Below are 72,089 nucleotides of genomic sequence, written 5' to 3'. Positions count from 1 at the left end.
GAGAGAGGGGGAGAGGGTCTCCCCCTTGTGCTTCCTCCTCCATGGTCTCCCCCTAGATGGGGAGATGTTCTCCCTCTGGTCCTTGGCCTCCATGGCGATGATGACCCCCTCCGGGATCCTCCTCCATGGCCTCCGATGGTGAAGGCCCCCTCCGGTAGGGTGCCAACGAAGGCCTAGATTGATTTTTGATGGCTACAGAGGCTTGCGGCTGCGGAACTCCTGATCTGGGTTTATTTCTGGGGGTTTTGGTATTTATAGGAATTTTTGGCGTTGGTCTCATCTCAAGGGGGTCCACGAGGCAGCGACAAGGTAGGAGCACCCTCCCGTGGGGTAGGGCGTGCCCCCTACCTTGTCTTCACCTCAGGATTCTCCTGGTCCAACTCTTGTGCTTCGGGGTTCTCTTTTGGTCCATAAAAAATCACCGTATACTTTCAGCCCATTCTGAGAACTTTTATTTCTGCACAAAAAAGACACCACAGTTGTTCTGTTGAAAACAACTTCAGTCTGGGTTAGTTCTAATCAAATCATACCAAAACCATATAAAATTGTTGTATACATGGCATGAATACTTCGTAAATTATAGATACGTCGGAGACGTATCAGCATCCCCAAGCTTAATTCCTGCACGTCCTCGAGTAGGTAAATGATAAAAGAAATAATTTATGAAGTGTGAATTCTAGCATAGTGCATAAATTTGATCAATGATATTTCCAAACACTTTTTCTAGCATTATTCATTATCACAAACAGTAGCTCCTCTCATAAACTTCTCATGATCAAGTAGCAAGCAATGCACATGTTAAAGTATAGACCATAAAGTTTCTTGAGTACTAACAAACTAGGCTTTCAGTCACCAAACAATTGCAATTCATCTTATTTTCAGGAAGGGTCTATGTAAGAGCTTTGATTTAGCAAATTCCACATACTCAACTATCATATTGTATTCCATGATTGCTAAAACTCAAAGCATATTTTAGAACAAATAGTATCCGTCGAACACAGAGAAAGATATGGGCTTAATGTTTCGCCTCCCAACTTATTTATCATATATATAATTGTCAACAATAATAATTCATGATCAAATATATTTGAATGGCCATATGTTCCTAGATCTTTCCCCACCACGTAATGCTTGCCAACTAAGGAATAATCGAGGTTGAAATAAGAAGGAATACAATTGACTCTTGCATAAAAGCAAATACAAGAAAGTAAAAGATAGGCCCTTCGCAGAGGGAAGCAGAGGTTGTCATGCGGTTTTTAATTTTGGATGTGAAAACCATTAATGCAAAGGAACGTCACATTGTATTGCCCTTTGTGATAGCAACCTTTATTACGCATTCCGTCGCTTTTATTTCTTTACCATCACAAGTTTGTACAATGCTTATTTTCCCTTACAATAAAAGATCATACATATTTAGGAGCAATTATTATTGCTTTTTGCACCGACGACAACTTACTTGAAGGATCTTATTCAATCCATAGGTAGATATGGTGGACACTCATGGCATGAAACGGGGTTTAAGGGTTTTTGGATGCACAAGTAGTATCTCTACTTAGTACAAAATTTTGGCTAGCAAAGATCCTAAGCAAGCACCACATGTTGGAGGATCCATAACAATATAACTTCTATACAAATATACCCAAACATAACTCATTACGTTGTCTTCCTTGTCCAACTTCAACTAATTTGCTCAAGTTTGAAAATAATTAATGGGGCTCACAATCATAGAAGATGTCCAAGATAGTATATTTATATGTGAAATCTCTCTTCCTTCAATATTCTTTCATGAATTGTTCAAGTGACCAATGCTGTGTTTGCTAACTTTCAATAAATTTTACCACCTATATTTCTTATATGTTAATTCATTACTCCCCATGGGATAAGCATATGAAGCATATATAATTTAAGATTTATGATATTCAATTCATTCAACCATTTACTCATAGGATATAAGTGAAGCACGAGAGTAAATGACAAACTACTTCAAAAGGATATAGGTGAAGATCAGTGAGTAGTGAAATAGTTAAATAGCCATGGGAGGACTCTCTCTCATTCAAGATTTCAGATCCAATGATTTTATTCAAACAACAAGTGAAATGAAAATACGCTCCAAGCAAAAACATATCATGTGACGAATAAAAATATAGCTCCAAGTAAGGTATACCGATGGTTTTGAAGACGAAAGAGGGGATGCCTTCCGGGGCATCCCCAAGCTTAGGTGCTTGAGTCTTCCTTGACTATTACATTGAGGTGCCTTGGGCATCCCCAATCTTAGGGCCTTTCCACTCCTTATTCTCCTCATACCGATATCTCACCCAAAACTTGAAAACTTCAATCACACAAAACTTAACAGAACTCCGTGAGATGAATTAGTATGATAAAGAGCAAATCATTCACTTTGGTACTGTTAAGACAAGATTAATAATTGTTCTCACACAATTCTTACGCTACCATATCATTTCTACAATTTATATTGAGCAATATAAGCCATAGAAACTAGAAAACAAGCAAACTATGCATTGAAAACAGAATCTTTCAAGAACAGAACAGTCTGTAATGATGTGAACAACAACCATACTTGTGTTACTCCAAAAATTCTGAAAAATTAGGACAACCTAGGAAATTTGTATATCAATCTTGTGTAAAAAATTCAGAATAAAAGCACAGTTCTGTGGTTTTTGAAAATTATTTTACTGGGCACAAAAGTTTCTGTTTTTCAGTAAGATCAAATCAACTATCACCGTAAGCCATCCCGAAGGTCGTACTTGGCCCAAACACTAATTAAAACACCAAAACAAAATTACTACAGAGGTAATAATGTTTATTTATTGAAAATAGAACCAAAAACAAAAAACATAAAAATAAAATTGGGTTGCCTCCCAACAAGCGCTATTGTGTAACGCCGCTAGATAGGCATGATATTTTAGTGATACTCATCCAAGCCCAATTTCGATGATAGTCTTATTCATACTCCAAAAGATATAAGTGAAGTTCATGGAGCATTCTACAATTAATATAGATTTACCAACATCCAAGCTCAAATATATAAGTTAAGCACTTGAAGCATTCTATAAAGCCATACTCAAAAGATTTAAGTGAAGCACAAAGAACATTCTATAAAGCCATGCTCAAAAGGTTTAAGTGAAGCACATGCAGAAATCTATAAATCAGTGAAGGACTATCTCATACTTGCATGGTGGATAAAGGAAAAGATAGGAAAACTAAACTCAAAAGACACATATAATGTGAACAAAACAAAAACCGAGGTATATCGATAATTGTTGAAGAAAAAAGAGGGGATGCCAACCGGGGCATCCCCAAGCTTAGATGCTTGATTGTCGTTGAAATATTTACATGGGGTGCCTTGGGCATCCCCAAGATTGAACTCTTGCCTCTCCTTATTCTTCTCATATCGATAACTCCTCGATCTTCGAACACTTCACCCACACAAAACTTAACAAAAAAACTTGTGAGATCCGTTAGTATAATAAAGCAAAATCACTACTTTTAGGTACTGTTGTAAACTCATTCCAATTTCATATTAGCATTATATCTACTGTATTCAAACTTCACCATGGTTCATACCCCCCGATACAACCCATAGATTCATCAAAATAAGCGAATAACACATAGAAAACAGAATCTGTCAAAAACAGGGCAGTCTGTAGCAATCTGGAAACTTTGTATACTTTTGTAACTCCAAAAATTCTAAAAACTTAGGACAATATAAAAAATTTGCATAGCAGTACTGTGTTAAAATTTCAGAAACTTTTGACGTTCCAGTAAAAATGGAAATTCACGCACTACAGCCAAAGTTTCTGTTTTTGCACCGCACATAGCAAACAAACAATCTAATCATCTTAATACCAAAACTTGACACATTATTTTTATAATACAACGGATATATACAAGGGGATAATTATTTTTGAGAAACTTCCTTGAAAAATTCTACATTGTTACCACGAGCATGAACACAAGTGTTCAAGGTCGACCCTCACTTCTCCAATGTAGAACCTTCCAATCACTTCTCTTTTTGAAAAAGTTTTTAGGCATAAGAGGCAAATAAAGATTTTGTATTTTCATTATTTTAATTTTTTTGTTTGTTTCACCCATAAATAAAGAAAACAAAAATAAAAGGGAAAACAAAATCTACTTAGTGAAGAAAGCAAACAAGCACAAACGAGAATATCAACCCCATGCTATTGCTCCCCGGCAAGTGCGCCAGAGAAGAGCTTGATAATGCCCAAGTGCAAGGAATCATCATAGCAATTTCCAAAGGTGGAAGTGCTATGTATGGAGTGTCAAACCCACAAGGAGCTAAAGGTAAGATCAATATTCTCTCAAGTCCTATTTGCCACTGATACGACTCTACGTACACCGAACGTTTGCTTCCATCTAGAAACAAGAAATAAAACTACATTGTGGGTATGAAGAAGATAGCTTTGTATGATACCAGAGAACTAAAATATAAAAATAGGTGTTGTTAACATAAATTTAGAATATATTACTATATATTATAAATAGTGAGTGTGGAATAATGATGGATCGGTGTGCGGAATTATCCTAGGCAATTGTTAACAAGATCGGTGGTCGTCATTGCAATGTTATATGAGGGAGGGGCATAAGCTAACATACTTTCTCTCCTTGGATCATACGCACTTATGATTGGAACTCTAGCAAGCATCCGCAACTATAAAGATAATTAAGGTAAAACCCAACAATAGCATTCAAGTATCAAGTCGTCTTTATCCCATACGCAACAACCCCGTTACTCGGGTTTATGATTCTGTAACTCAAGCAACCCACTATAAGTGAATCATGAACGTATTCCAACACCCTACAACGGGAATCCTCCATGTGTGCGCGGCACGGAAGGCACCATAGCTCAGCACCAAAATAAAACATACAACTCAAACCAATCTAGATCATCAATCAACCCAAAAGACAAAATAAATCTACTCAAAACATCATAGGATGGCAACACATCATTGGATCATAATATGTCGCACAAAGGACAATGTTCAAGTAGGTGATTACAGCGGGGTGCGGGAGAGTGGACCACGTAAAAGAGATGATGACGGTGATGAAGAAGGTGATGTTGATGAAGACAATCACCGCGATGATGGTTCCCCCGGTGGCACTCCGGCGCCACCGAGAGAGAGGGGGGAGGGTCTCCCCCTTGTGCTTCCTCCTCCATGGCCTCCCCCTAGATGGGGAGAGGTTCTCCCTCTGGTCCTTGGCCTCCATGGTGATGATGGCACCCTCCGGGATCCTCCTCCATTGCCTCCAGTGATGATGCCCCCTCCGGCAGGGTGCCAGAGAGGGCCTAGAATGATTTTTCATGGCTACAGAGGCTTGCAGCGGCGGAACTCCCGATCTAGGTTTATTTCTGGGGTTTTTGGTATTTATAGTTATTTTTGGCATCGGTCTCACGTCAAGGGGGTCCACGAGGCAGCGACAAGGTAGGATCACCCTCCGGGGGGGGGGGGTGTAGGAGGTGCCCCCCTACCTTGTCGTCGCCTCGGGACTCTTCTGGTCCAACACTTGTGCTTCGGGGTTCTCTTTTGGTCCATAAAATATCACCGTAAATTTTCAGCCCATTCCGAGAACTTTTATTTCTACAAAAAATCGACACCACGGTAGTTCTGCTGAAGACAACATCAGTCTAGCTTAGTTCTAATCAAATCATACCAAAACCATATAAAACTGTTGTAAACATGGCTTGAATACTTCATAAATTATAGATACGTCGGAGACGTATCAAGCAGCAGCCTGTGCAATCTGGGAGCTTCTGTTCACCCAACAGATCTCTGTGCGCATCGAGGGCTCTGTAGTTGTTGGATCTTTGTTTAGTTAGATGGCTCAGGAGCATCCTCTTTCTACATCATGGGTTTGCAATTGCGCCATTTTTGCAATTTTCTCCCCCACAAAAACTAGTTTGTTGCAAGATCTAGATCCCCACAGCAATCAGACAAGCGCGCCCACTACTGCAGGAATGCCTAGCAGTGGCGGGCAAGGATCTCAGCGGCTCCATCCACTGACCTCCTGCCACTGTTATAATGACATCAGTGGTGGGCACTCACCCGCTGATACATCTCCATCGTATATACTTTTCCAAACTCTTTTGCCCTAGTTTTGGACTCTAATTTGCATGCTTTGAATGAAACTAACCCGAACTGACGTTGTTTTCAGCACAATTGCCATGGTGTTGTTTTTGTGCAGAAATCAAAATTTCTCGGATTGAGCTGAAAATTTACGGAGAATTTTGATGGAATATATAAAAAACACTAGTGCAAGAAGTTACCAGAGGGGGGCCACCCAGAGGCCACAAGCCCTGGGGCACGCCCACCCTCCTAGGGTGTGCCCTGCAGGCTTGTGGGCCCCTTAGACCTCCTCCGACCCTAACTCCAATATATAAATACCTATTCGGGGAGAAAAATCAGACAAAAGGATTAATCGTGTTTTACGATATGGAGCCGCCGCCGCCTCCTGTTCTTCATCGGGGGGCTGATCTGGAGTCCGTTCGGGGCTCCGGAGAGGGGGATTCGTCGCCATCATCATCACCAACCTTCTTCTTTCACCAATTTCATGATGCTCACCGCCGTGCGTAAGTAATTCCATTGTAGGCTTGCTGGACGATGATGGGTTGGATGAGATTTATCATGTAATTGAGTTAGTTTTGTTAGGGTTTGATCCCTAGTATCCTGTATGTTCTCATATTGACACTACTAGGAAAAGGCCTACTAATGGCGCACCTATTTTGGCTACTAATGGCGCACTACAGGTGCGCCATTAGTACCAGGTGCGCCATTAGTACCACGCCACTAGAATATTTTAGTAATGGCGCACCACAGGTGCGCCATTAGTATCCCGCAGGTGCGCTATTAGTAGCTGGTATACTAATGGCGCACCACATGGAAGTGCGCCATTAGTAACAATTTTTTTAAAAAAATTTCGTTTTTTCTTAATCTCAGGTCACTATTTCACATATGAGATATCCAACACATATATATACAACAAGCATCCATATAACAATCATATCAAACACACAAGTTTCATCATATATACATACATAGCCAACACATAGTTCCATCGTTACATATTACAAAAGTTTCACATTGTTTATCCAACACCGTTATCCATCAATTCACAAAAGTTTCACATTGATACAAAATAAAAACAAAAATGGAAAAGAAGCACTCCATCCATGCAAGCTTTCGTGAATTAAATCAAATCTGCAAAATGATAAACAAGAAGTTAGAAGAAGAAGAAGAAGAAGAAGAAGAGAAGAAGAAGAAGACTAGAAGAATACTAGAAGAAGAAGAACACTAGAAGAATACTAGAAGAAGAATAAGAAGAAGAATAAGAAGAATAAGAAGAAGACTATAAGCTTATTATGTAAACTTGATCATTTTGTGCTAACATAAGTAATTTTGGAGCTAACCTATAGGAAACTAAGCATATAAGCTCTCTAAGTTAGCATATTAGAGCCAACTTAGGTAAAATGAAGCTAACCTATGTCATTTTGGAAAATAAGAAGAGTAAGAAGAATAAGAAGAAGACTATAAGCTTATTATGTAAACTTGATCATTTTGTGCTAACATAAGTAATTTTGGAGCTAACCTATAGGAAACTAAGCATATTAGAGATAACATAGGTAACTAAGTATATATATATATATATATCATTTTGGAGATCTGACATACCTGACATAGTTCAGTTCTCATTGTTGTTCTCCTTCTCCTTCCTTAGCCTGATGCGCCAAGAGCGACGAGGCGGTGGAGGCAGCTGTGGGATGTAGTCTTCTACCACAATTGGCGTGGTCATGTCGCCCAGCTGTGGGATCGCCGGCGCCACCACCGGTGCGTGGTCATTGTCAGGCACCACCACCATCGCGAGGCCACCTTCAGGCAGGACGGGCACGACCATCGCTAGGTCATCCTCAGCCACCACCATCTCTTGCCCATGGTCAGCCACCACCATCTCTTGCCCATGGTCAGCCACCACCAGCGCTAGGTCATCCTCAGCCTGATGCCCATCGTCATCCTGCAGCTCCTCATCCCCACTCTGCTCCTCTTCTCCCCCACTCCAGTCCGGATCATCCTTCTTGCTGTCTTTGCTGCTGCCAGAATCGCTGCTGCTTTCGCTAAAGCCAGAATCGCTGTTGCTTTTGCTACAGCCATAATCGCTGCTGCTTTGGCTGTAGCCAGTGTCGCTGCTGCTGCTCCCATTGCCTGTCCAAATGCAACAATGACCGTTAACAATCGATGTGAGACAAAGCCAAATGTAGAGGAATAAGAAGAGCCAGAGCGCACTGGCATCTTCGTCGTCAGCATAGCGCATGTGACACATAGTCGTGTTGAAAACCTTCACGATGAGCATTGTGGCGTCATCGTCGTACCTGAAGAGAAGAAAGTACCCGGTCCGCAGGTCGTAGGCACTGTAGAACTTCTCCCAGCCACGGCACAGGTACAGGTGGCCCTCCTCGATCACCAACTCCACGTCCCACAGCCTGCGAACCCCGCTGCCGGCCTGTCGGAGCTTCACATTATCTGGCGGATCTTCACCCAGCATGTTCATAAAAGTGTCAGGCAGCCTCTGCAATTTGGGACAAGGAGTGATGTAGCAAACAACAGAGTTATCATAATGAGATGGGTGAAGGGGAGATCTCTCGTTTAATATACCTGCCTCGTGGCTGATACTGAAGTCCCAAGTATGACACTGAAGAACTCGAAACCATCCAACTCGTACTCCGGTGAGGCAGAGCGGCGGTGGCTGCTTCCCCCCATCTTTGATAAGCAGCAGAAGAGACCAATTAGTACCAGGATTATACATCAACTAATTATACATCTGACCCAATTTATAAAACATGCGATGTATTCCACAATACAAAGAACAACTACCAATAGGTTGTTGTTTAGAAGGTTTCCCACATGTGTATCAGAGAACAAACATATGATCTAAGGTGAAACATTAGTGCCATGGTTAGTGGTAATTGGTAAATGCTATTTCTTTCTTTAGTCGATTTCATTTGCCTTGGTCTGAGAAAAAAATGCTACAGTTAGGAAATGCAAACATCAGATTAGAAATTATGTAGAATAGATAATCAACTATTTGTGCAGATAACTATGTAAACTACAATACCTTACATGTAAGCAGTGCAAAAGGAGATGAAGAAGATATCAGTTGCTAAACCCGACAGCAATTGTTACACCGCTTTAATATCTCTCAACACTTTCTAGTAGCAACTAACAACCTGTATCATCACATAAGGTTTGCCCTATTGAAGTTTCTAAGACCAAGTGAAGAAAAACTACAACAGCTGAGATGGAGCCAATCTGGAGATTGACATCTCCATTGAAACTCTAACATAGGCGCACATACATCTTCAATTGCTCCATGTCACTCCTCTCCTAACCCTATACCTCGGCTATATTACAACTAATGTTGATTCAGCTAGCTACGGTGGCCTAATTACACAAGTGCAGAATCAAATCAAGGGGTATGGGATCACACAAATAAGCTCAACCTCCTCATGCACCTGTAAGCAAGATCGAATTAATTTTGTAGATGTTTTTTTTTACCTGAAACTATGAGAATTTCTTCTCACAGTATTTTTTATAGATTTTCAAACCAAAATTGTTGCTGAGGTTATCATCTTTGCAGCAAAATCAAAACCAAAATTTCTAGATCCAAGTTTTTTCTTGAACTGAGACAAACTGCGACAGAGCTGCACTCTGTAATCCTATGAGATTCAGCTAACCAATATAGCTGCATATATAGTTTAAACTGTAACCAAACAAAATGGCCTTACTGAATGAGAGAAAATTTTATGCAAAGTTTTACCAGGTGGGCGGCGCGGGCGCAGGGGCGGCGGCGAGCCTGGCTCCGGGGGCGGCGCGGGCGCAGGGGCCGACGGGCAGGTGGTGGGGGCGGCGGGGCACCAGGGGGGCGCCGTTAAGGCGACGGGGCGCCGGGGGGGCGCCGTTCGGGCGACGGGGCGAGGGGAGGTGGGGCAAGGGGGCGGCGAGGGGAGGGGGGCGACGGGGCGAGGGGCACCGGGGCGGTGGCGGGCGGCGTCGGCGGGTGGTTGGGACGGTGGGGCGATGGGGCGAGGGGAGGTGGGGCAAGGGGGCGGCAAGGGGAGGGGGCGACGGGGCGAGGGGCGCCGGGGCGGTGGCGGGTGGCGTCGGCGGTGGCGGGTGGTTGGGATGGTGGGGCGACGGGGCGAGGGGAGGTGGGGCAAGGGGGCGGCGAGGGGAGGGGGCGACGGGGCGAGGGGAGGTGGGGCTCGGCATTACTAACAAACTTTTTTTATTTTTTTTCAAAACTACTAATGGCGCACGGTGGGTGTGGTGCGCCATTACTATGTCAACTAGTAATGGCGCACTGTACCACGGTGCGCCATTAGTAATATATTTTTTATTTTTTTTCAAAACTACTAATGGCGCAACTAGACACCAGGTGCGCCATTAGTAATATATTACTAATGGCGCACCAACACGTGGTGCGCCATTAGTATATGGTAATGGCACACCACATGTCTGGTGCGCCATTAGTGGCCATATCATCTATAGCCCTTTTCCTAGTAGTGTGATGTTGCTATGACTTTGCTATGCTTAATGCTTGTCACTAGAGCCTGAGTGCCATGATTTCAGATCTGAACCTATTATGTTTTCATGAATATATTTTGTGTTCCTGATCCTATCTTGCAAGTCGTAGACACCTATTACGAGTTATGATCTGCATACCCCAAGGTGACAATAATTGGGATTCTTTCCGGTGATTACCGTAGTTTGAGGAGTTCATGTATTCACTAACTAATAATGCTTTGGTCCGGTTCTCTATTAAAAGGAGGCCTTAATATCCCTTAGTTTCCATTAGGACCCCGCTGCCAAGGGAGGGTAGGATAAAAGATGTCATGCAAGTTCTTTTTCATAAGCACGTATGACTATATATGGAATACATGCCTACATTATATTGATGAATTGGAGCTAGTTCTGTGTCACCCTAGGTTATAACTTTTACATGATGAATATTATCCAACACAATTATCATTGCCGATCCAATGCCTACAAGCTTTTGACTTATTGATCTTTGCTAAGTTAGTTTCGTTGTTACTACTATTACAATCACTACAAAACAGCTACTGTTACTTTTGCGAGTGTTACTGTTACTTCCATACTAGTTTGCTACTAGATACTTTGCTGCAGATATTGAGTCTTATAGGTGTGGTTGAATTGACAACTCAACTGCTAGTACTCGTGAATATTCTTTGGCTCCCCTTGTGTCGAATCAATAAATTTGGGTTTAATACTCTACCCTCGAAAATTGTTTCGATCCCCTATACTTGTGGGTTATCAAGACCTTTTTCTGGCGCCGTTGCCGGGGAGCATAGCTCTATTTGCTGAGTCACTTGGGATTTACATCTGTTGATCACTATGATTAATCTGAAAGATACCAGAACCAAGATTTTTCCCTCTACTATGAGGGGAGGTAAGGAACTGCCATCTAGCTCTGCACTAGATTCATCTACAGTTTTGAGTAAGCTTGCGACACCTACACCTGCTATTTATTCTGATATGTCACAAGTAATTGATGATGCTACTTCTGCTATGCACGATGCTTATGATGATACTAGTACTTTTCTAGATAAGACTGTGCCAGTTGGTGAATTTCTTGATGAATAACTTGCTAGAGCTAAAGATATTGAGAATGCTAAAACAAATGATATTTTTGAAACTGATGAAATTATTGAAATGAACACTTTCAAACACCTGTTAGACCTAGCTCTCCTAGATATGAATTTCCTGTTATACCTGAAGGTTATGTTATGGATGGAGAGGTAGCTAGGGACTTTCTTGCTTGTAAGGATAGAGATGATCTTAAGAAATTACTATGCAAGTGGAAAGAAAAATCTTTGAATGCTAGAATGCAATATGATCCTAAGTTTGCTACTTCACCTATCTTTGTTACTGATAAGGATTATGAATTCTTTGTCAATCCTGATTTAATTACTTTGGTTGAATCTGATCCTTTCCATGGTTATGAATCTGAAACTGTTGTGGCACATCTTACTAAATTGAATGACATAGCCACCCTATTTGCTCATGAGGAAAAAAAATTCACTATTACTATATTCTTAAGTTGTTTCCTTTCTCGTTAAAGGTTGATGCTAAGATATGGTTTAATTCTCTTGCCCCTGGTTGTGTGCGTAGTCCCCAGCATATGATTTATTACTTCTCTGAAAAAATATTTTCCTACTCATAAAAAATAAGATGCCTTACATGAAGTATTTAACTTTGTGCAAGTTGAAGAAGTGAGTCTCCCACAAGCTTGGGGGAGGCTTCTCCAATTACTTAATGCTTTGCCTGATCATCCTCTCAAGAAAAAATAAATACTTGATATCTTTTATAATGGACTAACCGACGCTTCTAGGGACCACCTAGATAGTTGTGTGGTTGTGTTTTCAGGGAACGAACTGTTGAACAAGTTGAAGAACTTTTGAATAATACATTGAGCAATGATAATGATTGGACTCTTCCCGAACCACCTCCTAAACCAACTCCGAAGAAGAGGGGTATTCTATTTCTCAGTCCTGAAGATATGCAAGAGGCAAAGAAATCTATGAAAGAAAAACGTCTTAAATCTGAAGATGTTAAGAATTTACCACATATTGAAGAAATACATGGTCTTAATATCCCGACACAGGTAGTAATGGTAAATTCTCTCTATAGATTTGATGAAGGTGATATTCCCTATAATAAATCTACTAGTCAATGCTTGGATGAATTTAATACATTTATTGTTAAAGAAGAAAACTTCAATGCATATGCTAGTAGAAAATTGAAAAGAAACGCTTTTATGCTTGAATGCTTGGGTGATTATATGTGTAGAACTGTTAATGATCTCAAGATTGTTAGTAAACATGCTTCCATGGTAAAAACTCAAGTAGAACAAATTCTCAAGGCACAAAATGATTTGCTTAATGAGATGAATAATAAGATGAATGATCATGCTGTTAGAGTTATGACTAGAGGTGGTAAAATGACTCAGGAACCTTTGCATCCTGAAGGCCATCCTAAGAGAATTGAACAAGACTCTCAGAGAATTAATACTGATGCATCTAGTACTCCTATTAACAAAAAGAAAAAGAATGATTATAGGACTTTGGATGCTTCTAGTGAACCTGCTATAGACACACCTGAGAATCCAAATGATATTTCTATTTCTGATGCTGAAACACAATCTGGTGATGAATATGAGCCTAGAGATAATGTTAATGATGATCTTCATGTTGATGCTCAACCTAGTAATGATAATGATGTCGAGATAGAACCTGCTGTTGATCTTGATAACCCACAACCTAAGAATAAAAGATATGATAAAAGAGACTTCATTGCTAGGAAACATGGTAAAGAAAGAGACCCATGGGTTCAAAAACCCATGCCCTTTCCCCCTAAACCATCCAAGTAAAAGGATGATGAAGATTTTGAGCGCTTTGTTGAAATGCTTAGACCTATCCCTTTGCGTATGCACTTGACTGATATTTTGAAAATGTCTCCTTATGCTAAGTATATGAAAGATATTGCTACAAATAAAAGAAAGATACTGGAAGCTGAAATTTCCACCATGCTTGCTAATTATACATTTAAGGGTGGAATACCAAAGAAACCAGGAGATCCAGGAATACCAACTATACCATGCTCCATTAAAAGAAACTATGATAAAACTGCTTTATGTGATTTAGGAGCCGGTGTTAATGTTATGCCTTTCTCTTTGTATCGTAGACTTGATTTGAATAAGCTGACACCAACTGAAATATCTTTGCAAATGGCTGATAAATCAACTGCTATACCCATCGGTATTTGTGAGGATGTAACTGTCGTAGTTGCAAATGTTACTATTTTCATGATCTTTGTTATTCTCGATATACCTGAGGACACAAGTATGTCGATCATCCTTGGTAGACCATTTTTGAGTACTGCAGGGGCTGTTATTGATTGCAACAAGGGCAATGTCAATTTTCAAGTTAATGGTAATGAGCATACGGTACACTTTCCAAAGAAACAACCTCAAGTGAATAGCATCAATTCTATTGGAAAATTTTCGAATATTGATATTGGAGGTATTGAATTCCCTATTCCTACTGTCAAAAAGAAATATGATATTCTTATTGTTGGGGACATGCATATCCCCGCTGAGGTAACCTAGTGTTATATGAAGATTCTTTGGTTTCATGTCATTCGGAAGTAGTTTGCTAATAAGACCTGATCAACCTTGTTAATAGATTCCTTTTGACGGGCATGATATGGATGAATTCAGTAAACACAACTTTCTGTACCCACTTTATACTTTCTGTTATTTAGATTAAATAAAGCAAATTACAATTATTTTTCTGTTTTCTGAATTATCCGTGCAATAAAAAATGACCAGAAAATAAAAGTTCTCCAAATGCCCTAAAAATTTAGCATGATTTTATCTGTAATATTTGAGAATTTTTGGCATTGAAAACACCTCAGGGGGTGCACCAGTGGGCCACAAGCCTATAGGGCGCACCTACGGGGCGCGCCTACAGGGCTTGTGAGTCCCATGTGGGCCCCCCTCACTTATTCCATGTAACATCCCAAAATTCTAAATTTTGGAATGTTATATTAAATAAATCTATCTATACCTATACTAATTACAGACTTTCAAGAAATTATCATGTTAATCAGAAATTAGGAGCCGTTAATCCGGTGGGACCGAATTATTACGGTGTAGATTAATCCTTATAATATTGGGCAAAAAACTTCTCATAGGGCCCATAGTCCTTTAACGATTGTTGAAGAAGAAATCATGCTCAGTTTTTTTTCTTATGATGAAGTCCAAAAAGCTACGACCATCTTAATTCTAGGAAAACACTAACGCCCACATGTGTGGCAGTTTTGCAACCTGCCCACACGCATGGATCCTCGTCCAACAAAGTCTGTACGAATTTTGACATGATCTGACATATTTTGGTTGCCATGTAGGACAGGGCTAGTGTGTGGGCGTTTCACGGTTCGACCACACGCGTGTTTCTCGCTCGGTCCCGTGCGTTTTTCTTTACTTATCCTCTCAGTAGCCTCTTCCATTCCCCCATCCCCCACTGTCTGTCTCTCTCTTTTGCGCCCGATTTGATGGAGGAGCAGCAGAAAATCCGGTGGTCGGAGCAATGCGAGGGGGCGGCTCCGGCGACACACGCGCACCACCTTGATCCGTCTTCGGCCTCCGGCGGGATCAACAGCCCCGTTCCCCGCGAAGGTCATGAGATCTGAGCTTCTCAAAGCCGCAGCCATGGCGTGGCCGCTTCCGCGCCGCCGGTGTCTAGTCGCGTCAGTGAGGGGCGGCTTGCAAGTTGCGGCCGAGGAGGGCAAGGCGGTGGTAGGCGTCGTCGGTGAGGGGCAGGGGGACGCCTCGCGGAGCTCCTCGATGAGCGAGGGCACGGGCTGGAGCTGTTGGGGCGCTACTGTTGCTGCTGCTTCAGCAGGCTGTGCTTCATTCCCTGCCTCCCTCCGTTGTTGCCTGATGGCGCACGCGAACGCGGCCGGCGAGCACCAGGCCCTGCCCGCGCTGGCTCCCTCCCCCTACAGGTCGTTGCTCTTCTCCCCCCCTTCAAATTGCCATGTATTGCCCCACGGAGAGGCACATCATATTTTTGTGGAGACTGGTTATCAATTTTTATCTATATTCTTGTGATTGCCATGGCAAACAGATTTGCAGAGTGCTTCTCAATTTTTGTTGTTTAACTAGTTTGATTTTTGCTGCTGCTTTTTTGCACTTGTGCAGCAATAGGGCAAGCTATTATCAATTTCCTAACATCAACAAATTGTAGCTATCATCTCTTTTGTATGGCAAATATATCTTTTCAATCCATAATTGCCATGCTAATTTTCAACGATGATGGCAGTGATAGTTTTGTTTATCCTACCCTCCTATGTTCAATCCATAGTTGCCATGGTAATTTTCAACCCGTACTTTTTCATGTTTTGGCATTGGAAGGGACATGGCAAATTCTTTGAATTTTTGTTGTTTTTATATTTGCGATGGCAATTCTATCTTATTTGACATGGCAAATACAACTACACAGCCATGGCAAATTCCGCACTTTTATTGCCATGGCAAAATACATTTTTCACTTGCCATGGCAAATTTACATTCATTACCCACGACAAAAAGTACCTACATTGCCATGTCAAATTTACCATTTTTACTTGTCAATTTATTAGCTCACCATGGCCCATTGATCACGGCAAATTTTGTTTATTGATCATGGTAAATTTAATTTTTTTTTTCTTTTTTGCCATGTCAAATTTACCTTCATCCCGATGGCAAATTTACTTAACAAACATGTTTTTTTAGTTTCATAACATTGCAATGAACAACTAGACTTGCCAAAGCAATACTGTTTATTAACTAGACGATGGCAAATTTTGTTACCGGATCACGGCAATTTTACTTTATCGATCACGACAAATTTACTTTATCGATCACGGCAAATTTAGTTTATCGATCATGGCAAATTTAGTTTACTTATCACGACATTTTTTTAGTATTTGACCATGGCAAATAGAAATTTAGTCCATCGATCATGGCAAATTTAATTTTCTTTCTTTTTTGCCATGGCAAATTTACCTTCGTCCCGATGGCAAATTTTACATGCTTTTTTTTAGTTTCATAGCATTGAAAGGAACAACTAGCCTTGCCATGGCAATACTGTTTATTAACTAGACGATGGCAAATTTAGTTACCGGAAGACGGCAAATTTACTTTATCCAGCATGGCAAATGTACTTTATCGATTGCGGCAAATTTAGTTTATTTATCACGGCAATTTTTGTATTTGACCATGGCAAATAGAAATTTAGCCCATCGATCATGGCAAACTTACTTTTATCGGTCACGGCAAATTTACTTTACCGATAACGGAAAATTTACTTTATCGATCATAGCGGCAATTTTAGTATTTGACCATGACAAAATTAAATTTCTATTTCAACCAAATTAGGATTAAACTAAATTTTCGTCCATTTTCTTTTCTTTTGCAACATGGCAAAAATTACTTTATTTTTGGACCGTGGCAACTTACTTTCAGTTGCCATGTCGAATTGAATTTTTCATGTAAACATAATTTTAAATCAAGAAATTTTGAATAGGAATTTGCCATGGCAACTTTTGATCAAATTTTTGTGCTTTTTTCACATACACGGCAATTTTATTACACAAAAGATGGCTATTTTTGATATAAATACCATGCCAAATCTGTATATTCATTTGCCATGGCAACTTTTTGATAAGTTTTTATGTTATTTCACATAATTTCTTATATAAAAGCATGGCTATTTTGATATGGCAAATCTGTATATTTATTTTGCCATGGCAAATCTATGTTTTTTTTGGTTCAGTGCATTTTTAGAGTTTTTTGCTTTTCTATATTCTCTTGGAGAGGCAGGAGCACACATCATTTGCAATTCCTTTTTTTTAATATTTCTTCAAGGGGGAATGGCGTTTTTTGGGCTGGTCCGCTGATGACATTAGGCTAGTCCGGTGGAGGCATTGGGCTGGTCCACTGGAAGGTCATCTGAGGTGCTGGTCGTTCGCGTGGGAATGCCCATCGCACGTTCGGGCTGGGTTTTCTCCTGCCGAATGTTTTTGCTTCTATCGATCGTTCGATCGGTACCTTCTGGGAGTGAAGGAACCTGTTCGGTCCGTGGCTCCTCCTACCACACGTGTGGGTAGTTTAGTGTTCGCCCACATACAATTCGTGTGGGCTATCTCCTTATTATACCACACAAGGCGTGTGGGCGGATCTTTAATATGTCACACGTGTGGTCGTTATCGGCGTCCTAATTCTATCTATCCATCTCTTCTTCTCCCTGTTTAAAGGAAAGATAACAACATCGTGAAGACAATCTAGCGGTAGGAAATTACAGCGGTCGTTCTCTCTCTCTCCTCCCGTAGAAAACAAATCCATCTACTCTCCCTAAAACTAAAGCAATCAATTTGTGGCATGGATCCCATGTGTTGAAGGAGTTAATTGCATCAAAAATATTTTCTCTACAGTGGTTGCTCTCTCTCCTCTCGAGTCAAAAAAGAATCCATCTACTCCCCCTCACACTAAAGCAAGAACTTTGGGGGCATGTATCCCGTATGTTGAAGGAGGGAGTAAATTGCACAAAACCACCAATTTGAAGGTTAGGTTTGCGAAAAACACTACAATACATTTTTTTGCAGAAAACACCATGTCAACGGTAATCTTTTTGCAAATAACACTGATCGGCGGATTTGGCTCGTTTAAGCGTGTTTATGACTGGTGGGTCCATTTTTTGCTTACGTGGCATAACGTTTCGTGCCAGATGGGTTTTATTCTAAATTTACAAACTAGTTCCTAGAATTTACATAGACACCCCTGAATTGAAAAACAAAAACGCAATTAGCCCCCCACATGTGAGCCCGATGTGGATCTCGCGACGACTAGGGTGAGCGCAGCTGCACGCGCAAGTCGTCCCCTCGGCTGCTTGCCGGTGTTGCCGATTCTCACCGTCGCCACCAACTGCTGCTCCTCCCCGGCTTCTCTGTGGTGCTGCTGCTCCCCTCACCGCAACCCGTCGAGCTGGTTCTCACCGCTGCCCTGTGAGCTGCTCGCCGCGTCGTGATTTTCTGCAGAGGAAGCCGAGGTCGGGAGCAGCACGGGCGCTTGGAGAGGCTGGAGGCTCCGGGCAGGCTCGGGCATTAGGCAGACGTAGGCGTGGCGGCACGACCTTGGCAGTCTCCCGAGTTTCTCTCTCTCCTTCCCTCGAACCAGCAGAGCAGCATGCAGGAGCGCCGCCGCCGCCCATCGCCATGGCACTGAGCTCCACGAAATTCGTCGCAATTAACCAGCTCTCTCGTCGGATCCAGCAAGAATCGAGCCGCAGCCCCCTCTGCATCTCGGATTCCTGCTCCTCTATCACGAGCGACGGCCGCGAGCACCGGCAGGACCTGGATGAGGTAGGCGACCCCGGCGATGTAGTCGTCCTGGAGTGCGCGCACGGCGTCCTCGGCGCGTGGCGGAAGGGCGCTCCTCAGCAGGGGGCGGGACGGGCGGCATCCTCTGCTTTCCCCTCGGTGCGGCAACGGCAACGGCGTCCTCGGCGCGTGGCGGAAGGCCGCCCCTCGGCCGGGGGCGGGACGGGCGGCGTCCTCTGCTCGGCTGCGGGTGCGAGGCGTGAGAGATGTAGGTGGCGTGCGGCAACGTTGGAGCAGTGGGCGCGGACGTCGCCGGATCCGACATGGGGCGCGGCGGTGGAGGCTGAGCTCCACGGTGGCGTGGTTGGGGGCACTGGGCGGCACGGGAAAGAAAGGTTGGGGGTGTTTTTGATTTAAACTCAGCTAACACCGTTTTCAGCAAACCGTTATGCCACGTCAGCGAAAAGCGGGACCCATCTGTCATAAACATGCTTAAACGAGCCAAATCCGCCGATCAGTGTTATTTGCAAAAAGATTACCGTAGACATGATGTTTTCTGCAAAAAAAATGTATTGTAGTGTTTTTCGCAAACCTAACCTTCAAACTGGTGGTTTTGTGCAATTTGCTCTGAAGGAGGTCATTGCATCAAAATTATTTAACACATCTGGATCAGGTTAGTTCTCTTACACAATTAGTTCTTGATTTGTTTTCTTTCCTGTTTACACATGAATAGACCCTATCTTTTCCCTTGAATTCAGATTCAATTTTTTACATGTGTTTCATGGATTAACTCCCGATCCTCTCCCAAGCTCTTCTCTTCTCAGTTGGCTTTCTGCCACTTATTTCTTTCAATCTTACATGGATGCCCTCTACCGATCAGGTATGAGGGGCCTCACCGGGCCGTCAGCCTACATCGCACTCTGATCTACCAAGCGTCCACCTCAATGACACCCAGCCGGAACAACCACATCCACGTACATGTTGTGGACAAGCTCTCCATGACTCCAACGTTTCATGAAGATATAGCTACTGGGCTGGGCATCAAGGACCTGAACATGCTGTAGGAGAAAAACATGAAGACCCACAAGGAAGAGGCAGGTGATGTGCTCCGATTACTTCTACCAGGAGTTTTGACCGCTGATCAGTTTTTTTCTGTAACTCATGCCATACTATGGTTATTTATTTTGTAGATGTGTCATACAATTAATCAAGGAAGGTGTAAGAGCGTGCTACGAGTCAATTAACCACAACAACACGCCCACCGTGCATGTTCCTTTCAAGCAGCAGCAGCTTGACTATGTCATCTACGGCATGATGAGGACGAGATGGACGCCCATCTGTACGCATTACTCCCCTCAGGACAATAGAATAACCTTTTGCATCATAGCCTTTCCTTTGGCCAGTTCCAATCGTGCCTCCCCAATCTAGCTACCGCCGGTCTCCTCTTTCCTCGGCATCACCATCAGGGTCTTCATCAAAGTGCTTACCCTACGGCCATGCGCTATACACATCACATACCAGGACCCATCCATCCATCAAGGCTGTAAGATTTACTTTAGCATTCTTTCTGCATCCCATGGATTCATCATTGTTGCGCCCAATTATACATGTCTCGGCCCTGATGGAGACAGTTTGGTGCAGCCGCCTACCTGACTTGAGCATATATTGTTGCCCTTGGCGATTAATCCCAGACGAGGATCAAGGTAGGCCTACTATTAGTTGACGGCTGCACATCTTGCCTAGGTACGTGCAAGACTAGATCCAAGGATTAGTTGATAGCCGGTGATTTAGTCAGCAGCAACACACACATGCACATGAATACAACCCGGCTGTGCAATCAGGCAGATGGATTAATTCCGCTGTAAAGAAGGAGGATCGGCATCGAATGCGTAGGGCAACCAAGTGAATGTTCGCTATGTTGATTCTATAAATTCTCACGCAACTTTTCTCCTTTTGGCTATTTTGTTCTTCCTCAAATCAAATAGGTATGTGTCGTGCATTAGTCCTTTCTATAGATGAAAACCTGAAACAAATATGTATCTTTGCTAAATACCGCATTAGATTTACTGTTATGTTCTATTCAATCCGCAGAGATTTGGATAATTAATTGGCAACTATACTGAAGTCAGACTTTAATTCGTCATGTGAACTCTCTTTAGGTTATATAAAGTATTTTATTTCAGCAGTTTAGCACTGACTTCGTCTAAATAAATAAACTAATTCATACAAGATTTGTAGTTTCTTATTTTTTGCATATGTGCATTGCTGACAATAGTGTGAATTGATTTGCTTTTCTCATTCTGCATTGAGAAATTTGTTGTTTCAAACCACTCTAAGAATGTTCACATGGCAAGACAACCCTGAGTATTCTTGCCAACTAGCATCTACGGACTATTGCTCTACTTGGTTTTCTTCATCTGACCTTTTACTGGCTTTGTCATCACTTTTGCAGATGAACTGGACGAGTCTGCGCCAATGACTTAAGTTGCAAGAATACGGCGAATTGGTACTGATTTACTAAAAGAAAAGAAGATATTAAAGGAAGGATTAGACTGTTTACAATGTCCCATTGACATATCATCCCCATATGGACATGCCAAAGCTTAATGACATGATAGCACCGAGCACTGAGTTGAGCAGTAGACGTCCACAGTTTAAGATGTGTGATGTAGTGTACGCCAAAAGTTGTATTAGGTTTTGAATTCCATCTATGACCTATGTACTTCATCGAGTTAACCAATCTCAGACAATTTTGTATATGGTAAGCAAATGTTTAATGATTTCCGAAAATTAAATATTTTAATGTGTAGAATGTTTTTGCGAGGAAATATGTAGATATATGTGTATTATTAATATCTTCATGTGTTCTGAAAATGACTAGCCCGTGCGGATGCACGGGTGGACGACTAGTAGTTCTAATTGTTTGTTTGATTGTGGTGTGGTTGCTTGAGTGAAATTGAGTGAAATTTGAAACTTTTTGAAAGATGAATGAGAGGGAATAAAATGACTTTCCCAAAACTTTCACTTTGCATTTATGATTTCCATGAGTTCAAATTCATTTCATCACAAAACCCTAGAGTGAAGATAATATGACTTCTTCCATTATAAATAAAAAGGGGTTTTGAAAAGATTTGAATTTCATTTGGAAATATTCCAAATTCAGAAACTTTATGCAACTCAATGATTTTCATGAGAGAAGATAAAATGACTTCTTCAAAACATATGAAATATGAGTTGGGAGTTTCAAAGATTCAAATTTAAAAGTCCCTTTGAAATTATTTTCAATTTGCAGTTATTTGGTTTTTAGTCAAATTATTTTTCTCCAAAAATAAAATATATGGAAAATAGGGTAAAATGATACCCTACAGTAGAAAAATGGAGAGAAATAAATTTGAATTTATTTATTTTTAATGATTTTTATTGGGTTTTATTGTAGCAGTAGCACAGTTTGAATTATTTGATTTTTTGTGGGTTTTATTTTGACACTAAAAAATGTTCATATTGTAGAAAATCTTTTTCTAAAAATCCTCATGTATTATATGCCTATATAATATTTTTTTATTTCTTTTTGTTTTATTCTTTTTGTCTGACTGTTAAAAAACTCTCCCCGCGGACCGAACTGGGCCGAAGGCCCAGCCGGCCCAGGACGACGCCGCCTACCTCGTGTGCTCGCGCCGGACACCGCCGTCGTCCCCGACGCGGACTCCGCCAGCCGCCGCGTGCTACCTCTTGAGCACTGCGTTGGTTTTCCCTTGAAGAGGAAAGGGTGATCACTAGTAGAAAACAGGGCTTAGGTCACAGAGCAGTTTTCACATTAGCCCCGGTTCAGTCACAAACCGGGACTAATGTGAGCATTGGTCCCGGTTCGTGAGCCCAGGGGGCCGGCCGGGGCCTCGTGGGCATTGGTCCCGGTTCGTATGGACCCTTTGGTCCCGGTTGGTGGTACAAACCGGGACCAATGGGCCACGCTCCTGGCCCACCACCCTTTAGTCCCGGTTCATACCACAAACCGGGACTAAAGGGCTGGTCCTAGTTGCGGCCAGTGTTTAGTCCCACCTCGCCAACCGAATGGCGCTCACACCAGTTTATAAGCCCGTCTCTCTATGCCTTGTTGAACTTCTCTTAAAGTGAAAATAGATGCCCTTATACAGGAAATTTGACTTAAATTCATAGTAAATTATGAATTTAGGTTGAATTTTCTCTATAAGTGCATCTATGTTCATTTTTTATATTTATAAAATAAATAAACCTTAATAAAATAAATAAAACTAAATAAACCTTAATAAAATAGAATAAAATAAAATAAACTATAGTAACTACAATAAATAAACCTTAATAAATTAAGTAAAAATAGCAGCAGTAAAGTAAATAAAAATAGCAGCAGTAAAATAATTAAAGTAAAATATATAAGTAATTAGAAATAAAATAAATAAGTTTTTTGTTATAAGTAGAAACAAAACCTTTTGAGAGTTCATTTGAAATGCTTTTCAGTTTTAGGGTCTTATAGCTCAAAATAATTAGTAAATGCATGAAAAATAACAAATGAAGTCAGAAAGGATTGACAAATGATGATGTGGCTTTGAATGGTGCATTTTGAACACACAAAAAGTCAGGAGTTCAAATAAGTTTTAAAAAATGAAATCCCTTTGTAACAGACGAGTTTCCGGATGAAATCCTGATACTTTGAAAGAGATTGTCCGTTTTGTACACGAAGTGCATCCAGTTTTTGCCGTAACCCTCTCAACTTTCTTCCACATGCTATGTGGATGAAATGATGATATCATGCCAACTTTCAACCTTTTCAGAGTTCATTTGAAATGCTTTTCAATTTTAGGGTCTTATAGCTCAAAATAATTAGTAAATGCATGAAAAATAACAAATGAAGTCAGAAAGGATTGACAAATGATGATGTGGCTTTGAATGGTGCATTTTGAACACACAAAAAGTCAGTAGTTCAAATAAGTTTTAAAAAATGAAATCCCTTTGTAACAGACGAGTTTCCGGATGAAATTTAAACTATTCAAATTTGGAAACTAATGGAGTAACAGAAAGTTTATAATTATTCTGAGCTAAAAGCAAAAAGAATAAAAAAATAAAGCAAAAATCAAAAGAAAATAAATAATTCAAAAAACAAAAAAATACTGGAAAAAATAAAAAAATGCCGCCTAATGGGCCACACAGCCTGCATACGACTAGAAACCCATCTGCACATGGGCCAGGATGCAGGCCCGCAGGCCCAATAGGCCCAACATGGCAGTGACAAAGGTAGGCATGTAATGCCTGCATATTAGAGAGGAGCTCAGCACCTGAGCTACAACGCAGCTTATAAACAGGTGCTGAGCTCTCTCAGCTAGCGAGGTGGGACCAAACTTCCCACCGTACCGCGCCAGCACATTAGTCCCGGTTGGTGGCTCCAACCGGAACCAATGCTCCCCTTTGGTCCCAGTTGGTGCAACCAACCGGGACCAAAGCCCTCTGCTTCCCGCCCTTGGCGCTGGTGAAAAGAGGCCTTTAGTCCCGGTTGGTGGCACCAACCGGGACCAAAGGGTGGGTATTGGTTCCGGTTGGAGTCACCAACCGGGACCAAAGCCTTTGCTATATAAGTAGCACTTCGGAAATTTTCTGATTTCCATCGCCAGTGTTCCCCTGCCCGACGATGCCGCGAGCTCGATCTACGCCACCAGGCTGCCCCGCCGTCGTCGCCGTCGCCCGTGCCCCCGAGCCCACGCCATCTCCCGTCGCCGTCGTCCTCCGCTCCCCGCCGCCGTCGCCGTCGGCCTCCGCCGCGCGCCCCCGAGCCGTCGCCCCGTACGTCACCGTCGCCGCCCTCCGCCCCCGGCCCGCCGCGGTCGCCGTCGCCCTCCGCCACCCTGTGAGCGCCGCCCCGATCCCCTCCTCCTCCTCCCAGTAATGGCCGCCGCCGCTGCCGCCGCGCCCCCTAGCTATTATATGTGTACGTAGTTTAATTTAGATTTGTAATTTAGTTGTATTAATTTGGATGTGTAATTAGATGTGTAGTTAATTTAGTTGTTGTAATTTAGATGTGTAGTTTAGATTTTTCATATTTAGAAGTCATTTATGTATGTTCATATTTAGAAGAAAAAGAAGGAGAGAAAAAAGGAAAATAAGAAGAGGAAGAAGGAGAAGAAGAAGAAGAATAAGAAGAAGAGGAGAGGAAGTAGAGGAGAAATAAATAAGACGATGAAAAAGAAGAAAAAAAAAGAGTAGAAGAAGAAGAAATAGAGGAGAAGAAGAAGAAATAGAATAATATATTATTCTATTTCTTCTTCTTCTCCTCAATTCCTTCTTCTTCTCCTCTTTTTTTCTTTTTTTTCTTCGATCTCCTCCTCTATTCCTTTCTTCTTCTCTTCTTTTTTTTCGTCTTCTTCCTCTTCTTATTTTTTATCGGGTATGTCGTTGTCGATATATGTACCCCCCTCCCCGATAACTTTTAGTAAGTACTACTTAGAAAGTGTTTAATAGAATTAGTTAGAAAATAATAGAACTAGTTAAACTAGCTAGTTTATTTTTAGTAAGTACTACTTTATTCTATTTATAGTAAGGAAATTAATAGAACTAGTTTGTTTTTTTAGTTAAAGCAATTATTCCCGCATCGACGTCGACGATGCCTATCCCGCATCCTCGTCGTCGACTCGGCGGAGGAGGCCGGCTTGATCTGAGGGGCCATGTCCGGGACTGGGCTCCGCCGGGCTGGTTTTGGGAGGTGCTACCTTCCGGTGGGCGTAGGTTGGTGAGGAACCAGCCCGTCGTTGACCCGATCCTTGTTTGGTGGTGCTCGCGTGGGCCAGTGACGGTGCCGAGGCTTCCGGACACCGCGGAGGTGGTACGTCACCGTGTCAGCGAGGAGGACCAGCACGTCCGTCGCTACATGGTTGCGTTGGAGGGCAGGTTCGACAATACCTGGCAGGTTCTTCAGGGATCTCACTGGAGCTATGATCCTGTGATGGTTCCGTCCCTTTGGGTGTCCACCGCCCGCGCCGATACCCGTCGGGCGCTACTGTTCTAGCTGTACTAGCGATGCTATATGTATGATAGTATTCGAGGTGTATTAGTGATAATATTCGGCGATGTACGGACGCATGGAGATGATGTAGTTTTGCTTATAATTGAATGCGTCCTAATTTGAATACTACTTTATTTTGTGATTTGATTTTGCTTATTGAATGCTCAAAGTGGAAAACTACTCCGATCCTACTTTGAATGCGAAAATTGGAGAGCACTAAGATTAGTTGATAGCTTATAGGGTTTTTGTTTTCGCAGAAATCTAGGAGCCCCCGGCCCCTCCATCATCCCCGCCGTCGTCCCCGTCACCGCCCCCTCCGACATCGAGGTAAGACCAGCCAAATCCTCTTTTAGAAAGATAATTAAACGATATTTCGGGTCGACTGTAAGTCTGTCGAGTCTCCACCATATATGAGAGGACGAAGAATCCGGACTGTTGTCGTGGGGGTACGTAGCTTCTCCTTCGTTCCCGTGTGCTAGACAATTTGGTGTAATGCACTCGAGAACGAAAGGAGGAGCTACCATCACCGACGGTCGCAAATGTCAGAGAGGAATCAGTGAGGGAGAGTTCCACCATATATATATGAGAGGACGAAGAATCCCGACTGTTGTCGTGGGGGTCGCTTCTCCTTTGTTCCCGTGTGCTAGCTAGACATTTTGGTGTAATGCACACGGGGACAAAGGGAGGAGCGACCATCACCAACGGTCGAATGTATACACCACGTGAGCTGAGAGTTTTCAAGAAAAGACTCGACAAACCGATAGTCAACGCGTGATGAATAATAATGATCTAACTTAGGTTTTTTAGTACATATATTTAATTGTAGATGTTTAATATTTGAATTATGAACATAGGAAATGTCGTACTCGGACGACGAAAGTCTCCCGGGGGAGTGCGACTGGTGCCACGACGACCGAGGTCAGTGCGATAGGCCTCACCTGGACGAAGATCGGCGCTTCAGTATTAAGCTGGAGGAGACGTTCGATGTTGAAACGGTACGCAACGACGACAAGTGTTATTTTTTCGTAATTAAGCACGACTTCAACTATTTCAACGTGTACTTTTCATCTTTTGCAATTCGGCTAGCTTATCCCATGCCATGCAAGACGCTACATCTTGGAGAGGATGGGTTTTGAAGACCATGAAAGTATGGAAACAAAGAAAATTCACCTAAGGACCCATCATGATATAGATTTTGAAGTAAAGCTGTATAATTCTGAGAGCGTAACCCATTTTGGTTGTAAAAATTGGGAAGCATTTTGCAAGATGTATGGTTTTGATGAGGGTATGCTTGTCACCATGGATCTTGGTGATCCTGACATCGAGCAAGACAATATGGACATTTGGGTCCTTGTTGATACGCCTCCAATTCTACCGCTATGTGAGTTTCTCAAACATAGTTATTAGCTAATTTATATTGTTCATTTCAAAATAGTTGACAGCTTATTTTCATTGACAGCTTATTTTGATTGTTCAAACAATGTGCGGAACATGGTAGACAGAACCTACTACACCGATGGCTCTGAGTTAACTTATAAGGAGAAAACTCATCTGGTCGGATTTTGTATTGATATTGAGAATTACAATATCTACAATCAAACTCCTCATCATTATGGTCCTCAATACGTGCCACTAGTGCACGTGTTGAACTACGGTAACTACTATGGAGATACCCTGGTAAGATTTCTTACTATTACGACATCTGTGCATATTTTGCATAGTTCTAAAACTAGTACATTATCATTGCTAACTATGAAGTTATTACTATGTTTTTCAACAGATAATCCCAGAGGATTGTGTGCCTCATTTGATGTATCAGAATGGTAGGCTTGATGTTTTGAATATACAACCAGGCCATCCTACGAATCTCAATTGTCCATACCGGATTTCTAAAAGAAGTGGAGACATGCAAATCAAAGAATGGAAAAAATGTATGGACAGTCGCAAGGAGCTTCTTGGAAGCAAAAGGAAGCGAGGCGCAAGAATTGGAGACAGGATGATCTCCATTCTGCATAATGGAGAGTCAGGGTCTATATTGTTTTATGCTATTTTACCTTAAAGAGGGTATTTCGGTCCTACCTAATACTGATGATCATGTGCTAAGAACAATTAAGTAGGGTTGGTTCGATGACTGTGAGGATGATGATCGTATGACTTGTTATTAATAACGAGTAGAAGTTGTATGATGATGATTAGTAGGACTTGTTATTATATATGATGTTGCATGATGCGCGCATGAAGAGTTATTATATATCAGCGGGTGAAATGAATATGGATTGGATTGAAGTGAAGGCAACATGCATGTGGTGCGTGTCGAAAGTAGTACAATCCAAACTTGATCAAGTCTGGATTAGTATTACTTTCGACATGCACCACATGTTGCCTTCACTTCAATCTAAGCCATGTTTAGGCATAGCAGTACGTAGCGTTGGTAAACCAAGCACGGAGATATAAGAGAGGACACTTCTCTCTAATAGCGACCTAATAACAACCTAAATTAACCCCCCAAAACCCCCAAACCCCCCCTTTAAAAAAAAACAAAAACCTCAGTTCCTGCCAGGTGCTGACGCGTGGATGCCTATTGGTCCCGGTTGGTGGCACCAACCGGGACCAAAGGCCCTCCTGCCTGGGCTCCCCGCACTGGCCACATGGACGGCCTTTAGTCCCGGTTCATGTAAGAACCGGGACTAAAGGGCTAGGGCATTAGTAACGACCCTTTAGTCCCGGTTCCTGAACCGGGACTAAAGGCCCTTATGAACCGGGGTAAAAGCCCCTTTTCCTACTAGTGGATGCAGTAAAGTAGCGTAAGTATTTCCCTCCGTTTTTGAGAACAAAGGTATCAATCTAGTAGGAGACCACACTCAAGTCCCACGCACCTACACAAACAAATAAGAACCTTGCAACCAACGCGATAAAGGGGTTGTCAATCCCTTCACGGCCACTTGCAAAAGTGAGATCTGATAGAGATGATAAGATAATATTTTTTGGTATTTTATGATAAAGATTAAAAGTAAAGAAAGCAAAATAAACGGTAATAGAAATAACTGTAGATTAATATGATAGAGAATAGACCCGGGGGCCATAGGTTTCACTAGTGGCTTCTCTCAAGAGCATAAGTATTACGGTGGGTAAACAAATTACAGTCGAGCAATTGATAAAATTGAGCATAGTTATGAGAATATCTAGGTATGATCATGTATAGAGGCATCACGTCCGTGACAAGTAGACCGACTTCTGCCTGCATCTACTACTATTACTCCACACATCGACCGCTATCCAGCATGCATCTAGAGTATTAAGTTCATAAGAACGGAGTAACGCTTTAAGCAAGATGACATGATGTAGAGGGATAAACTCATGCAATATGATATAAACCCCATCTTTTTATCCTCGATGGCAACAATACAATACGTGTCGTTTCCCCTACTGTCACTGAGATCGAGCACCGGAAGATTGAACCCAAAGCTAAGCACTTCTCCCATTGCAAGAAAGATCAATCTAGTAGGCTAAAACAAACTGATAATTCGAAGAGACTTGCAAAGATAACCAATCATACATAAAAGAATTCAGAGGAGATTCAAATATTGTTCATAGATAATCTTGATCATAAACCCACAATTGATCGGCTCTCGACAAACACACCGCAAAAGAAGATTACATCGAATAGATCTCCAAGAGAATCGAGGAGAACTTTGTATTGAGATCTAAAGAGAGAGAAGAAGCCATCTAGCTAATAACTATGGACCCGAAGGTCTAAGGTAAACTACTCACACATCATTGGAGAGGCTATGGTGTTGATGTAGAAGCCCTCCGTGATCAATGCCCCCTCCGGTGGAGCGCCGGAAAAAGCCCCAAGATGGGATCTCACGGGTACAGAAGGTTGCGGCGGTGGAAATAGGGTTTTGGCTCCTCCTCTGATGTTTTCAGGGTACGTAGGTATATATAGGAGGAAGAAGTAGGTCCGTGGAGCCACAAGGGGCCCACGAGGGTGGAGGGCGCGCCCAGGGGGGTAGGCGCGACCCCTGCCTCGTGGCCTCCTCGTTGATTGCTTGACGTCCACTCCAAGTCCTCTGGATCATGTTTGTTTAGAAAATCACGTTCCCGAAGGTTTCATTCCGTTTGGACTCCGTTTGATATTCCTTTCCTTTGAAACACTGAAATAGGCAAAAAAAACATCAATTTGGGCTGGGCCTCCGGTTAATAGGTTAGTCCCAAAAATAATATAAAAGTGTATAATAAAGCCCATTGAACATCCAAAACAGATAATATAATAGCATGTAACAATAAAAAATTATAGATACGTTGGAGACGTATCAAGCATCCCAAAGCTTAATTCCTGCTCGTCCTCGAGTAGGTAAATGATAAAAACAGAATTTTTGATGTGGAATGCTTCTTAGCATAATTTTCAATGTATCTCGTTTTGTTGTGGCATGAATATTTAGATCCGAAAGATTCAAGATAAAAGTTTAATGTTGACATAAAAACAATAATACTTCAAACATGTTAACCAAGCAATTATGTCTTATCAAAATAACATAGCCAAAGAAAGCTCATCCCTACAAAATCATATAGTTAGGCCATGCTTCAATTTCGCCACACAAAACGTTCTCATCATGCATAACCCTGATGACAAGCCGAACAATTGGTTCATACTTTCTAACGCGCTTCGGCCTTTTCAACCCTTACGCAATACATGAGCGCAAGCCATAGATATAGCACTATGGGTGGAATAAAGTAATGGGGGTTATGTGAGAAGACAAAAAGGTAGAAAGTCTCACACTGACGCGGCTAATCAATAGGCGGTGGAGATGCCCATCAATTGATGTCAATGAGAGGAGTAGGGATTGCCATGCAACGGATGCACTAGAGCTATAAATATATGAAAGCTCAACAAAAGAAACTAAGTGGGTGTGCATCCAACTTCTTGCTCACGAAGACCTAGGAACCCCATCATTGGAATATACAAGCCAAGTTCTATAATGAAAAATTCCCACTAGTATATGAAAGTGACAACATAGGAGACTCTCTATCATGAACATCACCGTGCTACTTTGAAGCACAAGTGTGGAAAAAGGATAGTAACATTGTCCCTTCTCTCTTTTTCTCTCATTTTTTTTCCTTTTTTTTATTTAGTCCGGAATCTCATCCCGACTCGTGGGGGAATCATAGTCTCCATCATCCTTTCCTCACATGGGTCAATGCTCTAATAATGATGATCATCACACTTTTATTACTTACAACTGAAGAATTACAACTCAATACTTATAACGAAATATGACTCTATGGGAATGCCTCCGGCGGTGTACCGGGATATGCAATGAATCAAGAGTGACATGTATAAAAAATTATGAAAGGTGGCTTTGCCACAAATACGATGTCAACTACATGATCATGCAAAGCAATATGAAAATGATGGAGCGTGTCATAATAAACGGAACGGTGGTAAGTTGCATGGCAATATATCTCGGAATGGCTATGGAAATGCCATGATAGGTAGGTATGGTGGCTGTTTTGAGGAAGATATAAGGAGGTTTATGTGTGATAGAGCGTATCATATCACGGGATTTGGATGCACCGGCGAAGTTTGCACCAACTCTCAAGGCGAGAAAGGGCAATGCACGGTACCGCAGAGGCTAGAAAATTGTGGAAGGTTGAGAGTGCGTATAATCCATGGAATCACATTAGTCATAAAGAACTCATATACGTATTGCAAAAGTTTATTAGACCTCGAAGCAAAGTACTACTACGCATGCCCCTAGAGGGATAGATTGGTAGGAAAAGACCATCGCTCGTCCCCGACCGCCACTCATAAGGAAAGCAATAAAAGAACACCTTATGTGTCAAAATTGTCACACAACTTTTACAATACGTGCATGCTACGGGACTTGCCAACCTTAACACAAGTATTTCTCAATTTCACAATTACTCAACTAGCACACTCTAATATTACCACCATTATATCTCCAAACACTTATCAAGTATCAAACTTCTCATGATATTCAATGAACTCAATATGGAAGTTTTTATTATGCTCATCTTGGATGCCTATCACATTCGGATTAATTTCACAATTAAAGTACATTACCATGCTGTTTAAGACTCTCAAAATAATAAAGTGAAGCATGGGAGATCAATAATTTATATAAAATAAAAACCACCACCGTGCTCTAAAAGATATAAGTGAAGCACTAGAGCAAAAACTATATAGCTCAAAAGATAAAAGTGAAGCACATAGAGTATTCTAACAAATTACGAATCATGTGTGTCTATCTCAAAAGGTGTGTACAGCAAGGATGATTGTGGTAAACTAAAAAGCAAAGACTCAAATCATACAAGACGCTCCAAGAAAAACACATATCACGTGGTGAATAAAAATATAGCCCCAAGTAAAGTTACCGATAGACGAAGACGAAAGAGCGGATGCCTTCCGGGGCATCCCCAAGCTTAGGCTTTTGGTTGTCCTTGAATTTTACCTTGGGGTGCCATGGGCATCCCCAAGCTTAGGCTCTTGCCAATCCTTGTTCCATAATCCATCAAATCTTTACCCAAAACATGAAAACTTCACAACACAAAACTTAACAGAAAATCTCGTGAGCTCCGTTAGCGAAAGAAAACAAAACACCACTTCAAGGTACTGTAATGAACTCATTCTTTCTTTATATTGGTGTTAAACCTACTGTATTACAACTTCTCTATGGTTTATAAGCTCTTTTACTAGCCATAGATTCATCAAAATAAGCAAACAACACACGAAAAACAGAATCTGTCAAAAACAGAACAGTCTGTAGTAATCTGTATCAAACGGAAACTTCTGAAACTCAGAAAAATCTACCAAAATAGTACGGCCTAGATAATTTGTTTATTGATCTACTGCAATTGGAATCAGTATTTTATCACGTTCTGGTGATTTTAAACAATTGTTCCGGTGGCTCTCATAATAGATTCATAAGGTAATTTAATCTTCTTTCTAGGGAAGTGTTCCATGCCTTTCCTTAACGGAAATTGGAATCTAATATTCCCTACCTTCATATCAATAATTGCACCAATCGTTCTAAGGAAAGGTCTACCAAGAATAATAGGACATGAATGATTGCAATCTATATTAAGAACAATAAAATCTACGGGCACATAGTTCCTATTTGCAAAAATAAGAACATCATTAATTCTTCCCATGGGTTTCTTGATAGTAGAATCCGCAAGATGCAGGTTTAAAGAACAATCCTCAAATTCATGGAAACACTAGCACCCAAATCACACAAAGCATAGCATTCATGATTTTTAATTTTAATTTTATTTGTAGGTTCCCACTCATCATAAAGTTTTATAGGGATAGAAACTTCCAACTCAAGTTTTTCTTCGTAAGATTGCATCAAAGCATCAACGATATGTTTAGTAAAGGCTTTATTTTGGCTATAAGCATGAGGAGAATTTAGCATGGATTGCAACAAGGAAATACAATCTATCAAAGAGCAATTATCATAATTAAATTCCTTGAAATCCAAAATAGTGTGTTCATTGCTATCTAAAGTTTTAACCTCTTCAATCCCACTTTTACCAATTTTTGCATCAAGATCAGAAAACTCCGAATTTTGACGCCTTTTAACTAAAGTTGACTCATCTCCAGTCCCATCATTATCAATATTCATATTGCAAAACAAAGATTTAATAGGAGACACATCAATAACTCTTAGATCTTCATCTTTATTCTCATAAAAACTTTCCGGTTTAGCGGCCATCTTATTAACTAAGGTGGCCTGCTTATCCGAAATTTCAGCTATTAATTTTTCAAGATGAGCAATCCGAGATTTCAAACCATAGAATACCTTAGACACATCATCAAGCTCTTTATTCATGTACTCCATAAAGCCCTTTTGTTCCTTAAGCTCGTTTCTAAGGAAATTGTTATGCTCAAATTGTAAAGTCATAAAACTTCTGACGTTGCTTTCAATCTCTTCCAACCTTTTAAGGTGAGGATCACCAAATATAGGCAGGGCCATAGGGGCAACAAGCAACAAGAGGCAAGCAAAAAGAGGCGAAGGGAAAAGAGGGCAAATAAAACGGCAAGGAAGAAGTGGGGGAGAGGAAAACGAGAGGCAAATGGCAAATAATGTACTGCGAGGGATAAGAGTTTGTGATGGGTACTTGGTATGTCTTGACTTGTGCGTAGACTCCCCGGCAACGGCGCCAGAAATCCTTCTTGCTACCTCTTGAGCACTGCGTTGGTTTTCCCTTGAAGAGGAAAGGGTGATGCAGTAAAGTAGCGTATTTCCCTCCGTTTTTTAGAACCAAGGTATCAATCCAGTAGGAGACCACACTCAAGTCCCACGCACCTACACAAACAAATAAGAACCTTGCAACCAACACGATAAAGGGGTTGTCAATCCCTTCACGGCCACTTGCAAAAGTGAGATCTGATAGAGATGATAAGATAAATTTTTTGGTATTTTTATGATAAAGATTAAAAGTAAAGAAAGCAAAACAAACGGTAATAGAAATAACGGTAGATTAATATGATAGAGAATAGACCCAGGGGCCATAGGTTTCACTAGTGGCTTCTCTCAAGAGCATAAGTATTACGGTGGGTAAACAAATTACTGTCGAGCAATTGAAAGAATTGAGCATAGTTATGAGAATATCTAGGTATAATCATGTATATAGGCATCACGTCCGTGACAAGTAGACCGACTCCTGCCTGGATCTACTACTATTACTCCACACATCGACCGCTATCCAGCATGCATCTAGAGTATTAAGTTCATAAGAACAGAGTAACGCTTTAAGCAAGATGACATGATGTAGAGGGATAAACTCATGCAATATGATATAAACCCAATCTTTTTATCCTCGATGGCAACAATACAATACGTGTCGTTTCCCCAACTGTCACTGGGATCGAGCCCCGCAAGATTGAACCCAAAGCTAAGCACTTCTCCCACTGCAAGAAAGATCAATCTAGTAGGCCAAACCAAACTGATAATTTGAAGAGACTTGCAAAGATAACCAATCATACATAAAAGAATTCAGAGGAGATTCAAATATTGTTCATAGATAATTCATCGGATCTTGAGAAACACACTGCAAAAGAAGATTACATCGAATAGATCTCCAAGAGAATCGAGGAGAACTTTGTATTGAGAACCAAAGAGAGAGAAGAAGCCATCTAGCTAATAACTATGGACCCGAAGGTCTGAGGTAAACTACTCACACATCATCGGAGAGGCTATGGTGTTGATGTAGAAGCCCTCCGTCATCAATGCCCCCTTCGGCGGAGCGCTGGAAAAGGCCCCAAGATGGGATCTCACGGGTATAGAAGGTTGCGGCGGTGGAAATAGGGTTTTGGCTCCTCCTCTGATGTTTTTTGGGTACGTAGGTATATATAAGAGGAAGAAGTAGGTCGGTTGAGCCACGAGGGTGGAGGGCGCCCCCCCTGCCTCGTGGCCTCCTCGTTGATTGCTTGACGTCCACTCCAAGTCCTCTGGATCACGTTTGTTCAGAAAATAACGTCCCGAAGGTTTCATTCCGTTTGGACTCCGTTTGATATTCCTTTCCTTCGAAACACTGAAATAGGCAAAAAAAAACAGCAATTTGGGCTGGGCCTCCGGTTAATAGGTTAGTCCGAAAAATAATATAGAAGTGTATGATAAAGCCCATTGAACATCCAAAACAGATAATATAATAGCATGGAACAATAAAAAATTATAGATACGTTGGAGACGTATCACTGCCCCCGTTGCCTCCTCCCCACGCCTCCCTGCCTATAAAAGGCGAGGCCCGGCCCCCTCTCTCTCCCGAGCCGCCCGCCGCCGCCCCGCACTCACGCCGCCGCCGCACTTCGCAATCGCTGGCGCCATTGCCAGTCGCCGCCGCCGCAGCTGCTCGCCGCGCCGCCTCCCGCCGCCGCTGCTGCGCCGCCGACGCCGCCCCGCACCACCATAGCCACCGCCCCACCCCGCCGTTGTCGCAGATCACGCCGGAGCCGCCGCCACCGCCATTCATCGCCGTCGGTTTTCCCTGCCAAACCGCCGAACCGGTATAAAACCGCCGCCCGATCCGGTTTTTCTTTTGGTTTTCGTTTAAACCCGGTTTTTATGCAATAGTTTCAACCCTCACACATTGCATTAGTTGTACTTGATAACATGTGGGTATTGGGAAGTAGTTGATGAGGTAGAACCTATTGTCCTTTATTCATACCTTGGGAGTTACTACGTTATGCTTACTTTGCTATACTTTGCTATGCTCGTAGACGTGGATTGGTTTGAGAGAATTCATGAAAGATGTGAGAGTTATTGGTAACTAAGGTTTAACTTAAGGTGGCTATTTTAATACACATCTGGGTGGATTGGTTTGAGGACACCTGGGGAACCCAGTGTCGTCCTAGGAGATCCCGGGGTACCCGTGTGATCATCCTATGGTTGGCCACCCAGGCTCAAAGGGATCATAAGATTATTCATGCTAGAAACTTCCGTGTGCGGCCACAAGCCAATATGGGCTCTGACATAGTTGAGTAAGTTGCGGGAAACCTTTCCATGATGGGCTAGCAGATGTAGAGGATTTTAGGTGTACCGGCCTATCTATCGGTTAAGGCGACCTCTTCGGAAAGACTGTGTCTCGGTCATCCATTTCTCAAACACCATGCAGTGCGAGAAATACAATGGAGGAGATCGATTCTTGTGGGGAAAAGTGCGCAAACCTCTCCAGAGTGTACAAACTAATCATGATTAGCCGTGTCCCCGGTTATGGACATCTTGAGTATCTGGTACTTGAATTATTGATTTGATCTCATCACGTTACTTAATTAATTTGTTGGGTTGTCAATTATTTTGGGATTGAGATGGGGATTACCATTCTCAACATTTATCAACAAATTTTGTAGTTAAATAAAATATATTCCTGTGTTGTAGGAAAAAATTGGCTTTATGCAAATGTTAAATTTGGAGCCTCCACCAGCCAAATATGCATGTAGTGATAGCCATTATTCAGCATTGCTCTATAGTGTGAAATTGCCAGTACATTCAATGTACTAACCTACATGGCTGCAACGTCTCATGTTGCAGGATTCTTACGACGAGTAAGTGATACGTTAGGGTTACGATTTCTACACTCAACTTTGCCGTTGGTGTTGATGGGAATCCACAACCTTGTTACTTCCGCTATATGGATTGAGGTAATAGTATTTACGTTACTTTATACATGTGATTCACCTCTGTTATAAATCCTCGAGTACTGTGTGTGTCAGCATACCGATCCAGGGATGACACTTAAGCGCAGAGACTTCGATCCATTCGGGCCGGGTCTCTACATTCCAGCACCCATCGACTTCGTCTTCCTCCAGAAAAAATCCCACCATTGCTCAAACCCGTGTTCTTGCTCATTTTGCTGCCATTTTCGATTTCCTTGCTCGGTACTCCATTTCCGAAACTGTTTCGAGGGATTGTTCTTTGGTATGTGACTCCTCCAATGGTCCAATTAGTTTTTGTTCTGGTGCTTTATATATTGCAAATTTTTGCTGCTGTGGTGACCTTGTTCTTGAGCTTGCATGTCAAATTTATATGGTCCAAAGTAGTTTTGTTGCATGATATAGCCTCTAGACACTTGTGGGAGTAGTTTCTATAAATCTTGTTGAGTCTGGTTCACTTGTATTTTAAGTCACTAAATTTTTTAGAAATTTTTAGAGAAAAGAAAAACCATGAGGAGGTGGTTATGGGGTTCTTCGACCTGGAATTCAGAGGGAAATGAAAATGAGTAGAAGAAGAAGCCCAAGTACAACCTTCCTCGCACTGCGGAGGTTCAGCCGTGTGAATGGCTAAGTGATGCATTCTTGAGGGATGCATGAATTTATGATGATTTCTATTATTTGGCGGAGAATGCCGGCATCACCGCTATCCTCCAAGATATGTGCGACCAATACCTCCTACTCACTAATATCTTCGTGCAAAATTTCCACTTTCATTCTAGGAAGGATCCTCCCATGGTAGAATTTCACTTGTATGATGTGCCTAAACGAATGAAACTTTATGATTTTTTGCGATGTTTGCAAAATACCTTTTTAGGGCAGCGTTAGTGAGCCACATCCTAGGGACGTCGAGGAATTTATTGCTGAAACTACTATGGGGGAAGAGAGAGGGGTGTCAGAAGCAAGAGTGGCTAGTTTACAATTTCCTGTTTTGCGCTACTATTCTTTATTTGCTGGGAGATGTTTGATTAGTTGTAGGGAGAGTCAAGGCCTCAGTGCCCCTGACCGTGCCATTTTGCGCCATGATTTATTAGCTGATAGAACTTTTAGTTTGGGCGCTATTGTTGCTCGACGGTGTCGGGGAAACGACACCTATGGGATCACTGGAATCCCTTCTACGGTTGGCGGGCGCGGGGTTGTGAGAAGAGCAGGTTTAGGAGGTAGCACAAAGATTGTTTACCCAGGTCCGGGCCGCGAGGATTCATAATACCCTAGTCCTACTTTGGTGTGTATTCTAGAGTGTTCTTGAGCTCTCGAACTAGATATGGTGGCTGCATAGTTCCAAAGAGCCGAATCCTTCTCCCGGTCGCCTCGGGCATCCTTTTATAGGCAAAAGGGGTCGCCACAGTGGCACACAAGAGGTGGAAAGGTGTACAATGCGCGAGCTTATCACCCGGCATAACGGGACAAAGCGCATGAAATGCGCTACTTAGGTGTCCATTAGTTTTATCGGGGACAGGAACGACGCACGTCCCGTCCGTCGCCGCTCTGCCTTGCTTCGACACGCGCCCAGGCCAGCGATGCATGCAGCGCCATGTAGGCAGGCAGGCTGCTGAGGTGGCGCGGTGGTGGAGCCTTCACGAAGATCTGCATGCCAACACGCAGGTGCTTGCTGGGTCGGTGTAGAGGCCGCCCGTCGCCATGCAGGTGCCTGTCCAGCTGGTTGAGCTAGCAGCTGCTTAGGGACGGCGGTGGAGTCTTGGCTGGTGCGGGCCTGGCTATGGCCCTGCTGATGCCCTCGGCAAGGGTCTTGCCGGGGGGCCCGGCAAGGGTCTTGCCGTGGCGCTGCGGTCGTCCCCGGCAAGGCGCTTGCCGGGGGTCTTGTGCATTTCCTCGGCTAGAATCCTGCCGAGGGTTGTCGTCTTCTGGTTCTCATATGACCTCATGTATTTATGATCTTGACAAAGATCTGCATGCCACCACAGAGGTGCCTCCCGAGCCCTGGGTTCAATGTAGTTGTTGGCAGCGTTTGGAACCCTTGGGCTCAAGGGTGGCTCGCTCTGCTGGCGTTGGGCAAGTTGCCCCGGCAAGGCTCTTGCCGCGGCCGCGGAGGCCACCCCGGCAAGGGTCATGCCGGGGGATAGTTAACAAAGTTTTTTACAATGCGGATATGAGCATTAATGATGTAAAGTACTTGGGTACATAGAATCATTATACATAATTTGTGAGCAAAAATCAATTTTTTTCGCAGTCAACCTTTTAAAGAGTCAATGGCACAGTCTCTTTGAGACAACCGAGCAGCTGACATAACGTTCTCATAGTTCCTTATTGACATTGATTTCCTGTCTATTAAGGCCCTTGAGGCCGACCTTGGCGAGCTCAGCTTTCGTTAGCTCTCACTCCTTTATGAGATATTTATTCTCTTTCCGAGAAGTTTGTGTTAAACACAACAAAATTTTCTGTCAAACAGATATCGATCCTTAATTCGGCCACCCGTGCCCACATTAAGGCTCGGGGCTACTAGACTTCGCGCTCATTATTTATAAATATTAAAGGGGCACATCGATCCACTGATCTGGTGTTGCCACCCGACCAGTGTCTCGGGGGCTACTGCATTGTTTATTCAATGCAGAGAATTCAAAGTGCTCAGTGTTCGGCATGACCGAACTATGGGCAAGCGCGTCTTTGGACAACAATAAGTACCATCTGGGACTTATCCGGCATCAAGCTAATATATCACGGCGACTTCTCACAACCCTCTCTTAGGTGCCTGTCCGCCGATCATTATTTCTAATATATTACACAGCGTTTCTGTTCCTACGTATGCTGTCGAGCTAGGAGTTGATCCTTAGACCGATTTTGCAAATTGACCTGAGTCTCAGGGGCTACTAGGATCAACGGTTTTATGTTTTCCTTCAGGTGCATCTTGGGGTTTGGACCGACACACACCTTGACGGCTACTCGATATACATATACTGGCTATATATCTCGGCGGAGAATAAATTGCACCAATCAAAACTATTCAAAAAAATCAGCCCGCGGTCGGGGTGGTGCACCACCTCAGAAGCAGTTCGGCATAAAGCTCGGGCACCAGTGGCTGGCTCCATAGAGGGCATTTCCGGCATTAAGCTCGGCTGAATTCGTTCAATCTTTTAAAACACCGAGGTAGTTTACGACACCTCGGACGCTGACCATCGTTGGAGCTCGGAAGTGGTCCGGCATAAAGCTCGTTCCATAGAGAACTTTTCAGCGTTAAACTTGGATAACCTCCTTCAAACTTTTTCAAGCCAAGGTGATCTATGACACCTCGGATATAGTTTGGCGTTGGAGCTCGGATATAGTCCGGTGTTGGTGCTCGACTGCAAAAGATATCTCGAATGCAGTCCGGCGTTGGAGCTCGGATGCAAGAGGACACCGCCGCATGGGAACAACTTCAAACCCGAGGTGTGGCGTAAAAAATAACAAGGCATTGATAAAGGCCAAGGGCTTAAAGGGGCTCCTCGGATACCTGACGTGTAAACTCTTCGGATTCACTTCGGCGATCCTCAAGATAGAAGATGGGATGATTTGTTGAACTAGTTTTCAAGACCGACGAACGAAGACGAAGAACAGTTCGGAAGAACTGAGGAGCGTCCCCAACTTGAAGACCGGTTCAGGGGGCTACTCACGGTGTCCTGGACTAGGAGGTACTCACCACGTCGTCTCCCGATCAGTTGGATTGGGCCGAGGACCCCCATGGCCGTTTACTCATGGGTCAGTTCGGATAGCCGATGCATACACAAGGAAGATTCCACGAGACTTGGTGATCAAGACAAGGACTCCTCTCCACCGGCGTATTCGACTAGGACTCTTGTTATCCTAGGCCTGTGGTACATTATATAAGCCGAGGCCAGGCTAGTCGCTAGATCATTATGACATTACTCATCATACCCTTAGGTCTTAGACCACAACATATGATCTCGAGGTAGATCAACTCTTGTAACCATATATTCATCAAGATCAATCAAGCAGGAAGTAGGGTATTACCTCGATAGAGAGGGCCCGAACCTGGGTAAACATCGTGTCCCCTGTCTCTTGTTACCCATCGATCCCTGACACACAGCTTGGGACCCCCTACCCGAGATCTGCCGGTTTTGACACCGACATCAGGGGTCGAGGGTCACCGAGGGGTCGAGTGGTCGAGGGGCGACGGGTCGAGGTCAAGGGGCAAGGATCTTCCGGTCCGAGTGCTGACCGACTGGTGTCGTAGCTTAAGATGAAGACGTGCCCGAGCTGAATGTCCAGACCATGGGTGAACTGCTTCCATCCGTGCGCGAAGAACGGATGGAAGCAGTTCGCCCACGCTGATGACCTTTAGCTCAGGCACGTCCGCATCATAAGCTATGACAACAGCCGCACCATGCTCACAGTGAAGGTGTTCGACAGGACCGCCGAGGGTTCGAGGGTCGAGGATTGCTGAGGGGTCAGGGGTCGAGGATTACCGAGGGGTCGAGGATCGACGAGGGGTCAACGTTCCCCGAGGGGTTGAGGGGCGAGGGGTCGATGATCGCCGAGGGGTCAAGGATTGCCGAGGGGTCGAGGACCGACGAGGGGTCGAGGGGTGAGGGGTCGAGGGTCGTGGGGTCGACGATCACTGACGATTAAAAGCCAAGTGTTGAAACTTGAAACACCCATACTGACTCATGAAAAAAAATCAAACCGTAGAAAGAGAAACCAAAGATTAAACAATACGTAGTGAGAGGTTATGCAACTATGATGATATTCTGTACCAGCTTTTTTAACGAATTTGAGAGGATGATGGTGAAGAAGTCGTCTCAAATTCGTTAAAAAAGCTGGTACAGAATATCATCCTAGTTTCACAACCTCTCACTATGTACTATTTCGTCTTTCGTTTCTCTTTCTACGCCGTGATTTTTTGTCAGTTTGGTTCTTTGAAGTTTCAAAACATGGCTTTTAATCCTCATCACCGAGGGGTCGAGGGTCGCCGAGGGGTTGAGGGGCGAGGGGTCGATGGTCGAGGATCTTCTGGTCTTAGCCTGACCGACTGGTGTCGTAGCTTAAGGTACACTAGTAATAGTTAATTATATGCATATTATTATTCATGTCGATATTTTTTTAATGTTTTACTAATTTCATTTACTCTATGTCATGGAAGGTGTTGAAAGATAGTGGGCGTGGTTAAGGAGCGCTCCGAGGCTCCTTCATTGGCGCGTGATGGGAGGGTACTTCCATTCCACCCTAGACTCTTCGGAGAGCGTTGGTCGAGAGTATGAAGACAGCGGTGGGCGCTTCTTCATCGTGTCGTTTCCCACCGGGGGAGGAGGTCGGGGAGGGAAGAAGAGAGAAGGTCGTGGAGGACCTGGCCGTGGGAGAGCCAGGCAGGCTCCGACGCCTTCCTCGCCGCCACCCCTAGTTGATTCACCCGAGCACAGGACTGCTAGGGTGGACACGTCTGAGGAGGAGGCTACGCGGACTCTGGTCGACGAGCCTCGGGTCGACGGGCCTTCGGCCCACGAGACTTCGGCCCACGTGACTTGGCTCCATGAGACTCCGTCATAGGAGACATCCGGATGGGGTGCCTGGACGGGTCCGCCCGAGGGGCCGAGTGGCGATGTTGATGGTGGCGGGGATCTGGCTGATAGCGAGGGCGAGGTGGTTGAGGGGGGCACCGTCTACCAGCGTGGTTGTACACGGCTCCTGCCCGTGCCGTCAACCCGCGAGCAGAGGTGGTTAATTTTCCCTGATGGGGAGATGTAAGTGCATTTACTCTTTTTGTACCATTTGCCTCCATGTTTCTTAAAATACCTAATGCGTTGGCCTTGTCATACTGGAGGGGTTGGCACCACGCTGATGATGTGTACAGGACCAACACCGGCCTTGGTGTGATTTGCCGGCAAAACTACCCGGGATTTGTCACGTTGCCCGGTGAGGGTCAGGTTCCTGAGCTAGGATTGAGCTGGGAGCACTACATGGCTGCCCCGGCCCCACCGGAGGAGATGATCGATGGTGTCTTGTGCCACACGAGGGCAGATATGGTGATAAGAATGTTTTGGGTAATTTCTCCTATACACAATTAAAAATCTTCAAATAGCTAGTTGTTGTACTAATCAATGTTGTCTCGTTTGATTGCAGACCTTCTACAGGTGTGAGGAGGGATACGAGGAGTCCGCGGCAAAGGTTATCAATGCCGAGTGCACGCGCCTACTACAAAACTTACGACACGAGGCTCGGGTGCAGGCTGTTCGAGACTACTACGCCTCGTGTGGTATTAAGAAGCCCAAGTCAGCGTGCCGCGAGAAGTTTCTACAGAAGGACTAGTACATGACTGTAATTACCTATTCTTAAAGCCTTGTACTTAGTTTCCTTCATTTGATTCGTAGGCGTAGCGCTCAAGTTTCTATTTACTAACTTAGGTGCCCCTGAGATGGTGTGCAGATCAGATGGACTGTTGGGAGGTGTTGGTCGATGAGTGGTGCTCATAGGAATGGCTTTCCCAACACAACAATGGCAAGGACAAGCATGCCCAAATGGTAGGTGTGCCACACCATCAAGGCAGCGCCAACTTATTTCAATTTGGGCGGAACTGGGTATGTGGTTTCCTTCATAATTCATGCAATTTATTCTTCATGCTAGCTTGAGACCTTTAATTACTAATTTACTCTGTTCCTCTCTTTCATGCAAAACACAATAAGGCAGAGGTGCCAGAGGTGTTCGACCTCTATGCCATGGCCCATACTGGGCCGTAGAAGAAGGTCAAGGCATTCTAGCCATCTGACCTCGATAATCCAAAGAACTTCACCAACATCTCATCCCATAACAAACTCGGGAAGTACAGAGATGAGGGGAAGGTGAGGAAAGGGGAGGACTTTAACCCGAGCCAGTAGTTTGATCCAGAGCTGGTGATGATATCTGGTGGCGGGAGGTCCCATGGCTCGATAGCCATTGGAGATGGACTTATCCGTTGTCCTCGCATTCGCCTAGTGATCAAGGCGTGCCAGTCAAGCTCCGCTCCTGAGATGAGGCCTCGTCAATGGCCAGTCGAGCTTGCCTTAGAGGTTAGTTATACGGACTTAGCTATCTTTCCTCCATTACATTGTGTGTGCGGTCATCGATGATTACAATGCTAACGAGGAGTGGTGTTGCAGGCTGCTCTTCAGAGTGAGAGAGATAGAACCCAGACGCTTCTGGCAGAGAGGGACCGACAGTCGGAGGAGAAGCAGTGGGTGTTGGAGGAGAAGACGGCAAAGATGTTGGAGGAGGAGAGAGCATGAATTGACATGCAGAACCGGGCCATGTACGAGCTCCTCGTGGTAAGTTTCTTCTGCATATTAGCCAAATCATTCATGTAATGTTTGTTACTAACTAGTATGACTGACTCGTCAAAACCAAATGTGCATTCTGTGTTCCAGAAGTCTGGTCAGACCCCTCCACCAATGCCAGAGATTGCTCCGGGGACCACGGTGAGTTTAATTTGAATGGTCATTAGTTACTAGTATTAACATTTCAGTGTCGTCATGCTAACGAGAAATTGGAAATGATCTTGGGTGCAGCGTGCCTCCAGACAAGCATGACACGATCCTTCTCTAGGTGGTGGTACCGGCACAAGTCACGCCGGTGCTTCACCTCCGTGATGACGGTAAGTTTTCTTTAGTGTTTTCCTTAACAAATGCATAATGACCTAGACTTAGCTTTATTCCCTTCAAATTGCTTACCATAATGACCTGGACTTAGCTTATTTTCCTCCAAAATGTCATAATTAGCTTACTTATCTCCAAAATGATCCATTTTACATAGTTAGCTCTAAAACAATCTATACTTAGCTTTGTTTCCTCCAAAATGACCTAAGTTAGCTCTAATATGCTAAGTTATCTCTAATATGCTTAGTTACATAGGTTTGCTCAATAATGACATACACTTAGCTTACTTATGTAAAAAATGGCATAATTAGCTTACTTAGGTTCGAAATAGCATAACAACCTTGGTAACCTCATATATATGTCATATACTTAGCTTATTTTCCTCGAAAATGACATAATAAGCTTAATTAGCTTCAAAATGATCAATTTTACCTATGTTAGCTCCAAAATGACCTAAGTTAGCTCTAAGTTAGCTCTAAAATGCTAAATTAGCTCTAATATGCTTAGTTACCTAGGTTAGCTCAATAAAGACGTATACTTAGCTTACTTATGTAAAAAATGGCATAATTAGCTAGGTTAGCTCCAAAATGGCATAATTAGCTAGGTTAGCTGCAAAATGACCCATTTTACCTAGGTTAGCTCCAATATGATCCATTTTACCTAGGTTAGCTAAAAAATGATCCATTTTAGCTAGGTTAGCTCCAAAATGATCCATTTTACCTAGGTTAGCGAAAAAATGGCATAATTACTTAGGTTAGCACAAAAATAACCTATACTTACCTTATATTCCTCCAAATTGACATAATAAGCTTAGTTAGCTCAAAAATGGCATAATTACCTATGTAAGCTGTAAACTGACACAAATAAGGAATAAGAAGAAAAAAAAGGAAGAGGAGAAAAAGAAAGAATAGAAGAAGAAAGAGAAGTAAAAGAAAGAATAAAAGAAGAAGAATGAGAAGGAAAAGGGTAAAAACCTTCTTCTTCTTCTAGTCTTCTTCTTCCTCTTCTTCTTCTTCTTCTTCTAGTCTTCTTCTTCTTCTTCTTCTTCCAGTCTTCTTCTTCTTCTTCTTCTTCTTCTTCTACTTTTCTTCTTCTTCTTCTTCTACTTTTCTTCTTCTTCTTCTACTCTTCTTCTTCTAGTCTACTTCTTCTTCTTCCTCTTCTTCTTCTTCCTCTTCTTATTATTCCTCTTCATCTTCTAACTTGCTTACTCCCATTTTTACAGTTTTCATTCACTTCATGGAAGCTGGCATTGATAGACTGCTAGTTTTAGTTTCTGTATTGATTTTGTTGATGAACAATGTATGTTGAATGACTCCGTGAAACTATGTATGTATGTTCATGAATTCCGTGAAACTATGTATGTATTGGACATTTTAATACTCTATGTGTTCTGTTGCGTTGATGGACTGCTAGATTTTGGATACATGGGCTATGTTTGAGGTTTAAACTATATATATCATTTATGTCTTTTGAAAATGCAGGGATATAACAAAAAACAGAAAAAACAGTAACAATACAGGCTCTTTGCCGTCTGCCACCGACAGCAAAGGCTTCATTGCCGTCTGCCACAGACGGCAAAAGTGGCCACGTGGCAATGATAATCTCGAAGTGCAAGGAATCATCATAGCAATTTCCAAAGGTGGAAGTGATAAGTATGGAGTGTTGAACCCACAAGGAGCTAAAGGTAAGATCAATATTCTCTCAAGTCCTATCTGCCATTGATACGACTCTACATACACCGAACATTTGCTTCCATCTAGAAATGAGAAATAAAACTATGTTGTGGGTATGAAGAGGATAGCTTTGTATGATACCGGAGAACTAAAATATAAAAATAGGTGCTGTTAACATAAAGTAGAATATATTACTGTATTTATAAATAGCGAGTGTGGAATAATGATGGATCGGTGTGCAAAATTATCCTAGGCAATTGTTAACAAGATCGGTGGCCGTCATTGCAATTTTGTATGAGGGAGAGGCATAAGCTAACATACTTTCTCTCCATGGATCATATGCACTTATGATTGGAACTATAGCAAGCATCCGCAACTACTAAAGATCATTAAGGTAAAACCCAACCATAGCATTAAAGTATCAAGTCCCCTTTATCCCATACACAATAACCCCCTTACTCGGGTTTATGATTCTGTCACTCAAACAACCCACTATAAGCGAATCATGACCGTATTACAACACTGTACAACAGGAATCCTCGAAGTGTGCACGGCACGGAAGGCACCATAGGACAACACCAACATAAAACATACAACTCAAACCAATCTAGATCATCAATCAACCCAAAAGACAAAAGAAATCTACTCAAAACATCATAGGATGGCAACACATCATTGGTTCATAATATGTGGCATAAAGCACCATGTTCAAGTAGGTGATTATAGCAGGGTGCGGGAGAGTGGACCGCGTAAAAGAGATGAGGATGGTGATGAAGAAGGTGATGTTGATGAAGACGATCACCGCGGCGATAGTTCCCCTGGTGGCACTCCGGCGCCACCGAGAGAGAGGGGGAGAGGGTCTCCCCCTTGTGCTTCCTCCTCCATGGTCTCCCCCTAGATGGGGAGATGTTCTCCCTCTGGTCCTTGGCCTCCATGGCGATGATGACCCCCTCCGGGATCCTCCTCCATGGCCTCCGATGGTGAAGGCCCCCTCCGGTAGGGTGCCAACGAAGGCCTAGATTGATTTTTGATGGCTACAGAGGCTTGTGGCTGCGGAACTGCTGATCTAGGTTTATTTCTGGGGGTTTTGGTATTTATAGGAATTTTTGGCGTTGGTCTCATCTCAAGGGGGTCCACGAGGCAGCGACAAGGTAGGAGCACCCTCCCGTGGGGTAGGGCGTGCCCCCTACCTTGTCTTCACCTCAGGATTCTCCTGGTCCAACTCTTGTGCTTCGGGGTTCTCTTTTGGTCTATAAAAAATGACCGTATACTTTCAGCCCATTCTGAGAACTTTTATTTCTGCACAAAAAAGACACCACAGTAGTTTTGTTGAAAACAACTTCAGTCTGGGTTAGTTCTAATCAAATCATACCAAAACCATATAAAATTGTTGTATACATGGCATGAATACTTCGTAAATTATAGATACGTCGGAGACGTATCAGCACCCCCAAGCTTAATTCCTGCACGTCCTCGAGTAGGTAAATGATAAAAGAAATAATTTATGAAGTGTGAATTCTAGCATAGTGCATAAATTTGATCAATGATATTTCCAAACACTTTTTCTAGCATTATTCATTATCACAAACAGTAGCTCCTCTCATAAACTTCTCATGATCAAGTAGCAAGCAATGCACATGTTAAAGTATAGACCATAAAGTTTCTTGAGTACTAACAAACTAGGATTTCAGTCACCAAACAATTGCAATTCATCTTATTTTCAGGAAGGGTCTATGTAAGAGCTTTGATTTAGCAAATTCCACATACTCAACTATCATATTGTATTCCATGATTGCTAAAACTCAAAGCATATTTTAGAACAAATAGTATCCGTCGAACACAGAGAAAGATATGGGCTTAATGTTTCGCCTCCCAACTTATTTATCATATATATAATTGTCAACAATAATAATTCATGATCAAATATATTTGAATGGCCATATGTTCCTAGATCTTTCCCCACCACGTAATGCTTGACAACTAAGGAATAATTGAGGTTGAAATAAGAAGGAATACAATTGACTCTTGCATAAAAGCAAATACAAGAAAGTAAAAGATAGGCCCTTCGCAGAGGGAAGCAGAGGTTGTCATGCGGTTTTTAATTTTGGATGTGAAAACCTTTAATGCAAAGGAACGTCACATTGTATTGCCCTTTGTGATAGCAACATTTATTACGCATTTCGTCGCTTTGAGAAACTTCCTTGAAAAATTATTTTTGAGAAACTTCCTTGAAAAATTCTACATTGTTACCACGAGCATGAACACAAGTGTTCAAGGTCGACCCTCACTTCTCCAATGTAGAACTTTCCAATCACTTCTCTTTTTGAAAAAGTTTTTAGGCATAAGAGGCAAATAAAATTTTTGTATTTTCATTATTTTAATTTTTTTGTTTGTTTCACCCATAAATAAAGAAAACAAAAATAAAAGGGAAAACAAAATCTACTTAGTGAAGAAAGCAAACAAGCACAAACGAGAATATCAACCCCATGCTATTGCTCCCCGGCAAGTGCGCCAGAGAAGAGCTTGATAATGCCCAAGTGCAAGGAATCATCATAGCAATTTCCAAAGGTGGAAGTGCTAAGTATGGAGTGTCAAACCCACAAGGAGCTAAAGGTAAGATCAATATTCTCTCAAGTCCTATTTGCCACTGATACGACTCTACGTACACCGAACGTTTGCTTCCATCTAGAAACAAGAAATAAAACTACATTGTGGGTATGAAGAAGATAGCTTTGTATGATACCAGAGAACTAAAATATAAAAATAGGTGTTGTTAACATAAATTTAGAATATATTACTATATATTATAAATAGTGAGTGTGGAATAATGATGGATCGGTGTGCGGAATTATCCTAGGCAATTGTTAACAAGATCGGTGGTCGTCATTGCAATGTTATATGAGGGAGGGGCATAAGCTAACATACTTTCTCTCCTTGGATCATACGCACTTATGATTGGAACTCTAGCAAGCATCCGCAACTATAAAGATCATTAAGGTAAAACCTAACAATAGCATTCAAGTATCAAGTCCTCTTTATCCCATACGCAACAACCCCGTTACTCGGGTTTATGATTCTGTCACTCAAGCAACCCACTATAAGTGAATCATGAACGTATTCCAACACCCTACAACGGGAATCCTCCATGTGTGCGCGGCACGGAAGGCACCATAGCTCAGCACCAAAATAAAACATACAACTCAAACCAATCTAGATCATCAATCAACCCAAAAGACAAAAGAAATCTACTCAAAACATCATAGGATGGCAACACATCATTGGATCATAATATGTCGCACAAAGGACAATGTTCAAGTAGGTGATTACAGCGGGGTGCGGGAGAGTGGACCACGTAAAAGAGATGATGACGGTGATGAAGAAGGTGATGTTGATGAAGACAATCACCGCGACGATGGTTCCCCCGGTGGCACTCCGGCGCCACCGAGAGAGAGGGGGGGAGGGTCTCCCCCTTGTGCTTCCTCCTCCATGGCCTCCCCCTAGATGGGGAGAGGTTCTCCCTCTGGTCCTTGGCCTCCATGGTGATGATGGCGCCCTCCGGGATCCTCCTCCATTGCCTCCAGTGATGATGCCCCCCTCCGGCAGGGTGCCAGAGAGGGCCTAGATTGATTTTTCATGGCTACAGAGGCTTGCAGCGGCGGAACTCCCGATCTAGGTTTATTTCTGGGGTTTTTGGTATTTATAGTTATTTTTGGCATCGGTCTCACGTCAAGGGGGTCCACGAGGCAGCGACAAGGTAGGATCACCCTCCGGGGGGGGGGGTGTAGGAGGTGCCCCCCTACCTTGTCGTCGCCTCGGGACTCTTCTGGTCCAACTCTTGTGCTTCGGGGTTCTCTTTTGGTCCATAAAATATCACCGTAAATTTTCAGCCCATTCTGAGAACTTTTATTTCTACAAAAAATCGACACCACGGTAGTTCTGCTGAAGACAACATCAGTCTAGCTTAGTTCTAATCAAATCATACCAAAACCATATAAAACTGTTGTAAACATGGCTTGAATACTTCATAAATTATAGATACGTCGGAGACGTATCAAGCAGCAGTCTGTGCAATCTGGGAGCTTCTGTTCACCCAACAGATCTCTGTGCGCATCGAGGGCTCTGTAGTTGTTGGATCTTTGTTTAGTTAGATGGCTCAGGAGCATCCTCTTTCTACATCATGGGTTTGCAATTGCGCCATTTTTGCAATTTTCTCCCCCGCAAAAACTAGTTTGTTGCAAGATCTAGATCCCCACAGCAATCAGACAAGCGCGCCCACTACTGCAGGAATGCCTAGCAGTGGCGGGCAAGGATCTCAGCGGCTCCAGCCACTGACCTCCCGCCACTGTTATAATGACATCAGTGGTGGGCACTCACCCGCTGATACATCTCCATCGTATATACTTTTCCAAACTCTTTTGCCCTAGTTTTGGACTCTAATTTGCATGCTTTGAATGAAACTAACCCGAACTGACGTTGTTTTCAGCACAATTGCCATGGTGTTGTTTTTGTGCAGAAATCAAAATTTCTCGGATTGAGCTGAAAATTTACGGAGAATTTTGATGGAATATATAAAAAACACTAGTGCAAGAAGTTACCAGAGGGGGGCCACCCAGAGGCCACAAGCCCTGGGGCACGCCCGCCCTCCTAGGGTGTGCCCTGCAGGCTTGTGGGCCCCTTAGACCTCCTCCGACCCTAACTCCAACATATAAATACCTATTCGGGGAGAAAAATCAGACAGAAGGATTAATCGTGTTTTACGATATGGAGCCGCCTCCGCCTCCTGTTCTTCATCGGGAGGGCTGATCTGGAGTCCGTTCGGGGCTCCGGAGAGGGGGATTCGTCGCCATCATCATCACCAACCTTCTTCTTTCACCAATTTCATGATGCTCACCGCCGTGCGTAAGTAATTCCATTGTAGGCTTGCTGGACGATGATGGGTTGGATGAGATTTATCATGTAATTGAGTTAGTTTTGTTAGGGTTTGATCCCTAGTATCCTGTATGTTCTCATATTGACACTACTAGGAAAAGGCCTACTAATGGCGCACCTATTTTGGCTACTAATGGCGCACTACAGGTGCGCCATTAGTACCAGGTGCGCCATTAGTACCACGCCACTAGAATATTTTAGTAATGGCGCACCACAGGTGCGCCATTAGTATCCCGCAGGTGCGCCATTAGTAGCTGGTATACTAATGGCGCACCACATGGAAGTGCGCCATTAGTAACAATTTTTTTAAAAAAAATTCATTTTTTCTTAATCTCAGGTCACTATTTCACATATGAGATATCCAACACATATATATACAACAAGCATCCATATAACAATCATATCAAACACACAAGTTTCATCATATATACATACATAGCCAACACATAGTTCCATCGTTACATATTACAAAAGTTTCACATTGTTTATCCAACACCGTTATCCATCAATTCACAAAAGTTTCACATTGATACAAAATAAAAACACAAATGGAAAAGAAGCACTCCATCCATGCAAGCTTTCGTGAATTAAATCAAATCTGCAAAATGATAAACAAGAAGTTAGAAGAAGAAGAAGAAGAAGAAGAAGAAGAGAAGAAGAAGAAGACTAGAAGAATACTAGAAGAAGAAGAACACTAGAAGAATACTAGAAGAAGAATAAGAAGAAGAATAAGAAGAATAAGAAGAAGACTATAAGCTTATTATGTAAACTTGATCATTTTGTGCTAACATAAGTAATTTTGGAGCTAACCTATAGGAAACTAAGCATATAAGCTCTCTAAGTTAGCATATTAGAGCCAACTTAGGTAAAATGAAGCTAACCTATGTCATTTTGGAAAATAAGAAGAGTAAGAAGAATAAGAAGAAGACTATAAGCTTATTATGTAAACTTGATCATTTTGTGCTAACATAAGTAATTTTGGAGCTAACCTATAGGAAACTAAGCATATTAGAGATAACATAGGTAACTAAGTATATATATATATATATATATCATTTTGGAGATCTGACATACCTGACATAGTTCAGTTCTCATTGTTCTTCTCCTTCTCCTTCCTTAGCCTGATGCGCCAAGAGCGGCGAGGCGGTGGAGGCAGCTGTGGGATGTAGTCTTCTACCACAATTGGCGTGGTCATGTCGCCCAGCTGTGGGATCGCCGGCGCCACCACCGGTGCGTGGTCATTGTCAGGCACCACCACCATCGCGAGGCCACCTTCAGGCAGGACGGGCACGACCATCGCTAGGTCATCCTCAGCCACCACCATCTCTTGCCCATGGTCAGCCACCACCATCTCTTGCCCATGGTCAGCCACCACCAGCGCTAGGTCATCCTCAGCCTGATGCCCATCGTCATCCTGCAGCTCCTCATCCCCACTCTGCTCCTCTTCTCCCCCACTCCAGTCCGGATCATCCTTCTTGCTGTCTTTGCTGCTGCCAGAATCGCTGCTGCTTTCGCTAAAGCCAGAATCTCTGTTGCTTTTGCTACAGCCATAATCGCTGCTGCTTTGGCTGTAGCCAGTGTCGCTGCTGCTGCTCCCATTGCCTGTCCAAATGCAACAATGACCGTTAACAATCGATGTGAGACAAAGCCAAATGTAGAGGAATAAGAAGAGCCAGAACGCACTGGCATCTTCGTCGTCAGCATAGCGCATGTGACACATAGTCGTGTTGAAAACCTTCACGATGAGCATTGTGGCGTCATCGTCGTACCTGAAGAGAAGAAAGTACCCGGTCCGCAGGTTGTAGGCACTGTAGAACTTCTCCCAGCCACGGCACAGGTACAGGTGGCCCTCCTCGATCACCAACTCCACGTCCCACAGCCTGCGAACCCCGCTGCCGGCCTGTCGGAGCTTCACATTATCTGGCGGATCTTCACCCAGCATGTTCATAAAAGTGTCAGGCAGCCTCTGCAATTTGGGACAAGGAGTGATGTAGCAAACAACAGAGTTATCATAATGAGATGGGTGAAGGGGAGATCTCTCGTTTAATATACCTGCCTCGTGGCTGATACTGAAGTCCCAAGTATGACACTGAAGAACTCGAAACCATCCAACTCGTACTCCGGTGAGGCAGAGCGGCGGTGGCTGCTTCCCCCCATCTCTGATAAGCAGCAGAAGAGACCAATTAGTACCAGGATTATACATCAACTAATTATACATCTGACCCAATTTATAAAACATGCGATGTATTCCATAATACAAAGAACAACTACCAATAGGTTGTTGTTTAGAAGGTTTCCCACATGTGTATCAAAGAACAAACATATGATCTAAGGTGAAACATTAGTGCCATGGTTAGTGGTAATTGGTAAATGCTATTTCTTTCTTTAGTCGATTTCATTTGCCTTGGTCTGAGAAAAAAATGCTACAGTTAGGAAATGCAAACATCAGATTAGAAATTATGTAGAATAGATAATCAACTATTTGTGCAGATAACTATGTAAACTACAATACCTTACATGTAAGCAGTGCAAAAGGAGATGAAGAAGATATCAGTTGCTAAACCCGACAGCAATTGTTACACCGCTTTAATATCTCTCAACACTTTCTAGTAGCAACTAACAACCTGTATCATCACATAAGGTTTGCCCTATTGAAGTTTCTAAGACCAAGTGAAGAAAAACTACAACAGCTGAGATGGAGCCAATCTGGAGATTGACATCTCCATTGAAACTCTAACATAGGCGCACATACATCTTCAATTGCTCCATGTCACTCCTCTCCTAACCCTATACCTCGGCTATATTACAACTAATGTTGATTCAGCTAGCTACGGTGGCCTAATTACACAAGTGCAGAATCAAATCAAGGGGTATGGGATCACACAAATAAGCTCAACCTCCTCATGCACCTTTAAGCAAGATCGAATTAATTTTGTAGATGTTTTTTTTTACCTGAAACTGTGAGAATTTCTTCTCACAGTATTTTATATAGATTTTCAAACCAAAATTGTTGCTGAGGTTATCATCTTTGCAGCAAAATCAAAACCAAAATTTCTAGATCCAATTTTTTCTTGAACTGAGACAAACTGCGACAGAGCTGCACTCTGTAATCCTATGAGATTCAGCTAACCAATATAGCTGCATATATAGTTTAAACTGTAACCAAACAAAATGGCCTTACGGAATGAGAGAAAATTTTATGCAAAGTTTTACCAGGTGGGCGGCGCGGGCGCAGGGGCGGCGGCGAGCCTGGCTCCGGGGGCGGCGCGGGCGCAGGGGCCGACGGGCAGGTGGTGGGGGCGGCGGGGCACCAGGGGGGCGCCGTTAAGTCGACGGGGCGCCGTTCGGGCGACGGGGCGACGGGGCGAGGGGAGGTGGGGCAAGGGGGCGGCGAGGGGAGGGGGGCGACGGGGCGAGGGGCACCGGGGCGGTGGCGGGCGGCGTCGGCGGGTGGTTGGGACGGTGGGGCGATGGGGCGAGGGGAGGTGGGGCAAGGGGCGGCGAGGGGAGGGGGGCGACGGGGCGAGGGGCGCCGGGGCGGTGGCGGGTGGCGTCGGCGGTGGCGGGTGGTTGGGACGGTGGGGCGACGGGGCGAGGGGAGGTGGGGCAAGGGGGCGGCGAGGGGAGGGGGCGACGGGGCGAGGGGAGGTGGGGCTCGGCATTACTAACAAACTTTTTTTATTTTTTTTCAAAACTACTAATGGCGCACGGTGGGTGTGGTGCGCCATTACTATGTCAACTAGTAATGGCGCACTGTACCACGGTGCGCCATTAGTAATATATTTTTTATTTTTTTTTTCAAAACTACTAATGGCGCAACGAGACACCAGGTGCGCCATTAGTAATATATTACTAATGGCGCACCAACACGTGGTGCGCCATTAGTATATAGTAATGGCACACCACATGTCTGGTGCGCCATTAGTGGCCATATCATCTATAGCCCTTTTCCTAGTAGAGTGATGTTGCTATGACTTTGCTATGCTTAATGCTTGTCACTAGAGCCTGAGTGCCATGATTTCAGATCTGAACCTATTATGTTTTCATGAATATATTTTGTGTTCCTGATCCTATCTTGCAAGTCGTAGACACCTATTACGAGTTATGATCCGCATACCCCAAGGTGACAATAATTGGGATTCTTTCCGGTGATTACCGTAGTTTGAGGAGTTCATGTATTCACTAACTAATAATGCTTTGGTCCGGTTCTCTATTAAAAGGAGGCCTTAATATCCCTTAGTTTCCATTAGGACCCCGCTGCCAAGGGAGGGTAGGATAAAAGATGTCATGCAAGTTCTTTTTCATAAGCACGTATGACTATATATGGAATACATGCCTACATTATATTGATGAATTGGAGCTAGTTCTGTGTCACCCTAGGTTATAACTTTTACATGATGAATATTATCCAACACAATTATCATTGCCGATCCAATGCCTACAAGCTTTTGACTTATTGATCTTTGCTAAGTTAGTTTCGTTGTTACTACTATTACAATCACTACAAAACAGCTACTGTTACTTTTGCGAGTGTTACTGTTACTTCCATACTAGTTTGCTACTAGATACTTTGCTGCAGATATTGAGTCTTATAGGTGTGGTTGAATTGACAACTCAACTGCTAGTACTCGTGAATATTCTTTGGCTCCCCTTGTGTCGAATCAATAAATTTGGGTTTAATACTCTACCCTCGAAAATTGTTTCGATCCCCTATACTTGTGGGTTATCAAGACCTTTTTCTGGCGCCGTTGCCGGGGAGCATAGCTCTATTTGCTGAGTCACTTGGGATTTACATCTGTTGATCACTATGATTAATCTGAAAGATACCAGAACCAAGATTTTTCCCTCTACTATGAGGGGAGGTAAGGAACTGCCATCTAGCTCTGCACTAGATTCATCTACAGTTTTGAGTAAGCTTGCGACACCTACACCTGCTATTTATTCTGATATGTCACAAGTAATTGATGATGCTACTTCTGCTATGCACGATGCTTATGATGATACTAGTACTTTTCTAGATAAGACTGTGCCAGTTGGTGAATTTCTTGATGAATAACTTGCTAGAGCTAAAGATATTGAGAATGCTAAAACAAATGATATTTTTGAAACTGATGAAATTATTGAAATGAACACTTTCAAACACCTGTTAGACCTAGCTCTCCTAGATATGAATTTCCTGTTATACCTGAAGGTTATGTTATGGATGGAGAGGTAGCTAGGGACTTTCTTGCTTGTAAGGATAGAGATGATCTTAAGAAATTACTATGCAAGTGGAAAGAAAAATCTTTGAATGCTAGAATGCAATATGATCCTAAGTTTGCTACTTCACCTATCTTTGTTACTGATAAGGATTATGAATTCTTTGTCAATCCTGATTTAATTACTTTGGTTGAATCTGATCCTTTCCATGGTTATGAATCTGAAACTGTTGTGGCACATCTTACTAAATTGAATGACATAGCCACCCTATTTGCTCATGAGGAAAAAAATTCACTATTACTATATTCTTAAGTTGTTTCCTTTCTCGTTAAAGGTTGATGCTAAGATATGGTTTAATTCTCTTGCCCCTGGTTGTGTGCGTAGTCCCCAGCATATGATTTATTACTTCTCTGAAAAAATATTTTCCTACTCATAAAAAATAAGATGCCTTACATGAAGTATTTAACTTTGTGCAAGTTGAAGAAGTGAGTCTCCCACAAGCTTGGGGGAGGCTTCTCCAATTACTTAATGCTTTTCCTGATCATCCTCTCAAGAAAAAATAAATACTTGATATCTTTTATAATGGACTAACCGACGCTTCTAGGGACCACCTAGATAGTTGTGTGGTTGTGTTTTCAGGGAACGAACTGTTGAACAAGTTGAAGAACTTTTGAATAATACATTGAGCAATGATAATGATTGGACTCTTCCCGAACCACCTCCTAAACCAACTCCGAAGAAGAGGGGTATTCTATTTCTCAGTCCTGAAGATATGCAAGAGGCAAAGAAATCTATGAAAGAAAAACGTCTTAAATCTGAAGATGTTAAGAATTTACCACATATTGAAGAAATGCATGGTCTTAATATCCCGACACAGGTAGTAATGGTAAATTCTCTCTATAGATTTGATGAAGGTGATATTCCCTATAATAAATCTACTAGTCAATGCTTGGATGAATTTAATACATTTATTGTTAAAGAAGAAAACTTCAATGCATATGCTAGTAGAAAATTGAAAAGAAACGCTTTTATGCTTGAATGCTTGGGTGATTATATGTGTAGAACTGTTAATGATCTCAAGATTGTTAGTAAACATGCTTCCATGGTAAAAACTCAAGTAGAACAAATTCTCAAGGCACAAAATGATTTGCTTAATGAGATGAATAATAAGATGAATGATCATGCTGTTAGAGTTATGACTAGAGGTGGTAAAATGACTCAGGAACCTTTGCATCCTGAAGGCCATCCTAAGAGAATTGAACAAGACTCTCAGAGAATTAATACTGATGCATCTAGTCCTCCTAGTAACAAAAAGAAAAAGAATGATTATAGGACTTTGGATGCTTCTAGTGAACCTGCTATAGACACACCTGAGAATCCAAATGATATTTCTATTTCTGATGCTGAAACACATTCTGGTGATGAATATGAGCCTAGAGATAATGTTAATGATGATCTTCATGTTGATGCTCAACCTAGTAATGATAATGATGTCGAGATAGAACCTGATGTTGATCTTGATAACCCACAACCTAAGAATAAAAGATATGATAAAAGAGACTTCATTGCTAGGAAACATGGTAAAGAAAGAGACCCATGGGTTCAAAAACCCATGCCCTTTCCCCCTAAACCATCCACGTAAAAGGATGATGAAGATTTTGAGCGCTTTGTTGAAATGCTTAGACCTGTCTTTTTGCGTATGCACTTGACTCATATTTTGAAAATGTCTCCTTATGCTAAGTATATGAAAGATATTGCTACAAATAAAAGAAAGATACTGGAAGCTGAAATTTCCACCATGCTTGCTAATTATACATTTAAGGGTGGAATACCAAAGAAACCAGGAGATCCAGGAATACCAACTATACCATGCTCCATTAAAAGAAACTATGATAAAACTGCTTTATGTGATTTAGGAGCCGGTGTTAATGTTATGCCTTTCTCTTTGTATCGTAGACTTGATTTGAATAAGCTGACACCAACTGAAATATCTTTGCAAATGGCTGATAAATCAACTGCTATACCCATCGGTATTTGTGAGGATGTAACTGTCGTAGTTGCAAATGTTACTATTTTAATGATCTTTGTTATTCTCGATATACCTGAGGACACAAGTATGTCGATCATCCTTGGTAGACCATTTTTTAGTACTGCAGGGGCTGTTATTGATTGCAACAAGGACAATGTCAATTTTCAAGTTAATGGTAATGAGCATACGGTACACTTTCCAAAGAAACAACCTCAAGTGAATAGCATCAATTCTATTGGAAAATTTTCGAATATTGATATTGGAGGTTTTGAATTCCCTATTCCTACTGTCAAAAAGAAATATGATATTCTTATTGTTGGGGACATGCATATCCCCGCTGAGGTAACCTAGTGTTATATGAAGATTCTTTGGTTTCATGTCATTCGTAAGTAGTTTGCTAATAAGACCTGATCAACCTTGTTAATAGATTCCTTTTGACCGGCATGATATGGATGAATTCAGTAAACACAACTTTCTGTACCCACTTTATACTTTCTGTTATTTAGATTAAATAAAGCAAATTACAATTATTTTTCTGTTTTCTGAATTATCCGTGCAATAAAAAATGACCAGAAAATAAAAGTTCTCCAAATGCCCTAAAAATTTAGCATGATTTTATATGTAATATTTAATAATTTTTGGAATTGAAAACACCTCAGGGGGTGCACCAGTGGGCCACAAGCCTATAGGGCGCACCGACGGGGCGCGCCTACAGGGCGCGCCTACAGGGCTTGTGAGTCCCATGTGGGCCCCCCTCACTTATTCCATGTAACATCCCAAAATTCTAAATTTTGGAATGTTATATTAAATAAATCTATCTCTACCTATACTAATTACAGACTTCCAAGAAATTACCATGTTAATCAGAAATTAGGAGCCGTTAATCCGGTGGGACCGAATTATTACGGTGTAGATTAATCCTTATAATATTGGGCAAAAAACTTCTCATAGGGCCCATAGTCCTTTAACGATTGTTGAAGAAGAAATCATGCTCAGTTTTTTTTCTTATGATGAAGTCCAAAAAGCTACAACCATCTTAATTCTAGGAAAACACTAACGCCCACATGTGTGGCAGTTTTGCAACCTGCCCACACGCATGGATCCTCGTCCAACAAAGTCTGTACGAATTTTGACATGATCTGACATATTTTGGTTGCCATGTAGGACAGGGCTGGTGTGTGGGCGTTTCACGGTTCGACCACACGCGTGTTTCTCGCTCGGTCCCGTGCGTTTTTCTTTACTTATCCTCTCAGTAGCCTCTTCCATTCCCCCATCCCCACTGTCTCTCTCTCTCTTTTGCGCCCGATTTGATGGAGGAGCGGCAGAAAATCCGGTGGTCGGAGCAATGCGAGGGGGCGGCTCCGGCGACACACGCGCACCACCTTGATCCGTCTTCGGCCTCCGGCGGGATCAACAGCCCCGTTCCCCGCGAAGGTCATGAGATCTGAGCTTCTCAAAGCCGCAGCCATGGCGTGGCCGCTTCCGCGCCGCCGGTGTCTAGTCGCGTCAGTGAGGGGCGGCTTGCAAGTTGCGGCCGAGGAGGGCAAGGCGGTGGTAGGCGTCGTCGGTGAGGGGCAGGGGGACGCCTCGCGGAGCTCCTCGATGAGCGAGGGCACGGGCTGGAGCTGTTGGGGCGCTACTGTTGCTGCTGCTTCAGCAGGCTGTGCTTCATTCCCTGCCTCCCTCCGTTGTTGCCTGATGGCGCACGCGAACGCGGCCGGCGAGCACCAGGCCCTGCCCGCGCTGGCTCCCTCCCCCTACAGGTCGTTGCTCTTCTCCCCCCCTTCAAATTGCCATGTATTGCCCCACGGAGAGGCACATCATATTTTTGTGGAGACTGGTTATCAATTTTTATCTATATTCTTGTGATTGCCATGGCAAACAGATTTGCAGAGTGCTTCTCAATTTTTGTTGTTTAACTAGTTTGATTTTTGCTGCTGCTTTTTTGCACTTGTGCAGCAATAGGGCAAGCTATTATCAATTTCCTAACATCAACAAATTGTAGCTATCATCTCTTTTGTATGGCAAATATATCTTTTCAATCCATAATTGCCATGCTAATTTTCAACGATGATGGCAGTGATAGTTTTGTTTATCCTACCCTCCTATGTTCAATCCATAGTTGCCATGGTAATTTTCAACCCGTACTTTTTCATGTTTTGGCATTGGAAGGGACATGGCAAATTCTTTGAATTTTTGTTGTTTTTATATTTGCGATGGCAATTCTATCTTATTTGACATGGCAAATACAACTACACAGCCATGGCAAATTCCGCACTTTTATTGCCATGGCAAAATACATTTTTCACTTGCCATGGCAAATTTACATTCATTACCCACGACAAAAAGTACCTACATTGCCATGTCAAATTTACCATTTTTACTTGTCAATTTATTAGCTCACCATGGCCCATTGATCACGGCAAATTTTGTTTATTGATCATGGTAAATTTAATTTTTTTTTCTTTTTTGCCATGTCAAATTTACCTTCATCCCGATGGCAAATTTACTTAACAAACATGTTTTTTTAGTTTCATAACATTGCAAAGAACAACTAGACTTGCCAAAGCAATACTGTTTATTAACTAGACGATGGCAAATTTTGTTACCGGATCACGGCAATTTTACTTTATCGATCACGACAAATTTACTTTATCGATCACGGCAAATTTAGTTTATCGATCATGGCAAATTTAGTTTACTTATCACGGCATTTTTTTAGTATTTGACCATGGCAAATAGAAATTTAGTCCATCGATCATGGCAAATTTAATTTTCTTTCTTTTTTGCCATGGCAAATTTACCTTCGTCCCGATGGCAAATTTTACATGCTTTTTTTTAGTTTCATAGCATTGAAAGGAACAACTAGCCTTGCCATGGCAATACTGTTTATTAACTAGACGATGGCAAATTTAGTTACCGGAAGACGGCAAATTTACTTTATCCAGCATGGCAAATGTACTTTATCGATTGCGGCAAATTTAGTTTATTTATCACGGCAATTTTTGTATTTGACCATGGCAAATAGAAATTTAGCCCATCGATCATGGCAAACTTACTTTTATCGGTCACGGCAAATTTACTTTATCGATCATAGCGGCAATTTTAGTATTTGACCATGACAAAATTAAATTTCTATTTCACCCAAATTAGGATTAAACTAAATTTTCGTCCATTTTCTTTTCTTTTGCAACATGGCAAAAATTACTTTATTTTTGGACCGTGGCAACTTACTTTCAGTTGCCATGTCGAATTGAATTTTTCATGTAAACATAATTTTAAATCAAGAAATTTTGAATAGGAATTTGCCATGGCAACTTTTGATCAAATTTTTGTGCTTTTTTCACATACACGGCAATTTTATTACACAAAAGATGGCTATTTTTGATATAAATACCATGCCAAATCTGTATATTCATTTGCCATGGCAACTTTTTGATAAGTTTTTATGTTATTTCACATAATTTCTTATGTAAAAGCATGGCTATTTTGATATGGCAAATCTGTATATTTATTTTGCCATGGCAAATCTATGTTTTTTTTCGTTCAGTGCATTTTTAGAGTTTTTTGCTTTTCTATATTCTCTTGGAGAGGCAGGAGCACACATCATTTGCAATTCCTTTTTTTTAATATTTCTTCAAGGGGGAATGGCGTTTTTTGGGCTGGTCCGCTGATGACATTAGGCTAGTCCGGTGGAGGCATTGGGCTGGTCCACTGGAAGGTCATCTGAGGTGCTGGTCGTTCGCGTGGGAATGCCCATCGCACGTTCGGGCTGGGTTTTCTCCTGCCGAATGTTTTTGCTTCTATCGATCGTTCGATCGGTACCTTCTGGGAGTGAAGGAACCTGTTCGGTCCATGGCTCCTCCTACCACACGTGTGGGTAGTTTAGTGTTCGCCCACATACAATTCGTGTGGGCTATCTCCTTATTATACCACACAAGGCGTGTGGGCGGATCTCTAATATGTCACACGTGTGGGCGTTATCGGCGTCCTAATTCTATCTATCCATCTCTTCTTCTCCCTGTTTAAAGGAAAGATAACAACATCGTGAAGACAATCTAGCGGTAGGAAATTACGGCGGTCGTTCTCTCTCTCTCTCCTCCCGTAGAAAACAAATCCATCTACTCTCCCTAAAACTAAAGCAATCAATTTGTGGCATGGATCCCATGTGTTGAAGGAGTTAATTGCATCAAAAATATTTTCTCTACAGTGGTTGCTCTCTCTCCTCTCGAGTCAAAAAAGAATCCATCTACTCCCCCTCACACTAAAGCAAGAACTTTGGGGGCATGTATCCCGTATGTTGAAGGAGGGAGTAAATTGCACAAAACCACCAATTTGAAGGTTAGGTTTGCGAAAAACACTACAATACATTTTTTTGCAGAAAACACCATGTCAACGGTAATCTTTTTGCAAATAACACTGATCGGCGGATTTGGCTCGTTTAAGCGTGTTTATGACTGGTGGGTCCATTTTTTGCTTACGTGGCATAACGTTTCGTGCCAGATGGGTTTTATTCTAAATTTACAAACTAGTTCCTAGAATTTACATAGACACCCCTGAATTGAAAAACAAAAACGCAATTAGCCCCCCACATGTGAGCCCGATGTGGATCTCGCGACGACTAGGGTGAGCGCAGCTGCACGCGCAAGTCGTCCCCTCGGCTGCTTGCCGGTGTTGCCGATTCTCACCGTCGCCACCAACTGCTGCTCCTCCCCGGCTTCTCTGTGGTGCTGCTGCTCCCCTCACCGCAACCCGTCGAGCTGGTTCTCACCGCTGCCCTGTGAGCTGCTCGCCGCGTCGTGATTTGCTGCAGAGGAAGCCGAGGTCGGGAGCAGCACGGGCGCTTGGAGAGGCTGGAGGCTCCGGGCAGGCTCGGGCATTAGGCAGACGTAGGCGTGGCGGCACGACCTTGGCAGTCTCCCGAGTTTCTCTCTCTCCTTCCCTCGAACCAGCAGAGCAGCATGCAGGAGCGCCGCCGCCGCCCATCACCATGGCACTGAGCTCCACGAAATTCGTCGCAATTAACCAGCTCTCTCGTCGGATCCAGCAAGAATCGAGCCGCAGCCCCCTCTGCATCTCGGATTCCTGCTCCTCTATCACGAGCGACGGCCGCGAGCACCGGCGGGACCTGGATGAGGTAGGCGACCCCGGCGATGTAGTCGTCCTGGAGTGCGCGCACGGCGTCCTCGGCGCGTGGCGGAAGGGCGCTCCTCAGCAGGGGGCGGGACGGGCGGCATCCTCTGCTTTCCCCTCGGTGCGGCAACGGCAACGGCGTCCTCGGCGCGTGGCGGAAGGCCGCCCCTCGGCCGGGGGCGGGACGGGCGGCGTCCTCTGCTCGGCTGCGGGTGCGAGGCGTGAGAGATGTAGGTGGCGTGCGGCAACGTTGGAGCAGTGGGCGCGGACGTCGCCGGATCCGACATGGGGCGCGGCGGTGGAGGCTGAGCTCCACGGTGGCGTGGTTGGGGGCGCTGGGCGGCACGGGAAAGAAAGGTTGGGGGTGTTTTTGATTTAAACTCAGCTAACACCGTTTTCAGCAAACCGTTATGCCACGTCAGCGAAAAGCGGGACCCATCTGTCATAAACATGCTTAAACGAGCCAAATCCGCCGATCAGTGTTATTTGCAAAAAGATTACCGTAGACATGATGTTTTCTGCAAAAAAAATGTATTGTAGTGTTTTTCGCAAACCTAACCTTCAAACTGGTGGTTTTGTGCAATTTGCTCTGAAGGAGGTCATTGCATCAAAATTATTTAACACATCTGGATCAGGTTAGTTCTCTTACACAATTAGTTCTTGATTTGTTTTCTTTCCTGTTTACACATGAATAGACCCTATCTTTTCCCTTGAATTCAGATTCAATTTTTTACATGTGTTTCATGGATTAACTCTCGATCCTCTCCCAAGCTCTTCTCTTCTCAGTTGGCTTTCTGCCACTTATTTCTTTCAATCTTACATGGATGCCCTCTACCGATCAGGTATGAGGGGCCTCACCCGGCCGTCAGCCTACATCGCACTCTGATCTACCAAGCGTCCACCTCAATGACACCCAGCCGGAACAACCACATCCACGTACATGTTGTGGACAAGCTCTCCATGACTCCAACGTTTCATGAAGATATAGCTACTGGGCTGGGCATCAAGGACCTGAACATGCTGTAGGAGAAAAACATGAAGATCCACAAGGAAGAGGCAGGTGATGTGCTCCGATTACTTCTACCAGGAGTTTTGACCGCTGATCAGTTTTTTTCTGTAACTCATGCCATACTATGGTTATTTATTTTGTAGATGTGTCATACAATTAATCAAGGAAGGTGTAAGAGCGTGCTACGAGTCAATTAACCACAACAACACGCCCACCGTGCATGTTCCTTTCAAGCAGCAGCAGCTTGACTATGTCATCTACGGCATGATGAGGACGAGATGGACGCCCATCTGTACGCATTACTCCCCTCAGGACAATAGAATAACCTTTTGCATCATAGCCTTTCCTTTGGCCAGTTCCAATCGTGCCTCCCCAATCTAGCTACCGCCGGTCTCCTCTTTCCTCGGCAGCACCATCAGGGTCTTCATCAAAGTGCTTACCCTACGGCCATGCGCTATACACATCACATACCAGGACCCATCCATCCATCAAGGCTGTAAGATTTACTTTAGCATTCTTTCTGCATCCCATGGATTCATCATTGTTGCGCCCAATTATACATGTCTCGGCCCTGATGGAGACAGTTTGGTGCAGCCGCCTACCTGACTTGAGCATATATTGTTGCCCTTGGCGATTAATCCCAGACGAGGATCAAGGTAGGCCTACTATTAGTTGACGGCTGCACATCTTGCCTAGGTACGTGCAAGACTAGATCCAAGGATTAGTTGATAGCCGGTGATTTAGTCAGCAGCAACACACACATGCACATGAATACAACCCGGCTGTGCAATCAGGCAGATGGATTAATTCCGCTGTAAAGAAGGAGGATCGGCATCGAATGCGTAGGGCAACCAAGTGAATGTTCGCTATGTTGATTCTATAAATTCTCACGCAACTTTTCTCCTTTTGGCTATTTTGTTCTTCCTCAAATCAAATAGGTATGTGTCGTGCATTAGTCCTTTCTATAGATGAAAACCTGAAACAAATATGTATCTTTGCTAAATACCGCATTAGATTTACTGTTATGTTCTATTCAATCCGCAGAGATTTGGATAATTAATTGGCAACTATACTGAAGTCAGACTTTAATTCGTCATGTGAACTCTCTTTAGGTTATATAAAGTATTTTATTTCAGCAGTTTAGCACTGACTTCGTCTAAATAAATAAACTAATTCATACAAGATTTGTAGTTTCTTATTTTTTGCATATGTGCATTGCTGACAATAGTGTGAATTGATTTGCTTTTCTCATTCTGCATTGAGAAATTTGTTGTTTCAAACCACTCTAAGAATGTTCACATGGCAAGACAACCCTGAGTATTCTTGCCAACTAGCATCTACGGACTATTGCTCTACTTGGTTTTCTTCATCTGACCTTTTACTGGCTTTGTCATCACTTTTGCAGATGAACTGGACGAGTCTGCGCCAATGACTTAAGTTGCAAGAATACGGCGAATTGGTACTGATTTACTAAAAGAAAAGAAGATATTAAAGGAAGGATTAGACTGTTTACAATGTCCCATTGACATATCATCCCCATATGGACATGCCAAAGCTTAATGACATGATAGCACCGAGCACTGAGTTGAGCAGTAGACGTCCACAGTTTAAGATGTGTGATGTAGTGTACGCCAAAAGTTGGATTAGGTTTTGAATTCCATCTATGACCTATGTACTTCACCGAGTTAACCAATCTCAGACAATTTTGTATATGGTAAGCAAATGTTTAATGATTTCCGAAAATTAAATATTTTAATGTGTAGAATGTTTTTGCGAGGAAATATGTAGATATATGTGTATTATTAATATCTTCATGTGTTCTGAAAATGACTAGCCCGTGCGGATGCACGGGTGGACGACTAGTAGTTCTAATTGTTTGTTTGATTGTGGTGTGGTTGCTTGAGTGAAATTGAGTGAAATATGAGTTGGGAGTTTCAAAGATTCAAATTTAAAAGTCCCTTTGAAATTATTTTCAATTTGCAGTTATTTGGTTTTTAGTCAAATTATTTTTCTCCAAAAATAAAATATATGGAAAATAGGGTAAAATGATACCCTACAGTAGAAAAATGGAGAGAAATAAATTTGAATTTATTTTTTTAATGATTTTTATTGGGTTTTATTGTAGCAGTAGCACAGTTTGAATTATTTGATTTTTTGTGGGTTTTATTTTGACACTAAAAAATGTTCATGTTGTAGAAAATCTTTTTCTAAAAATTCTCATGTATTATATGCCTATATAATATTTTTTTATTTCTTTTTGTTTTATTCTTTTTGTCTGACTGTTAAAAAACTCTCCCCGCGGACCGAACTAGGCCGAAAGCCCAGCCGGCCCAGGACGCCGCCGCCTACCTCGTGTTCTCGCGCCGGACACCGCCGTCGTCCCCGACGCGGACTCCGCCAGCCGCCGCGTGCTACCTCTTGAGCACTGCGTTGGTTTTCCCTTGAAAAGGAAAGGGTGATCACTAGTAGAAAACAGGGCTTAGGTCACAGAGCAGTTTTCACATTAGCCCCGGTTCAGTCACAAACCGGGACTAATGTGAGCATTGGTCCCGGTTCGTGAGCCCAGGGGGCCGGCCGGGGCCTCGTGGGCATTGGTCCCGGTTCGTATGGACCCTTTGGTCCCGGTTGGTGGTACCAACCGGGACCAATGGGCCACGCTCCTGGCCCACCACCCTTTAGTCCCGGTTCATACCACAAACCGGGACTAAAGGGCTGGTCCTAGTTGCGGCCAGTGTTTAGTCCCACCTCGCCAACCGAATGGCGCTCACACCAGTTTATAAGCCCGTCCCTCTATGCCTTGTTGAGCTTCTCTTAAAGTGAAAATAGATGCCCTTATACAGGAATTTGACTTAAATTCATAGTAAATTTCATAGAAATTTATTACGAATTTAGGTTGAATTTTCTCTATAAGTGCATCTATGTTCATTTTTTATATTTATAAAATAAATAAACCTTAATAAAATAAATAAAACTAAATAAACCTTAATAAAATAGAATAAAATAAAATAAACTATAGTAACTACAATAAATAAACCTTAATAAATTAAGTAAAAATAGCAGCAGTAAAATAAATAAAAATAGCAGCAGTAAAATAATTAAAGTAAAATATATAAGTAATTAGAAATAAAATAAATAAGTTTTTTGTTATAAGTATAAACAAAACCATTTCAGAGTTCATTTGAAATGCTTTTCAATTTTAGGGTCTTATAGCTCAAAATAATTAGTAAATGCATGAAAAATAACAAATGAAGTCAGAAAGGATTGACAAATGATGATGTGGCTTTGAATGGTGCATTTTGAACACACAAAAAGTCAGGAGTTCAAATAAGTTTTAAAAAATGAAATCCCTTTGTAACAGACGAGTTTCCGGATGAAATCCTGATACTTTGAAAGAGATTGTCCGTTTTGTACACGAAGTGCATCCAGTTTTTGCCGTAACCCTCTCAAGTTTCTTGCACATGCTATGTGGATGAAATGATGATATCATGCCAACTTTCAACCTTTTCAGAGTTCATTTGAAATGGTTTTCAATTTTAGGGTCTTATAGCTCAAAATAATTAGTAAATGCATGAAAAATAACAAATGAAGTCAGAAAGGATTGACAAATGATGATGTGGCTTTGAATAGTGCATTTTGAACACACAAAAACTCAGGAGTTCAAATAAGTTTTAAAAAATGAAATCCCTTTGTAACAGACGAGTTTCCGGATGAAATTTAAACTATTCAAATTTGGAAACTAATGGAGTAACAGAAAGTTTATAATTATTGTGAGCTAAAAGCAAAAAGAATAAAAAATAAAGCAAAAATCAAAAGAAAATAAATAATTGAAAAAACAAAAAATACTGGAAAAAATAAAAAAATGCCGCCTAATGGGCCACACAGCCTGCATACGACTAGAAACCCATCTGCACATGGGCCAGGATGCAGGCCCGCAGGCCCAATAGGCCCAACATGGCAGTGACAAAGGTAGGCATGTAATGCCTGCATATTAGAGAGGAGCTCAGCACCTGAGCTACAACGCAGCTTATAAACAGGTGCTGAGCTCTCTCAGCTAGCGAGGTGGGACCAAACTTCCCACCGTACCGCGCCAGCACATTAGTCCCGGTTGGTGGCTCCAACCGGAACCAATGCTCCCCTTTGGTCCCGGTTGGTGCCACCAACCGGGACCAAAGCCCTCTGCTTCCCGCCCTTTGCGCTGGTGAAAAGAGGCCTTTAGTCCCGGTTGGTGGCACCAACCGGGACCAAAGGGTGGGTATTGGTTCCGGTTGGAGCCACCAACCGGGACCAAAGCCTTTGCTATATAAGTAGCACTTTGGAAATTTTCTGATTTCCATCGCCAGTGTTCCCCTGCCCGACGACGCCGCGAGCTCGATCTACGCCACCAGGCTGCCCCGCCGTCGTCGCCGTCGCCCATGCCCCCGAGCCCACGCCATCGCCCGTCGCCGTCGTCCCCCGCCCCCCGCCGCCGTCGCCGTCGGCCTCCGCCGCGCGCCCCCGAGCCGTCGCCCCGTACGTCACCGTCGCCGCCCTCCGCCCCCGGCCCGCCGCGGTCGCCGTCGCCCTCCGCCACCCTGTGAGCGCCGCCCCGATCCCCTCCTCCTCCTCCCAGTAATGGCCGCCGCCGCTGCCGCCGTGCCCCCTAGCTATTATATGTGTACGTAGTTTAATTTAGATTTGTAATTTAGTTGTATTAATTTGGATGTGTAGTTAGATGTGTAGTTAATTTAGTTGTTGTAATTTAGATGTGTAGTTTAGATTTTTCATATTTAGAAGTCATTTATGTATGTTCATATTTAGAAGAAAAAGAAGGAGAGAAAAAAGGAAAATAAGAAGAGGAAGAAGGAGAAGAAGAAGAAGAATAAGAAGAAGAGGAGAGGAAGTAGAGGAGAAATAAATAAGACGATGAAAAAGAAGAAAAAAAAAGAGTAGAAGAAGAAGAAATAGAGGAGAAGAAGAAGAAATAGAATAATATATTATTCTATTTCTTCTTCTTCTCCTCTTTTTTTCTTTTTTTCTTCGATCTCCTCCTCTATTCCTTTCTTCTTCTCCTCTTTTTTTTCGTCTTCTTCCTTTTCTTATTTTTTATCGGGTATGTCGTTGTCGATATATGTACCGCCCTCCCCGATAACTTTTAGTAAGTACTACTTAGAAAGTGTTTAATAGAATTAGTTAGAAAATAATAGAACTAGTTAAACTAGCTAGTTTATTTTTAGTAAGTACTACTTTATTCTATTTATAGTAAGGAAATTAATAGAACTAGTTTGTTTTTTTAGTTAAAGCAATTATTCCCGCATCGACGTCGACGATGCCTATCCCGCATCCTCGTCGTCGACTCGGCGGAGGAGGCCGGCTTGATCTGAGGGGCCATCTCCGGGACTGGGCTCCGCCGGGCTGGTTTTGGGAGGTGCTACCTTCCGGTGGGCGTAGGTTGGTGAGGAACCAGCCCGTCGTTGACCCGATCCTTGTTTGGTGGCGCTCGCGTGGGCCAGCGACGGTGCCGAGGCTTCCGGACACCGCGGAGGTGGTACGTCACCGTGTCAGGGAGGAGGAGCAGCACGTCCGTCGCTACATGGTTGCGTTGGAGGGCAGGTTCGACAATACCTGGCAGGTTCTTCAGGGATCTCACTGGAGCTATGATCCTGTGATGGTTCCGTCCCTTTGGGTGTCCACCGCCCGCGCCGATACCCGTCGGGCGCTACTGTTCTAGCTGTACTAGCGATGCTATATGTATGATAGTATTCGAGGTGTATTAGTGATAATATTCGGCGATGCACGGACGCATGGAGATGATGTAGTTTTGCTTATAATTGAATGCGTCCTAATTTGAATACTACTTTATTTTGTGATTTGATATTGCTTATTGAATGCTCAAAGTGGAAAACTACTCCGATCCTACTTTGAATGCGAAAATTGGAGAGCACTAAGATTAGTTGATAGCTTATAGGGTTTTTGTTTTCGCAGAAATCTAGGAGCCCCCGGCCCCTCCATCATCCCCGCCGTCGTCCCCGTCACCGCCCCCTCCGACATCGAGGTGAGACCAGCCAAATCCTCTTTTAGAAAGATAATTAAACGATATTTCGGGTTGACTGTAAGTCTGTCGAGTCTCCACCATATATGAGAGGACGAAGAATCCCGACTGTTGTCGTGGGGGTACGTAGCTTCTCCTTCGTTCCCGTGTGCTAGACAATTTGGTGTAATGCACTCGAGAACGAAAGGAGGAGCTACCATCACCGACGGTCGCAAATGTCAGAGAGGAATCAGTGAGGGAGAGTTCCACCATATATATATGAGAGGACGAAGAATCCCGACTGTTGTCGTGGGGGTCGCTTCTCCTTTGTTCCCGTGTGCTAGCTAGACATTTTGGTGTAATGCACACGGGGACAAAGGGAGGAGCGACCATCACCAACGGTCGAATGTATACACCACGTGAGCTGAGAGTTTTCAAGAAAAGACTCGACAAACCGATAGTCAACGCGTGATGAATAATAATGATCTAACTTAGGTTTTTTAGTACATATATTTAATTGTACATGTTTAATATTTGAATTATGAACATAGGAAATGTCGTACTCGGACGACGAAAGTCTCCCGGGGGAGTGCGACTGGTGCCACGACGACCGAGGTCAGTGCGATAGGCCTCACCTGGACGAAGATCGGCGCTTCAGTATTAAGCTGGACGAGACGTTCGATGTTGAAACGGTACGCAACGACGACAAGTGTTATTTTTTCGTAATTAAGCACGACTTCAACTATTTCAACGTGTACTTTTCATCTTTTGCAATTCGGCCAGCTTATCCCATGCCATGCAAGACGCTACATCTTGGAGAGGATGGGTTTTGAAGACCATGAAAGTATGGAAACAAAGAAAATTCACCTAAGGACCCATCATGATATAGATTTTGAAGTAAAGCTGTATAATTCTGAGAGCGTAACCCATTTTGGTTGCAAAAATTGGGAAGCATTTTGCAAGATGTATGGATTTGATGAGGGTATGCTTGTCACCATGGATCTTGGTGATCCTGACATCGAGCAAGACAATATGGACATTTGGGTCCTTGTTGATACGCCTCCAATTCTACCGCTCTGTGAGTTTCTCAAACATAGTTATTAGCTAATTTATATTGTTCATTTCAAAATAGTTGACAGCTTATTTTCATTGACAGCTTATTTTGATTGTTCAAACAATGTGCGGAACATGGTAGACAGAACCTACTACACCGATGGCTCTGAGTTAACTTATAAGGAGAAAACTCATCTGGTCGGATTTTGTATTGATATTGAGAATTACAATATCTACAATCAAACTCCTCAT

At 42.9% G+C, this 72,089-nt stretch overlaps 1 pseudogene; it reads left to right on the top strand.

The window, feature by feature from the left end:
- Positions 1 to 42,379: 42,379 nt before the first annotated feature.
- Positions 42,380 to 46,069, top strand: LOC141026863 (uncharacterized; annotated as a pseudogene).
- The last annotated feature ends 26,020 nt before the right edge of the window (positions 46,070 to 72,089 follow it).

The sequence above is a fragment of the Aegilops tauschii genome, chromosome 1 (assembly GCF_002575655.3).
Source record: "Aegilops tauschii subsp. strangulata cultivar AL8/78 chromosome 1, Aet v6.0, whole genome shotgun sequence".
NCBI lineage: Eukaryota > Viridiplantae > Streptophyta > Magnoliopsida > Poales > Poaceae > Aegilops > Aegilops tauschii.
Note: the sequence above shows the minus strand (reverse complement) of the source record. Positions and strands in the feature narration are given on the sequence as shown.